Source organism: Schistocerca nitens, chromosome 4, assembly GCF_023898315.1.
Source record: "Schistocerca nitens isolate TAMUIC-IGC-003100 chromosome 4, iqSchNite1.1, whole genome shotgun sequence".
Classification (NCBI taxonomy): domain Eukaryota; kingdom Metazoa; phylum Arthropoda; class Insecta; order Orthoptera; family Acrididae; genus Schistocerca; species Schistocerca nitens.
Window position 1 is genome coordinate 408,051,320 of NC_064617.1, and position 72,089 is coordinate 408,123,408.

Consider the following 72,089-nt stretch of genomic DNA (forward strand, 5'->3'; position numbering starts at 1 on the left):
GGAGCGAAAGGCTGTTTACAATTTGTGCAGAAACCAGACGGCAGTTGTAAGAGTCGAGGGGTATGAAAGGGAAGTAATGATTGGGAAGGGAATGAGGCAGGGTTGGAGCCTATCCCTAATGTTATTCAACTTTTAGCAAGCGGTAAAGGAAACAAAAGAAAATTTTGGATTAGGAATTAAAGTTCAGTCAGAATAAATAGAAGCTTTTGAGGTTTGCCGATGATACTGTAATTTTCTCAGAGACAGCAAAGGACTCGAAAGAGCAGTTGAACGCTATGGAAAGAGCATTGAAAGGAGGATATAAGATGAACATTAACAAAAGCAAAACAAGAGACGGCGTTGAAGGAATTAGATTAGGAAGTGAGACATTAAAAGTTGTATATGAGTTTTACTATTGGGCGGTAAAATAACTTATGATGTCTGTAGAAGAGAGTGTATAAAACGCAGAATTGGAATGACAAGAATAGCGTTGCTGGATAAGCGAATTTGTTAACATCCATGTAAATTTAGATGTTAGGAAGTCCTTTCTGAAAGTATTTGTATGGAGTGTAGCCATGTATGGGAGTGAAACATGTTCGGTAAACAGGTTAGACAAGAAGCAGCTTTTGAAATATGGTGCTACAAAAGAATGTCGAAGATTAGATGGGTAGACCACGTAGCTAATGAGGAGGTAGTGAATAGAATTGGGGAGACAAGAATTTTTTTGGCACAACTTGACCAAAAGTAGGGATTGATTGATAGGACACATTCTGAGACATCGAGGGGTTACAAAATTAATATGGGAGGGAAGTTCGGGGAAAAATCGTAGAGGGAGGCCAAGGGATGAATATCATTAGCAGATTCAGAAGGATATATACTGCAATAGTTATTCAGAGATGAAGATTCTTGCACAGGATAGCGCACTGCATCAAACCAGTCCTCGGATTGATAAGAACAACAACAACAATAAGTTTTAGCGAAAAATTGGTATGCACTGTCAGAAGCCGGTTAAAAATCTATATAACGATACCTCATACATCCCTTTATGATTAGTATGTGTTGCGGAAAGGGATAATGATTTAATACGGGTTATTTTGCAATTCTTATCAAAAGTGATATTACATTATGCTATGAACTTATGTTATGGGTCTCATTTCACTGTGATTGGAATTTTTTGGGTTAGCCGAAATCTTACTGACATTAAGTATCAGTGTTTAGAGTTCTAAACATGTTTCATTCCTGTAGTATGCAAATGAAACTGGATGTTTAAAGAGTGTCACCGCTTAGTATGGTAGGACTTGTTGTGGGCTCTCACCGTCCCATTCACATATGGAGTGAGGGAAGAATGACTGCTTAAATGCTTGTGTGCATGTTGAAACGAGTCTAATTTCGCCTTCATGGTCCCTACGGGAGCTACACACAGGGAAATTAAGGTATCTCTAGATTCGTCTCTTAGTACTGGTTCTTCAAATTTTATGAATAGGCTTTTCAACATTATTAGCATTTCCGGGGCGCTGTACAAACAAACATGTGACCGTTCGCGTCTCCCTTCATTGTACGCGTTTAAAATCTGCTGTTAGACCTATCTGGTACGGATCACACACAACACTGAAGCAATATTCTAAGACGGGACGCACACGTCTTCTTTGCAGACTGTTTGCAGTTCCTCAGTATCCTACCAATGATTCTAAGTAAGCTATCTGCCTTACCTACGACTGAGTGAATGTGGTCATTCCACCCTATCACTATAGATTGTCATATTTGGATATTTTTATGAGATGAGGTGGTTCTGCGAGGGCTTTTCGAAAAGTATGATCCGATCGATAGCGAAAGAGCTTTGCAGAGAAAAAAAGAGTTCAAATGGCTCTGAGAACTATGGGACTTAATATCTGAGGTCATCAGTCCCCTAGAACTTAGAACTACTTAAACCTATCTAACCTAAGGACATCACACACATCCTGGCCCGAGGCAGGATTCGAACCTGCGACCGTAGCGGTTCCAGACTTAAGCGCCCAGAAACGCTCGGCCACTCCGGCCGGCCACGTAAAGATACCTAGTAAATAGGGTCTCCCACCAAATATGAGTACCTGTGAGAGATTTCACCTGATTTCATGCAGCCCATACAAGATAACCGTCAGAAATTTTCTTCTCCATGACAATTCTCAGCAGCACACTGCAAGGGCTATAAGGACGCTGCTGCAGCGTTTTCGATAGGAAGTGTTGGATCGCCCTCCATACGTCCCGGACTTAGCTCCCTCTGATTATCGTTCTTGCTCACATGAACCGCTAGCTACGTAGGAAACATTTTGGCACAGACAATTAGCTGCGTACCAGCGTAGATAATTACGGGCGGCTGCCTTCTATGACGAGGGCATTGGAAAGTTGGTACAATGTTACGACAAATGTCCGAGTCGAATAGGCAGCTACCTGGAGAAGTAGCTGGGAAATGTAGCTGACTGTAGCAAATACAACCCTTTTGATTTTCACTATGGTTTCCATTTCGCGACCGATTGGACTTTACTTTCCGAATAGCCCTCGTAATTATTAATCACTGATATTGTAGTCATAGGTTACCAAAGCTTCGTGAAGTGCATAATTTTGCATTCCTGCGGGTTTAAAGCTAGTTCCTCTATTTTGAAATCTTATCAAGATCCCACAGAATATTTCTGTAGTTGTTTTCATGTAGCACTGCGTAATAGATAACTGCATCACCATAGGAAAGCTTAAGGTTGCTATTTATGTTGCCTGCAAGGTTACTGTTATGCAACTTGAAGAACTAGGGTCGCAACATACTTGCCTGGGACACGCCTGAAGTTACTACTGTTCGTGACTCTACACCCAAGCAAAATAAGATAATGTGCCACGCCTGCCAAGAAATCTTGAATCCAATCACAAATTTTGTTTGAAATGTCGTATAATCGTTCTGTGGTCAATATATGTTAGTGTAGCACCATTTCAAAAACTCTTAGGAAATCAAGAAGTATTGTGTCCGATTTCCTTGATCCATGGCTTTCAGTATGTCATGAGGGGAAAGCGCGGGTTGGGTTTTCCATTTATATTTGTTTTCGGTATCGACGCTGGTGGGCATGGAGAAGGTCATACTCTTTGAGATACTTTATTATGCTTGATTTCAGAATATACACTCTAAATTCACTTGGAGTCCACAGCATTTTACACACCTTTATTTATAACCCTTACTAATTGCATCACAGAAATAGTTACTTTCACATTATTACACGAGTTTATCACCGAATGCATTAAATCTGACATTTAATCTCTTTTCTTATAAACGTCACTCCAATCCAGTTTCTTAAAGTACTTTTAAAACTTCTCTCCTGGACTTATTAACTGTCTTAACTGTCTGTATATAGGCGTCTGAGCACCATATGTTAACAAAATGTTTATTCCCACCGACAATCAGATTCATCACTACCGAATAAATAATCTCTTGCTTGAGCTAAGACTTTGATAATCTGTTGGTATGTGAAAGAGACGGATGTCTGCGTTACAAATGTCGATTTATTTGGTTTATTTGTCTTTCCTCTAGATTTCTGGCTAAGCAATTCGTTCCTGTGAATGTGTTTAAGACTGTCTGGAAAGCATAGTATATATATATATATATATATTGAAAATCATGAAAATTCATTGACTTCAGTTCTTCATTTTATACTCAAGCTTTATGGAGGTTCGAGATTTGTAGGAGACAGACACATATGATGCATTTTTTTCTATACGTCCTGTGCCTTTCCCCATTTACAAATAGTATCGCTTCTCTTATTATGAGGATTAGCTGTAGTTTCTTCATAGAAGGGGGGGGGGGGTCCTCCCGTATACCTCATCATCACCTTGTTTTGTAAAGGAAGAAATACGTGCACACCACTATTTCTCTGTTAACGTGAATTAGTGTATACTCCTTAAATAGTCCGTATAATGTATAAAGAGGGAACTTGCAGAATATATAGTTACGCGTCTACGAGATTTTTTATTGCGCTGTTTTCTCCACGACATGTCTCAAGAGACTATGCGACTATGGGTCTCTATTTCACCATGGTTCAAATGGCTCTGAGCACTATGGGACTCAACTGCTGTGGTCATAAGTCCCCTAGAACTTAGAACTACTTAAACCTAACCTAAGGACAGCACACAACACCCAGCCATCACGAGGCAGAGAAAATCCCTGACCCCGCCGGGAATCGAACCCGGGAACCCGGGCGTGGGAAGCGAGAACGCTACCGCACGACCACGAGATGCGGGCTATTTCACCATGATCTGTTTCATAAACTACTTGCCAAAGTAAGTCCGACTGGTTAGCGGTTCTCATATATTTTTATTCTCTGTTGTTCAGTTTTAACTAAGTGAAAACAGGATTCCTCCAGTTTAAGGTTCTGACCTCGTCGATGAAATTAGAGACGGAGGATAAACTCAGATGGGGCAAAGATGGCTTAGATATCGGCCATAGTTGTGGTTAAAGAACCATTACGGCATTCGCATTTAGGGGAATCACGGAAAACCTTAATCGGGGTAGCACGATGGGATTCGAACCCTACTTTTCCAGAACAGATCTAGTTTCTCAGTCACTGTGCCACTACTGTTGTTCACGAAGGAAAGGCAAATCACGAAATTTAAAGCGCGGCTGTTCCAATATATACGCAAATCACTGCATGAAAAGCATTCAGGAAGGAGTGAAATTGGCATGTAAGCTTTCACTACACATGAACAGTTACACACACATCATAAACTACATAATGAGTTCATCACTCCAAAGGAAAGCTAGACAGGGGTCGTACTGATCCAGTGCCCAAGGTTCGATTGTCGGCACGGTATTAGCAGTTCGTATCAGTCAAGCAAACATCATCGTCACACAATGTTTGCAAGTGGGCGGATGCAGCGACATTGCACTTCGTGTGCACTGGGTATCGCCCTGCCCATCTCACACGAGTACAGTGAAAGAAGAGCGCCATTGTCGACTACAGCTATACGTCTATATCTGTACCTTTATACTGCAAACTGACTGACTGTATGCAATGCGGCATACATGATTTCCCTTCTTTTCAGTGTGGTCGTGTAAAATTAATGTCGTCTTGATTCCGTTTTTGTACTCGTCTTGGAACTATCGCTCTCTGAAGTTTAACAATAAACATTTAGTGGCACAGAACGCTTTTCTTGACGCGTCCTCCATTGCAAATTGTGGAACATACTCTTAACCTGAACAGGTAAGCACACAGTTCTTCCTTGAATCTTCTCTCTCTCTATCTCTCTCTGTCTCTGTCTGTGTATGTTTGTGTGTCTGTTTGGGAGGTGACTTCCTAGAGAGCAATACACCAAAATTCTGCGGACGAGAGTTGTGTGTGTGAATTAAATTTACTTATGACTCTTCTCTTGTACCATACTCCTATCAACTCCACCACTTGACTTAAATCATGATGGCATCTTAAAATGCTCAGACTGAAAGCTCCTAAATTTTCTCACAAATCTAAACTAGCCTGTCTGCATTGGAAAGAAGTACCCTCTCCTTCGAACTAGCAAATGCATAAATAAGAGAAAGTGAATTATTGCACGAGAAATGTGCCAGTCGCTATGTGTAGCGACTTCTTTGACAATATCATTATCGATTGGCGACACAGTTTTGTTTCATTTGAGTTTTTTTGCGCTGTTCGATATGCTTATGTAATCTGTTAGTGTCATCATATTTCACTTTGTATGGAAACTGCCACATTTAACTGTTACTCCAATCAGGACAGCTTCTTATAGAAGGTAGGCCCGAAAATGTACTGTATTGTCTGTTGCTCTGTCTATCGCTATCAACGATTTTCAGTCCGTCAGAATAAATCTTTGTCGATTATGCAAAAAACGTTGGTTACAAGGTTAAAGTTTCGGGTTTCTTTGAACTGGACGATTTAATGAAAAATTAGCATCTTCCTATCTCGGTACGGCGTGAACTAAACCACTTCACTTGGTCTGCCAAAAGTAACAAATTCCCCGTGGTCGGTTTCGTCTCAGAGAATCAAGCGAATTTTTCCGGGTGGCATAATTTGTGAGGAAACTAAGTGCCGAATAATACCAAAATTTTTGTTTCTCTATCTCAAAAGAAGAAACAAGGTCGATTTCTTGTTTGGTTAACTGGATGGTATTTGCATGTCCGAGATTTTTGTATTTGGTGACTTCTAGCTTGTTTAACCCTTCATTCCACGCTTTCTATAAATGATCTTAATATATTTTTTCATGTGTAGGATTGCTCAAGAGCCGGCCGGTGTCGTCGAGCAGTTCTAGGCGCTTCAGTCCGGAAACGCGTGACCGCTACGGTCGCAGGTTCCAATCCTGCCTCGGGCATGGATGTGTGTGATGTCCTTAGGTTAGTTAGGTTTAAGTAGTTCTAAGTTCTAGGGTACTGATGGACTCAGAGAGTCTCATAGTGCTCAGAGTCATTTGAACCATTTTTTTTTGATTGCTCAAGAAATACAGAAAAAAATATTTCAAGAAAATATTTCATTTACATTTTTTTGAAAAATAATTTTGTTTGTAACTTTGCATTCCGCCAGACTGCGTGCGCGTAGTCAATTCAAACAAGCAAAACAATCGGCAGTTTACACTTCCACTGACAGCAGACAAAATCCAACTAAAAATCTGCTTTGTAGATGTGCAAAGCAGCGCGTTGAAGGGGTAGATCGTGTGGAAGTAAATCCTGCGAACTACTAAAATGGATTTCGTCTCTTCTGCAGTCGAAGACTAAATGTAAGTCGCAAACGATACGCTGCCGTTCTCTTTCAGGTCCGTGACCCAAACCTGAATATCCATTCCGTTCTCGCTACAGTCACTGTTCTGACCTCGACACATAATAAAGACAATGGCTGTTGCCTCTACTGAACATCACTCCATTACTGCTCCAAAACGTACTTGACATTATCGCTGTGGAGGTATCCCATCGGCAAAATACGGTTAGCATGGAATACGATCACAGTACCGCAAGTTATGTGTGTTAATACAGACGAGCCGCCGAAGACACAAGAACAATTATATCAGCGTCGCATGCGAGAGAACTGAGAAGTTCCGGGACTGCAACGAGACCAGGTGCATGTTTGCTGAAATAAAGACACTAACGAGATCCTTCAAATCAAGAACATGGATTGTAGGAGACAAAGACGGCACAGATTTAACCAGTATAGAACTAGCGGATGGTCGGAGGTGAACATACTGCAACTAGTTTTACATGGATACCAGTGGAAACTTGTTTGTGGAAACATTCCAGTAGTGAAGGAAAGTAAAATCTTAAAAGAAGAAGTCGGAAAAGGTAAACTGGAAATGTAGATTGAAAAATAAAAAAAAAAAAAAAAAAAAAGCATTTAGAACTGATCTTATTACTGCCGAAATCATCAAAGTATCTGGAGATCTGAGTTTGGAAATCACGCATGAAATACGAGTATATAACAGCATATGGAATAACGGTACATGGATATAAGTCTGAACCATCTCGGTAATTATTACTCTTCATAAGAAAGGAAACGCACAGCGTTCTGAGAACTACAGCACTGTTTCACTGATTTCACATGCTAACAAGATTCTTTTAAATGTCATCCATGGGCTCCTGAGAACTTACTTAGATAAAGAAGTACCACCAGAGCAAGCTGGGTTTGTGCATAACTAAGGAACAAGAGAGCAGCTTCTCAGTGGCAGATGGACAACTGAAAAATGTAGAGAATCCAATTCATGTTTACTTTTTAGTTTCTTGGACTAACACAAGGATTTCGACTATGTTCGGTGGAAAGGACTGTGGAGTGCGATAGCAGAAATGGGCGCACGTGATCGCCTTACTACCCCTATCAGAAATCTCTACCCTGACAGCAAGGTAGTGATCAGGCTACATAATATTATTTCAAATTCTTTTGAACTATGTGAAGGACTTAGACAATGGTGCATTCTATCATCAGTCCTATTTGACATTTATAGAAAATACACTCCTGGAAATTGAAATAAGAACACCGTGAATTCATTGTCCCAGGAAGGGGAAACTTTATTGACACATTTCTGGGGTCAGATACATCACATGATCACACTGACAGAACCACAGGCACATAGACACAGGCAACAGAGCATGCACAATGTCGGCACTAGTACAGTGCATATCCACCTTTCGCAGCAATGCAGGCTGCTATTCTCCCATGGAGACGATCGTAGAGATGCTGGATGTAGTCCTGTGGAACGGCTTGCCATGCCATTTCCACCTGGCGCCTCAGTTGGACCAGCGTTCGTGCTGGACGTGCAGACCGCGTGAGACGACGCTTCATCCAGTCCCAAACATGCTCAATGGGGGACAGATCCGGAGATCTTGCTGGCCAGGGTAGTTGACTTACACCTTCTAGAGCACGTTGGGTGGCACGGGATACATGCGGACGTGCATTGTCCTGTTGGAACAGCAAGTTCCCTTGCCGGTCTAGGAATGGTAGAACGATGGGTTCGATGACGGTTTGGATGTACCGTGCACTATTCAGTGTCCCCTCGACGATCACCAGTGGTGTACGGCCAGTGTAAGAGATCGCTCCCCACACCATGATGCCGGGTGTTGGCCCTGTGTGCCTCGGTCGTATGCAGTCCTGATTGTGGCGCTCACCTGCACGGCGCCAAACACGCATACGACCATCATTGGCACCAAGGCAGAAGCGACTCTCATCGCAGAAGACGACACGTCTCCATTCGTCCCTCCATTCACGCCTGTCGCGACACCACTGGAGGCGGGCTGCACGATGTTGGGGCGTGAGCGGAAGACGGCCTAACGGTGTGCGGGACCGTAGCCCAGCTTCATGGAGACGGTTGCGAATGGTCCTCGCCGATACCCCAGGAGCAACAGTGTCCCTAATTTGCTGGGAAGTGGCGGTGCGGTCCCCTACGGCACTGCGTAGGATCCTACGGTCTTGGCGTGCATCCGTGCGTCGCTGCGGTCCGGTCCCAGGTCGACGGGCACGTGCACCTTCCGCCGACCACTGGCGACAACATCGATGTACTGTGGAGACCTCACGCCCCACGTGTTGAGCAATTCGGCGGTACGTCCACCCGGCCTCCCGCATGCCCACTATACGCCCTCGCTCAAAGTCCGTCAACTGCACATACGGTTCACGTCCACGCTGTCGCGGCATGCTACCAGTGTTAAAGACTGCGATGGAGCTCCGTATGCCACGGCAAACTGGCTGACACTGACGGCGGCGGTGCACAAATGCTGCGCAGCTAGCGCCATTCGACGGCCAACACCGCGGTTCCTGGTGTGTCCGCTGTGCCGTGCGTGTGATCATTGCTTGTACAGCCCTCTCGCAGTGTCCGGAGCAAGTATGGTGGGTCTGACACACCGGTGTCAATGTGTTCTTTTTTCCATTTCCAGGAGTGTATGTTATGAGAAAAAGTTTTCACGGCTCCACTCGTAGGATCCGAATTGGAGGACGAAGAATTAGCACTTCAAGAGTTGCTGATGACACCACGCTGTGTCCAGATTCACAAGTGAAAATGAAGGAATTACTGGATACAGTTGAGAGAGAAAGTGAGAAACTTGGCCGGCCGGTGTGGCCGAGCGGTTCTAGGCGCTTCAGTCTGGAACCGCGCGTGCCATAGTCGCAGGTTCGAATCCTGCCTCGGGCATGGATGTGTGTGATGTGCTTAGATTAGTTAGGTTTAAGTAGTTCTAAGTTCTAGGGGGCTGATGACCTCAGATGTTAAGTGTCATAGTGCTCAGAGCCATGTGAACCATTTTGAGAAGCTTGGGTTGTCAGCCATAAGAGAAAGATCAAGATCATGATAATTTTACAGAGGTGATTCACTACCAACTACTGATGTACTATCGCAATGTGAGAAAGTTGATCACTTTGTCTACGTAGGCCCAGTAGTTCAGAAAGAGGGCGGCTCTGTACAGGGAATACGACGTGGAATTGTGCTGGGTTGGCGATACTGTATCGAAGCTGAAGTGCTTTGGAAAGACGGGGATCTAACAAGAAATACTAAATTGAGATTGCTGATATCTCTGATGTTTCCAGTTTTCCTTTATGGGCTGAAACATGGACAATAATGCGGGAGAATTGAGAAATTCCGCCGGCCGAAGTGGCCGTGCGGTTAAAGGCGCTGCAGTCTGGAACCGCAAGACCGCTACGGTCGCAGGTTCGAATCCTGCCTCGGGCATGGATGTTTGTGATGTCCTTAGGTTAGTTAGGTTTAACTAGTTCTAAGTTCTAGGGGACTAATGACCTCAGCAGTTGAGTCCATAGTGCTCAGAGCCATTTGAACCATTTTGAGAAATTCCGGGACTGCAACGAGAGCAGGTGCATGTTAACTGAAATAAAGACACTAACGAGATCCTTCAAATCAAGAATTTGGATTGTAAGAGACAAGGACGGCACACATTTAACCAGAATAGAACTAGCGGATGGTCGGAGGTGCACATACTGCTGAGAATATAATGGATCAGAAACGAACGAACAAATCAGTTCTTCAAGAACTCAGTGTGAAGAGGTCCAGCGAATCCTGCAGTTCTTTGATCACGTAGTTCGGCGACAGCATGATAAATTGGAAGAGACTATTATCCGTCCGCAGCTCGTGGTCGTGCGGTAGCGTTCTCGCTTCCCACGCCCGGGTTCCCGGGTTCGATTCCCGGCGGGGTCGGGGATTTTCTCTGTCTCGTGATGACTGGGTGTTGTGTGATGTCCTTAGGTTAGTTAGGTTTAAGTAGTTCTAAGTTCTAGGGGACTGATGACCATAGATGTTAAGTCCCATAGTGCTCAGAGCCATTTTTTTTACTATTATCCAAGGCAAAGTCGAAGGAAAAGGATTGCCTGAAAAACCACTGAGCCAATACGTAGAAGGCTCAGACAAAGGAGAAGACAAACCAAATATGGGGCCAGCTACTTCGAGATAGAGAAGACTGGGAAAATTGGAGACAGACTGATAGGAGGATTGTGAGATGGGTCTTCCAACTTGCAACTATGAAAGACAAAGTAATGATGATGACGATCGCTGCTGCAGATGTGATAATTTAAATCACTCATGCAACAGTAAAAAAACAAAAAAGAAAAAAAAGAAAAAATTGGCATCTAACAACGCTTGTGGAAAAATCATTGTAACAAACGCTTCACATGTCTAGTTGAAATTTCTATGTCTTTGCATATGTTTTTGTGCCTGAAGATGGCCTCGAAGACCGAAAATAATTGTGAAATAAAAGCAGTTCCCCGAGCAGCTGTCATTATGTGAACAAATTTTGAGTTTCCTAGAGTACATCTACGTCTACAAACATATTCCGCAAGCAACCGTACGATGTGTGCCGGGGGAGAACGCTGTACCACTACCAATCGTTTGCTTTCCTGTTCTATTCGCAGACAGGGCGAGGGGAGGACGATAATCTCTGTGCCTCCGTATGAGCCCTAATTTCTCATATCTCATCTTCGTGGTCCCTAAGCGAAATGTTTGTTGGCTGCAGTACGATCGTTCTCGTCAGCTCAAAATTCCCATTCTCTAAATTTTATCAGTAGTCGCCTTCCCTTCAAGGACTCCTATTAGAGTTCCTGAAGAATGTCCGTAATACACGATCCGCATCAATAATAGGTCGCACTAATAATGCTTCATCCGAACCCTACGGATTTGTTTCTCCTACTCATCCGGATTAAGTTACATTTTTTCTAAAGTTAGAGCCAACTGCCATTCATCACACCTACTAGAAACTTTGTCTGAGTCGCCTTGTATCATCCTTCAGGTACCCATTTTCAACACCACCACCTCCCCGTACATCACAGCAACGTCAACAACAACTGCAGATTACTGTCCATCCGGTCCAAATATGTATACACACATCAGGAAAAGCTTTGCGTCACCCCAGTTCCCAGTACTCCAGAAGATAGACGTTGACCGTGAATATTGCATCACAGACACAGTCCCTTTGACTGTTCAGAGATGTCACTAAACCCGCCCAAAGATGTAAACAACCAAGCATGATCAGCGCCTATTAGACTTAGGGGGTCCGACATCCAATCAGTTCCAGTCATTCCACCAGGAAGTAGATACACGACTCGTGTTGTCTGTAGTTCAACCATTCCTAGACGGTCAATACCGCGGTTCGATCGCGTCCGCACTGTTACTTTGTGCCAGGAAGGGCTCTCAACAAGGTAAGTGCCCAGTCGTCTCGGAGTGAACCAAAGCGATGTTATTCGGACACGAAGGAGATACAGAGAGACAGGAACTGTCTATGAGATGCCTCGCTAGGGTTGTCCATAGGGCAGCCCGAGGGATACTACTGTAGTGGATGACCGCTACCTACGGATTATGACTCGGAGGAACCATGATAGCATCGCCACCATATTGAATAATGCTTTTCGTGCCGCCACAGTACGTCGTGTTACGACTAAAACTGTCCGCAATAGGCTGCATGATGCGCAACTTCACTCCCGACGTCCATGGCGAGGTCCATCTTTGCCACCACGACACCATGCAGCGCATTACAGATGGGCCCAACAACATGTCGAATGGACCGCTTCAGCAATGGCATCACGTTCTCTCCATCGATGAGTGTCGCTCATGCCTTCAACCAGACAATTGTCGGAGACGTGTTTGGAGGCAACCTGGTCAGGCTAAACGCCTTAAACACACTATTCAGCGAGTGTAGCAAGGTGGATGTTCCCTGCTGTTTTGGGGTGGCATTATGTGGGGCCGACGTACGCCGCTGGAAGGCGCCGTAACGGCTGTACGATACATGAATGCCATACTCCGACCCGTAGTGCAACCATATCGGCAGCATATTGGCGACTCATTCGTCTTCATGGACGACAATTCGCGCCCCCATCGTGCACATCCTGTGAATGACTTCCTTCAGGATAACGACATCGCAAGAGTAGAGTGGCCAGCATGTTTTCCAGATATGAACCCTATCGAACATGCCTGGGATAGATTGAAATTGGCTGCTTATGAACGATTTGACCCACCAACCATTCTGAGGGATCCACGCCGATTCGCCGTTGAGGAGAGGGACAATCTGGACCAACAGTGTCTTGATGAATTTGTGGATAGTATGCCACGACGAATACAGGCATGCATCAATGCAAGAGGACGTGCTACTGGGTGTTAGAGGTACCGGTGTGTACAGAAATCTGGACCACCACTTCTGAAGGTCTCGCTGTATGGTGGTACAAGATGCAATGTGTGGTTTTCACACACAGAAAAAGGGCGGAAATGATGTTTATGTTGATCTCTATTCCAATTTTCTGTACAGGTACGGGAACTCTCGGAACGGGGGTGATACAAATTTTTATTTTGATAGGTGCATGTGCCTTTCAATCTAGGGAGTACACTACCTGTCAAAAATGTTTCACAACGTATATACTTTATTACGAAGTTCTTTGTGAAGAACCAGGATATCAATTTGAAAAGTAAATGTAACATAGATAAATGTAATAAAAATAAAAATTGCATCGACTCACCACAACCTTACTCTTGTTCCTATAGGAGCAAAGCATGAGGCCATAAAAATATTTTACTCCATTTCTTGTGAGTAAGTGTTGGCAGATAATGAAAATAGTTTTAATTCCAAATTGAAATCATTTCTGCTTGACAAAACCTTCTACTAAAAAAGAAAAAAATTCCTAATAGATAATACATGTGTGGCTGAGGTACAATTATGAAATTGTATTGTTGAGTAAGATTTAAAAAAATTAATAACAGTGGCCACCCTTAAAATTGCGATGTCATATAGATGACATGAAACGTGCTAACTGTTCAGATAACCAAATGATTAGCTTTTCAGCACAACTGCGTGTAGTAGTTATAACTAACACCTTCTTTGGACTGTATGTAAGGCAAGTTACATAGTGGGTTTCCAGTAAGAAATCACATTTGAATATAGGCTGTCTTTAGATGATCGTGTTATGCCTCCTAAGGAGAAACGTCTACCAGGACGTGTGGGAATCCGACAGTGGCAACATCGTGGCGTATCAAGACAGTGGTTTTTCATACTGAGATATTGCTGCTAGCGTCGGTCAGTGTCCCACGACCCTCTTTTGAATAGGGAACTGATGGGTGCAGGAGGGCCAAACTGAACACCCTGTAGGAGCTCAGTGACCATGCACAACTTGCGCATGAGGGGGCAGACTATCGTTCGCTCGGCCGTGCAGCATAGCACAGCCACGTGCTTTATCCCGAGTTAGGAAATGGGCCTTTTAGCACCAAGACAATTATCCACATTAACAGTACGATGACATCTGGAACAGCAAAGACTGTCAGCACAGTGACTGTTGTTGCACCTCCGCTTGGTACGAAAACCGAGAGGCGTACCAACAATGGACAAGGCACCGAACAACAACACTGGACACAACATATTTTCCAGGTTTTGCGTGTTACGTCATGATGGACGTATCGACCCATGTATTTCTGAGGAGAACGGGGAGGAGGGAAGAGATCAGTGATTAATGTCACATCGATAACGAGTTCATTAGAGACGAAGCACAAGATCGGATTAGGGAAAGGTAGGACAGGAAATCGGCCATGACCTTTCAAAGGATCCATCCCGGCATTTGTCTGAAGCGATTTAGGGAAATCATGGAAAATCTAAATCAGGAGGCCGAACAGAGGTTGTCCTTCCGAACGAGAAGCCAGTGTGCTAACCACAGCACCATCTTGCTCGGTCTGAGGATAACTACTCCGGCTCGTGCCATTGTCACACAGGACCAGCACCTGTAGTGATGATACGGAATGCCATTAAGGACACTACACAATCGCCTTTCATTCACATACCAGATAATTAGGGCAGCATGGGCTACATTAAGGCTGGTGAGCCTCTCTTCGTCCTCTCGCTGACCACATCTGTCAACAAGATAAAGTAAGATGCATGTTGCCCATGCTGTTCTGACCTGCCTCAATACAGAGGGTGATTATTGTTCTGACACAGCACTCTTCGGATCTCTCAACCAATGAGAATATTTGGTCATGGGTTGCAAAGAGGGAGGCACACTGTCACTTGTAAGCCACTACGACTGATGAACTCTGGCATACAGACGAATCACAGTATAATTATGTTCCCTTTTTTTGTCATCCAAACTGTTCGACTGGACATTGAAAGCAGATGTAGGAATGGTACAGCAGCATCTGGGCTGCCAGGGAAGTAAGGTAGGCCGCTACTCTTGGAGCCATTTCAATGAAGGACGCGCCAGGAGGCGCACAGGTCTGTGGCTCGCATGCTGCCAGGCAGCCTTTTGTATGCCGCACTGGGGCGCCCGGTGCATCTGTTTTACCCAAAAACAAATTGAATATCCTATGGCGCAAGCCCTCGCAGCCGCAACCGCTTTACGGTTCGTTAGTAGAAGGAGGAGGAACGCTTTTTAATAGAATGCACTTCTGTGCACAAAAGTAGAAAGCTTAGTTTTTCTCTGGAAACCACTTGACGCTACAGATAACGATCTCAAAACAGAATGAGAACCCGCAATTTTGAGCCTTTGAAAGTGTGAGCCACCACTGGACTTCTGACATTACGACAACAAAATGTTCACACAACATCAGAGTTGCAAGGATTGGTTAACATAAATAAACTAGAAGTTACACAGAGAAGTTCGACTGTGGTGATGAAGATCCGTCTCACTGGTCAAAGAGAGAGATGGACAGAGAGACGACTTTTCTGTGTTAAATGTTAGAACGCACGTTGCTGGTTAATCGACTAGAGAAAGGAAGGGGACTAGCATATTCTGAGGAACGTTTGTATTGGTTGGTGCTTCGAAGATCTGAAGCCCAGCATGTCTGAATACAGTAACAGACGCAAAATACAGCAATGTGAGATTTCCTTTTCGTAAATATGTGGTCATAAATTACTTGATCTTCGGGAGTCTTGATCTTTGGGATCATCTATCACCACAAATGGCCTCCACCACCCTGCCGCACCACTAGAGCTGGTGTGTCAAGGAATTTGGAAAAAATTTCGGCTGATTTAAACTTTGCCATTGGCAAGGATGATTGGTGTCATAAGGCATTGATTCTACGGTCACGTCAGCCTCCATCTACAGTGGACATGATGTGTAGGGACATTAAAGTCCTTTTATAACATTTCAGTAACTTCAAGCTTCACTTTGAAGGCTTGCATTTATATTGAATGAACAGCCTGCTTTCAACTCCGACCACAGATACAATGTATTCCCTTCTGTAGAACTATGTTCCTTTTCAGTTAACATCACAACAATCACGGTACAACTGCACAATTGCAGTTTATTCATTTGCACGATTATTAGAATCTTAGAATCTCACCCCCCTCCCCCAAACCGTTTGTCAGATATACCAAGGTTTTATTATAATTATGTTTGTCAATATTTTACAAATAAATTTATCTGAATAGACCCAAGTAATTGTGATTTTTGAATCATTTAGTAGTCATTTCATTCCCAGTTCATTATTTTAACTAAAGTATGCCAGAAATAAGGGCCCATTTGCATACATAACTGCATCCATCCAGCACGTCCGCTTGGAAGAAACATTGAAACGTTATTGAGTGCTTTCTACGCTGCCCAGAACCTCTAAATTCCTTCCCTGGCTAATGTTCAACTTTTCTTCTTCATGGAAGTTTCTGAAGATGTCAGTGAGATATTTACACTCTGTCTTCGCTTCATCCTTAATTCCACTTCACGACAGTCTTTTCTAATGCTGGGGAATCCTTTGTCTGGAACATTAAGGCTACTGTCTACAAAATTAAAATTTGTTTCATGTGATCTAGAGAGGTATCCACAAATACGAAGCTTTGGTTAGCTAAGTACGCATCAAAACAACACCTTACTCCATTCAGAGTTTACTTATACCGACGATATTTTCCAAGTGCTTAGTCTGCATATTGTACTGTCACATCGATATGGCATATATGTTGCTGCTTATTCTTTCCCCCTGGATAAATGTGCGAGCAAGGATACCCGATTATTGGCACTTTCATATTTGAAACAAATAACAGCTCAGACATCACAATTTAAATTATTATGGTCATTAAAATTTAGATTATTAGACACTGATCTTCAGAGGCACACAACGAGATACCATAGTAGTCCAAATCGAAATACTGTGGAATTTTTAATATATATATATATATATATATATATATATATATATATATATATATATATATATATATATATATATATATATATATAATTTCTGTAGCTGCAGAAGGTCCTAAACTGGACCAAATAACCACTTCTCTGTAATAACCATAATGACTATGAGCGCTATTGAACTGTGCGGCGATGAAATGAATATAACTCGCTGCCAGAGATAGTTCACATTGACCATCCAACTTTTCATAGTTTTAAAAGGAACTACTGGTGAATTTGAACCGAGAATTCAAGAGTCTCTTTCCGAAACCCCAAATGTCCTTTTGATAGCACCTAATCCTGGTAAACAAACGTCTGACCAGGTGAAAAATATTTGAAAGATGTTTTCTTTCCCAGTGAGGTATTGTTGTTAGATTTTTGGGGCTATCAGTGTGAAAGATGCATGTAGACCATCGTACCTGAGGACAAGGAATTTGTTCATCTGGTGATCCCAAAGGGCTCGAAGGCACAAGTCTTTTTGTGAGATGCATATGGCTTTCGATCAAAGAAGGAACTTGTCAGAATGTTATCAGACCTAGTTCTGTCGAAAGATTATGGTGTCAATCTGACCTTGAGAAACAATATAATCAAGCTCCAATCAGAAGCACATAATCAATTCTCTTTGTCAAGGTTTATTATGTACTGAAATATATGTTATAAAAATCTAGATATTAAGATGGTCACCTGTGGCAATTTTAAATCTTTCTGAGTTTTGTTTTATATTTTGGCCGCTGCCGTGTAAATTGTGTGAACAAATTTCTTTCATTTTAACTGCTTGGTGTAAGAAAACAATGTTTAAGCATTTATTTTCAGATTACCGTTATTGTAATGACTTTATCTCATAATAATTAAGTACTCGTTATTTTCAATTAACAAAATACCTATATGTGAAATGATAAACTAAGAAAAAAGAAATTAAAGAGTAAAGAACAACTTAAAACATGAAACAAGTATAAGGGAAATATATAACTAGACTAATGGTGAACCATTAGATATTTTAAATAGGTATGCTGAAAACATTCTGACAGCATGTTGTTTATAGTTTATTTTCAAAAAATAGTATTTCAGAACCAGCTTTACACACATGGATGTATGTAGCTTGAAAGCTTCTTTAGTTTATGTTGTAACAAAAGTTTTCCAAAGTTAATGTATAGTGGCGGGGTATTCTGAAAAATTTCTGATCATTACAAATTTCGTTTATACTGTTTTCAGGAACGTTACTTACACATCAACTTTTATATGAGAAACTTTTATATATAATCGTTTCGAAGACTGAAAGGTATGTACACAGGGTAAATTAATTCAAGTTTTGTAAGAAAATATTATATTGAATCAGACATGGTCAAGTGTAGTATCGATTGTGTAGTAGCGTCGCTGCGCAACAGCAATCGTTGATTCAAAGTGTTGTGGATAATGTGGTAGCGCAACTTTAGATCGAGAGATGTAAGGAGGACTCTTAAGTGTAAAGACGTGCTGTATCTGATGTGTGATGGGTGTAAACTTACTACTAAGGGCAGTAACGATTTTTTATTTGCAAGGCACTGTGATGTTTGCTAACTGTAAAAGGAATCCCAACAGAAGTTGGAAATAATTAAGGTAAAGAAAATAGTTTTGTTACTAATGCAATGCCCATATTCATAAGTGATGGGTGAGACGATGTATAGCACATCACATCCAATGATTTTTTAAAGCTAACTGTTAATATATAATGTTTATTGAGTGTGTTAATGTTGAGTATTATTAATTTTCAAAGAGTAAAACTACAAGTTTTAAAATTAGTGCATATTGTTACGTACCTGAAGTCAATACGAGTTCCCAGATCCATGTCATTTTTGATTAAATATTTTTCTCAAGAAGTTACTGTCTCAGTCGTATTTGATTTAATTAAAACGTATGCTAAACAACCGTCGTGCACAACAGCTGTTTGTTAAGTATACAATTTAAAGTACTAACAGTGCAAAGAGCGTTGCCATTGCGAAGATAAAGGTAAGAAATTTTATTATTTCAGGGATGGCAATTACTAAGCACAGGGACCACTATTTTGAAACTGATCTGGTTTTGTTTTATTACCAGGGCCAATTTCAAATCAATAGTATTGCATCAGATTCGGTTTTTGTGTTACGTAGATTCATATAGTTTTGGTTTGGTTTAAAGCTACTGACAGTTTACATTTTCACAGTCAGAAAAGTTAAGTACAGGGTAAAGCACGTTAAGCGACGGGATACAATATACGTTCACATGCCATTCCCATTCTAACTGTTGTGTTTCAGACTACTGTCAATTACGTAATTTCAGTCATATTTGAAACGTATATGTTTTTCACTTGGCGACAACTTCGTGCAGCTCGAAATTCTTTTTGAAACCTTTTGAAATAATACAGTCAGGCAAACCCTCTGCCCTCTGTTACTTACGTGTTAGTAAGTGTAGTTAGCAATTTTGTGCTCTGCATTTAGTAATCTGTGTCAGTTATTCCTAACATGTCAACGACAAATTTCTCTTTATTTCTTGTGTTTTTTTTTGTTCTTTGATTGTATTTGTGCATCATGCCGCGTAAAACGATTAATATTACTGCACTTAGTTCAATCATGAACAATATCGACAATATTCCTTTACCAAATAACTCTGTTGCAATGAATACCAATTCTGAAAATACTTCATTTACAACAGTTTATAACACGACAGTCAATGAAAGTGTATCTTCAATGCCAAACAATCAAACTACCTCGAATTTACTTTACCTATCGATGTCGCAATTAATCAGACGGGATCTTCCACAAATGCGAAAGCCGCTGGTACACATACTTCCGATGTACAAAATTTGCGCTCTGATCATTTGCCTTTAGAATCCAATCAAAATGACAATACCCAAACCTCAACAGATATGTGAAATGCTGACACTGTTGAACAGTTTACGCAAAATACTTTAAACACTGATGGTCAATTATTGAATAATGCTATTGTAAAGATATTTAACCAAATCATGGATGGCAATAAAAATTCACAGCAGATACAAGACAAACGTTTTACAAATTAGTGACGCGATGAACCATCAGATACAAAAACTCAGTGATGAAGTTAATAAAGTCTCACAAAAACAAGAGGAATTGACACGGTATAGAACAACAAATAAACGAATATTTTGAACAACAAGAAGCACCACTTAATGAACGCCTCAATCAACAACACATGGAGGTATGTAATCAACATCAAGAGCAAGTTACACTTGCAATCCAAGTGTAAAATGAGACCATTCACCAACAAAACAAAAAGATCGAACACATACGCGAAACTCTCGTTTACGAGCAACATGAAATCACCAAAAATGTAGTAGCTCACGTAGAAAAATACATAGACAATTGCTACAATTAAGTAGTCGGTGATCTTAAAAACGTACGAGACACGAACACACAGCTTCAAAGCGATTTTACAGAGCATAAAACACAAGTAGAAACTCGTTTGAGTCAACAACAAGGAAAACACCTAGAAGACATACAAATTGTCAACGGTGGACTTGAATAATTAGAACTTGATACTGATTCTACCGTAGTCAGATCTGTCATATGTAAACTTAACAAATGTACAAAGTAACTGCAGAAATAGATCGACGAAAATGACACCAACAATACTGCTCAAATTTCATCACTTACAGAAAAACTTGATGACCTTTCGAACAGAGTAGAAATTTTAGAAAGTAATGCCGATACTAAACCTGAAGCACATGGCCTTCTCCTTTCAGTCTGAACAATTTCAGTCTATGAAGCGTGCTATTAATGAGCTGAACTCACATAGAAATCCACTAAATCGGAAAGTTAACAGTTTGCACCATGAAATTGCCACGTTAAAAGATCTGACACCATACATTCAAGTACTTTGTAATCTTCAATATACTCAGGCAGAAGAATTTGACACTACATCGCTACAGCACAATCTTCGCAGATTACGACATAAGAGGAATCAGACTCGGAACGTCAGCAAAACACGTTTTTTAACAGTAAAATTTCCGACACGATGGTTTCGATTACGCGCATTTCTTGTCAGTACGTAAGTTCAAAGTATTCTGCAATAACAAATCAGATCTCCATCCCTTAGACTGGCTATAATAGTTTCCATTCTCGTTACCACCTAATTGGCCTATTACTCACGAACTTGAATTCATTTGCAGTTTTTTGGGGGTCGAGCCCGCCACCGGGATGAGGCCCATTACAAGAAAATGCTACTCAATAGAATTTCAAAATGCCTTTTTGTCAGCTTTTTGATCGGAAACTACACAACAAGGAATTAAAGATCACCTAATCAGTTTACCGTCCTTTGAAAATCCTAACTTCCCAACCATTACGCAATTTTTTGAACACATGGTTCAACAAATCCAGAGCCTTACCGAGAAATTGAGTCAATCAGTATTAATACAGCTATGCACGTCTAAATTACCGAGTTCATTACGAGTCTCCCGGTTAAGGGGGAACGAAAAGAAAGCATTTCTGCATTTAACGATCTTTTACAATTTTTGAAAGTACAACATTTTGACTATTCCTTTGTCAATAAAGATATCTCCTAAAATAGCAACAGTAATAACACGTATGGATATCAAAACTCATCAGGAAATTTTAATGACAGGCGTAATAACAGGTTTAGGAATTGCAACAACTTTTGTGAAAATTAAGTAAGTTCTTATTTCATTTATAATCATCTTCTCTTTATTCTTAAATGACGTACATGTTGAGTACTAAGAGCATTGTTAGGAAATGAACAGAAAAAGTGGAAAGTTTCTCCTGCATGTCTGTGACATTCTCGTCCACTACGTTGGCTACAGCTTTGAGACCTCCCCTCAAGAAGAGGTTTTTAAGAGCAGAGAGTGGAGGACGGATATCTTAGTTTCGTAGAACTCATGTTCCGGTCAGCGAGCTTCGGTCTTCGAGACGTCGTCTGGTATTCATTTTCGGGAAATATAAATTTTGAAATCTGTGATAGTGTGATCGATTCTCTGAGTAGCTTACTACTTACTTGTTGCGGCAAGCAATATGAGTTGCCAGTTTGATTATAATGTGTAGTTTTGTAACATTCATTCGAATTCGCGAGCTGCTCAGACAAGAATAATTTGTTGCATTATCTCCAGGCAGTCTTTCACGTAATTTGGTACCTCATCACAGTGTTAAAGCATCATTTTATCATATTTGTGTGAATTCAACCCAAATTTAGAAAAAATTGCTTTTTGTTATCTATTGTGTATTGTGTCCAATAATTAGAGCAGATAAATACCTGCAATATCAGAGTTAATTTAAATTAGCAAATCCTTTAAATTGTCCTACAACTTTTCTGACCCATTAATAATAAATACAATCTATTGCACCTCTAAACTTTTTTTTCTCACCGTGACCATTTATCGTTGTGCACAGGGTCCAAACTCAACGATCATCCTCTTATTGTAGTTGAGGTAAAGAGAATGGCACTTACTCGCCTAGTTTGATTTTAAGTCTGTTTATTGTCTAAGGGAACTATGTCGATTTTTTCCTTAGGATTAAAAGATTGATGTGTTGTTTCATGACTATTTGGCTAGTGATCCTGCACTGCTCAGATGTAACAAGCAACAATATTTATAACGTCATATTACAACTCTGGTCCATGGTATCTGACAACATAAATAACTGAACTTTCAATCACAGTACTATAAAGTCTCATTTATTTTCCTCTCCCCCCCCCCTTATTGGGTGCTTCACATTCTTTATTAGGTAGTTTATTAGAAACTAATAAAATATTGATAACAGTGTTTTTTTAAAATAATCTAGTCATGACTGACACAATGAAACTCGTTTGTTTTGACGCCTCAGAAAAAGGGACCTGCTAAATAGAGGTTGGATCGGTTGGCCATGTCTGAAGTCTTCCCTTGTTACCTGCCGACAATCAATAGTTTTTGAGAAAATGGCAGTCAGTCTTTAGATGCCACTTCTTTGTGCGTCTATAACGCACTGGCTGAGAGCAGTTTCGAGTTTCGCTCCCCGTGTTCAAATCCTATCTTATGCTTTTTTTATTTAGTTGTCACGGAAGTAAATGACATCAATATTTTTGTGCGATCGTGAAATGCAGCGGAGTTGTTGACAACAGGAATAAGCATTTCGATTCGTATGAACAACAGATCATTATCACAATTCTTATGTCATCTTACTTAACTAACAATGACTGAAAATTAAAACAGGTAAATATTAGTATTTCAATTTTTGCTTAGAGTTTTTACTATTATGCTTCAAGAGAGCTAACCTTGCATTTTCATTAACAGTGTCGTTATCAGCACACCCGAAAGCGCAAAGATTTACTATTTTCATGCCAATTATAGAAAAAAGTGAAATTTTGTTGGAGAGTGCTATTAGTGGTGGAAAGAGTGAATGGAAGTTGAATCTTTGAAATGCCAGTCACTCGCTTTAGCAAAACGTCAAAAAAAAAAAAGTCAAATGTCCTGTGAAGAAGAACAGTTGACAGCAAATCAAGAAGATGTCATGAAAGCCACAGCGGTTTCATACAAAAAAGACACTGCATTCGGTGTGATAGTTGGGTCAATAACCGCTAGTATGTTCACTTCAGTTAGTTGCCGTTTCGTTACGACGACTGAGACTGGCCATTGCGCCTACCCGTATTCCTCATTAGAAATTTTATCCGTGATCTCTAGCTGGCTGCCATAGCTTTCCGATAAGGAACCAGAAGAATGCCCCACAATCTGACTTCCTAATGCTTCATAATACCTCTGATTTAAAAGGCATTCGCTTCGAAAGCAAAAACAGCAATCGGGAGAGTCGCATGTAATTTGCAAGAGTAAGTATCTCGGAAGAATGCGACAATATTTTGATCGATGTCTGAGGTACGTTAAGTCGGCTGTACAGACTGTTCGTTAGCAGGCCAATGACCAGGGTAACTAAAAACGGCTCAGATGCACCTTTCTAGTGCTAGCTTGGGAGGTCAGCCACCGTCCTACATACGATCTGTACCCGACGGCGAGGGTTGTCTTGACCCTGCGCCAGAGCTCTCGCTTGCCACCTGCAGTTTCCAGACGCTCACTCGACTGAATAAACGCAACAGTAACTGGGAAGCTGGCTGCGGTTAATAGGTCTAATTGACACTCGCAGACACTTACGGAATGAAGCAGAGCGTCGCTACGATACGGAAGCGAAAAATTTTCGTTTTCGTGCAAATTTGGCTGATGCCACTAAAAATGCACATTTTTTTCACTTAGATTTAATTTTACGCAGTGATGCTATCAGCCGTCTGATTCTGTTAAATCTGAAGCGTAGTACTATTGTAAATATGGACTACATCTTTCGTCATCTCTGCCGGCCGGAGTGGCCGAGCGGTTCTAGGCGCTACAGTCTGGAACCGCGCGACTGCTACGGTCGCAGGTTCGAATCCTGCCTCGGGCATGGATGTGTGTGATGTCCTTAGGTTAGTTAGGTTTAAGTAGTTCTAAGTTCTAGGGGACTGATGACCTCATAAGTTAAGTCCCATAGTGCTCAGAGCCATTTTTTTTTTTCGTCATCTCTAATGAATTTTGTGAAGTTACTGTTCTTCTTATCGAAAGCAAGGATTGTGTCTCTGTTACTTATTTCCACGGACTGCAATGTCGTCTGAAGTTGGTAAGAGATTCTAATGAGATTTGGTCCAGTGACTTATATACAGCGCGCAACGGAATGTGACTAAACAACTTCAACAGGACTGATCAGGAAATGAATAATATTAACAATTTTAAAAGGCATTTCTCAAGCGGGGCAGTTATTCTTACTAATTACAGCAGGGGAAAGATGTGCAGTAATGCACGTATGCATAAAGATTAGCGAACTATACTCCATGAAAATGGACATTTATTATCAAGAAGTAGTCTCTCCTCGAATTTTATCAGTCATCTAACAAAGCCAAAATCATCTTAATATTATGTTTCTTTACAGGGGCTGATTCCTTAACAAACTCTCTGGACATTATTCTATCAGTAATGGATTCTGCCATCGGAAGGATGGGAGACAGCTGCTCTAGTGAACACATTAAAACTCAAACCATCACTAAAACTGGAAAAGGAAGTCACTGGAAGGAAAGTTCATCGATCAAGAAAAATCCTAATAACCCCTACGAACTGCGAGCGGTTCTCGTGAAACATGGTTTGTGAGCGTACATTCAGCTTAAGAAAATCTGTAGTGCACAATGGAGAAATCCTAACATGGGTGGAAAATGGAAATCACTCGTCCCTCTAAAACCTGATCTGAAAACCAACAAAATTTGCGCATGCAAAATTTAGCCATTTAGTTCCCATGATTACTGAATTTAATAACTGGATAAGCAATCTACATTTTAAAAAAAAGTCTAACTGGAATCCCAACCAAATTGATTTATCCTAAGTGTGCTTGAAAGCAGCATGTGTTACTCACCGCACCTTCGGACCACGACTAAGACATCACAAAACTTTCTCAAGCTTCCCAGACACTGTGGTGTGGCGCAACATCCCTAAGTGGGGGAGGGGGGGGGGTGATGGGTGGCACCAGAGGACGCCGTCAAGCAGACACTATCCACGCCTGGCCCCTAGATGGCGCTCGTAATGTGGGCCAATGTCTGCTTTCTTATCGAGGCCTTTAAACCGTCAGATTTATTAGCCAATAGTGATGTCAGCTACTAACGGCGGGTGCCGAAACCCGGAACTACCCTTCTGCTTTCGTCAACGAGATGACATATGCAAGATTAATCCACCTTTCATGGATAAATGAGGACAGGTGACTACACTCAGTTAAGTCCTATAGTTCCACACTTGCGCTTCAGTTCTACCGTTCAACAGTTCAAGCCGACGCTCTCCATCCGTCTTCTCGTAACAGCAGCCACTATTTACAGTTGATCGTAGGACAGATAAACGCCGGGAGTAGTGAATTTCAGATTCAAAGACTGAAATTAATAACTGTCGTAGATAGCAGTCCAAGCAGTACTCTGTAGCTTAGATCAGGCTTGAGCAACGTTTGGTGACCCGCAGGCCTGGTTCACCTACTTGCTTAAGCCAGCCGATCGCCTGGTCGCATGACGCGACAGCACCGCTCTTAATGCATACGTCAAAACTAAAGCGTCCATGACGTTAATATTTATGGGGTAATGCATTGATATGAATGGCACCCCTTTTCCGATACGACATGCCAACAAATAATCTCACAACATGTGTTTTTGAGAATACGTTCATTTTATCTTCACTCAGTCTTCAGATGTCTACATTTACGCGTCTTGAACATCGATTCTTTATTTACTGACGTTTTACAATTGCTGTATTAAAAACTTCCGATGCAAAATCCTGCAGCATCTCGCTCACTCTCGGACGAATTTCTTTCGTGGGCAGGATGAAACCAATCGGGGGCCGGACCCTGCGCCGGCCGAAGTGGCCGTCCGGTTAAAGGCGCTGCAGTCTGGAACCGCAAGACCGTTACGGTCGCAGGTTCGAATCCTGCCTCGGGCATGGATGTTTGTGATGTCCTTAGGTTAGTTAGATTTAACTAGTTCTAAGTTCTAGGGGACTAATGACCTCAGCAGTTGAGTCCCATAGTGCTCAGAGCCATTGAACCGGACCCTTCCCGTGTGCCGACAGTTGCCCACCCGTAGCTTACAAGGAACCCATTGAGTGTGAGGTCGCAAGTTCCATCTTTAGTAACACTGATTTGAAAGTGTACTGTTAATTCCACGTTCCTTTCATATGCATTTCTTGTTCAAATCCCGATTGATTGTCGTTGAAACAAATTCCTTACTGAACGATAGGATAGGGCTACTTTGATGATTACACCACATGCTTCACGTGGTCAACTTGGTTTACACAAAGAGTGTAACTCCACAATAATTTTGATAATTAAAATAAATTACATCGAAACGCAATTTACAAAAGAAAAACCTCGAACTGGTTACTATCGTCTTACTATTAACCTGATGGGTCAAACAATTGTATAAGCACGTGGTACTGCTCTCACAAAGTACACCCCACGTGGATTGAACATAAAGAAAAGTTGCTATATTGAAAAATATTGTCAAGACGAGACGTTATAATCTCACGCACATTGGCATTTAAGATTGATGATCTTAGTTAGCGTTACAGATCATCAACATGTGGTTCCACTTTGCTCAGAAAGTAGTGACTAGGCAACTACTGGAAGATATTCTGAACTTCACACTCGAATTACACTGCGTTACAATTTAAGATAACATAAGATATTTTAGATCTAAACCTGAACCAAAGGTGATTAAATTTCCAGCTAGGCTGAACTTAAGAAATCCATTGTCCTACGGACTTAGCAGACACGCGCTTATCCGGAGATCTTACCATTTCAGACGCTCGCCGCAGACAGACTTACGTGGGCCCCTACCAAGGGTGCTTCCAGATACAAAACGGAAGTGACTAGAGAGGCAGCTTCCTATACCAACATGACAAGGGACGGACAGGACCATACTAAGAATAGAAACCTCTTTGCTTTTAGAAAGCGTAGCTACCAGTTCCGACGTTGGCTTGCCTGCTACCATCATGCATGCAACTAAAAATACATTTGCTCATTAATCCATTCACACAGAAGGAAAGGGGGATGACAGTAACTTATCATATACAGTATATAAAAGAAAGCTAATGTAGGTTCCGTATGAGACTGTGTGACATGAATTACATATAAACTGTGTTTTAAAGTGTAGTAGTGTGACAAATCGTTCTTGATTATGTGTAAAAGCAACACGTTCCACTGCTCAGTCTCCCCCCATATAGAGTCAGAAACACCACAGTAAATTTAGAAGTGGAATGTACGCCGTAAATGACAATAGATTTAAGAAATTAACATGTAAGGCATCCAACAGAGACCTTTCAATATTTCTCGCCAAAAAGAATAAAGATACTACCTTACCTCCCAGTCTTTTTTTCGCCAGCTTGTAGGTGAATGGTAGAGTGTCTCTCGCTACTTTCGAGTCATATTGCGAAATTTTTTTTTCCCCTGCAGGATAACACCAGTTGTACGGCATCGTCAATTTTTGAGCTGTATTGCCATTTTAGGCCATCCTTGTGTAGCGCTGTGCATGTGGTTGTGTAATTAGGCCCAATCTTTATAATTAATAATGTAATTAGGACCGATGTTTGCGTCAATTCCCGACCAAAATAAATAAATTACGCTAACCTAACCCTCTACTGCATCTGGACAGTTTCCATTTGCTGTGGGGTGCACTTGGTATTTCCATCCAGTGGAACCTGGGTTCGAGTCCCAGAAAAAGCGCTGCAATTTTTAATTTTCCATCAGTTCCAAGTGCTTCTGGTGGTATAATTGTGTTATGGGGGATGCACTTGGGGTTTCTGTCCAGGACGACCAGGATTCGAGTCCCGGAAAGGGTACTGCTAATTTGTAATTCACTCCAGTATATGTGGGAGGGGGTTGGGGTGGGATTTCAGCACAGTCCTGGACAAAGGAATTCCCACAAAAACTCGAAATTCCCGTCAAAATTCGAAATTTCAGCCAAAATTCGAAATTTTTACTGATAGGGTGAGTGGGGGAGGGTGGATGGGTCTTGGGCCCATGGACAGGGTGAGAAAAACACATGACAACATCCAGGGGCGGATGTGGGCCTGGTTGGCTGGTTGGGGGAGGAATTAATTGATCAATTTACAATTTCATTAATTTGCATATCAATTTGATATCGAAATTGCACCAAGAACCCCACTTTCCCACTACTAGTAAAATCTCAAAATGCACTTATTTCTGTACTTTAATTTAAAACATATGTAGAGACATAGATACGTACAGAGAGATACTACCAGTAAAGAATTATATACGTCTACGTTTCACATTATCTATTTACATACATTTTTATACCATTTCATTTTTGCTATATACACATTTCATGTTTTTAATAAGTGTGGATCGCTACACTTTCACTGACGCCGGCCTAGTTTCGCATCTCCCTCCCATTTTAATTCCAGACTGACATATACAAACATGAGTTTATGTGACTTTGTTTCCTTCCTTTCCAAATAGAAATGGCTATGAGCACTATGCGACTTAACTTCTGAGGTCATCAGTCGCCTAGAACTTAGAACTAATTAAACCTAACTAACCTAAGGACATCACACACATCCGTGGCCGAAGCAGGATTCGAACCTGCGACCATAGCGGTCACGCGGTTCCAGGCTGAAGCGCCTAGAACCGCATTGCCACATCGGCCGGCTTCCTAAATAGAAAGTCAGCTGTTGTTAGGCTGAGATCCAATACTTAACCTGTGTTGTCAGCATCGAAGAGTTGATCTTGCTGCAGTTGGTATAAAAAACAAAAATATTCTTTGCTTTTTTGAATTAAACTAAATTATATGTCATCAGTACTGATTATGGCATTTTTCTGATTTTAATTAATTTCAATTTACTTCTTTTTTAAAGATGTTATTAACACTGTTCGTAGAGGAAATCTGTAACTTTCAAGGGAACAGAATGGTTTTAAACATTCCTACCAATTACAGTGTCTACTTGAGGCATAAAGAAAACATCGACAGTTTTATTTCACGAGAATAGTTAGAAAATTATAGTATCACTAATACTGCCTATATTTGGCTGTGCTTAGGATTGCTGTTGTCATGTCATTAGCTTTACAGTTAATTAATATGAGGGTGAAATGGTTGGTAACAAACTTTAGAAGAAGGGGAAAATTCCTAAGCGTCACGTTCCAATTCTCAGTTTCAACCTTGTCTTTCTCTCAATAGTCCGCAGTTCGTGGTCGTGCGGTAGCGTTCTCGCTTCCCGCGCCCGGGTTCCCGGGTTCGATTCCCGGCGGGGTCAGGGATTTTCTCTGCCTCGTGATGACTGGGTGTTGTGTGATGTCCTTAGGTTAGTTAGGTTTAAGTAGTTCTAAGTTCTAGGGGACTGATGACCATAGATGTTAAGTCCCATAGTGCTCAGAGCCATTTGAACCATTTCTCTCAATAAATGAGTGGCTACGAGTTTCTGGTGTAATGGTTCTTCAGCAATTTCTTTCGTAATTTTATCTTGCAGTTAAGATTCCAAAAGGACATCTGATATTCTGGGGACTAGCTTTCTGGACAAAGTTCGGTTCACTCGCCTCCATTGTACGAAACAAATTGGTGATTCCCTGTCTGATCGGTGGCTGACGGAGCGACGCAAACAGGTATGCATATGAGTGCCGTAGAGGCTGCTACAGGAACTGCATGGGCTGTCGACCGTCCCCCAGGTCGCAGAAAATATTTCGTTTGTTCGGATCCGGCCATATTGGGAGAGCGCCGCCTTTCCATTAGACACAAAACAGGCACAATACACAGGGGCGGTCCCAGGACATTAACTTTAGCTTTCAGTCTCTGAGAGCAGATGAGTGGACGCCAGAAATGGCTGTTTTTGAGCCTATCGCGAGGTGGAGGAACGCAGGCGGCTGAGTTTTCAGGCCAGGATAGCATCTTCTCGGAATTATTGAAATCGGATAAGCACTCACAATACCATATTTGGTATTTTGGTAAATTCCTGTGATACAGAAAATCTGCTGCCAGCGTGTCACTGGGGCAGTGAGTGATGTTTGGGTGTGCTTTCTGTCTTAGACAAAAGCATATCTGATTGCCTCCTTTCTGTTGGACACCCTGGTGGGTGGTTACTATATTGCAAATTTTTTGATTGGGTGATACGTCTCACATCTGCTCAGTAACTGATCGGAGGTGAGGTGAGGATGCACTCTTCCAATGTGGTCACACATTTGTTGACTTAAATTTGCGAGAACTTGTGTGGAGATTTTAGAAGACGACTAACTATACTGTTTTGCTTCCTTAAACCAACAAAGGCCTTTCCTCCGCTAGTGGATCAATGTCATCTTATATCTGTTTCTTTTGGGTATTAGGTTTATACACTGTCCAGTCTCATTAATGTGACAACCTGTCAAAAGCCTGAATAGCCACCCTTTGCAGTGTGCCCTGATCACACAGAGAATACCATGTTAACATTCACCATATCATAACGCTCCCTCCTTAGGCCTGGTCCTTTCCGAAAACTATTGCAGGGCTTGCATGTCAACGGCCACCGGTCCGATGGAGCATAAAACGTGTTTCATCAGGAAAGGCCACCTGTCGCTACTCAGTGGACGTCCAGCAGCGCCATTAGCATGCAGATTCCAGTCTTTGTCATCGACGAACAGCAGTCAGTATGGGTGCATGAACTGACCCCTGCTGCGGAGATCAATATGCAACAACATTCTCTAAATGGGAGTCGAGACACTGCTGGTTGCCCCTTTTGTTCACCTGGGCGGTCAGTATTTGAACAGTTGCACGTCTATTAATCATCTCTGCAGCCGTCGTTTACCCCTGTCATCTATGGTCCGTGATGGAATGCAGTTGCCGAGGCGCCCGTTTTGGACAGCACCATTTTGCTATGCGTGGTATACCTTAACCACAGCGGCCCGCAAGCAGTTTACAAACTTAGCCTTTTGGGAAATTGTTCCATTCTTGGTTTAAAAGCTAATGATACGCCCCTTTGGACGTCAGATAAATGTTTCCGTCTCCACATTACGGCTTCGGCTGCCCTGTTTTCTACATGTCTGACACCTTTTATACACCAACCACTGCCAGTTATTGCACGTTGACGCCGAACGTGGGCGATGGTCACCTTAATATGACTAGGCCGTGTATGTTTCCCTGGATTAACTCATTCGAGATCGGATTTCTTTCAAGCTTATGTGACACTTGTGGCGACTACAATTTGTAAGCCGGCCGCTGTGGCTAGCGGTTCTAGGCGCTTCAGTCCGGAACCACGCTGCTGCTACGGTCGCAGGTTCGAATTCTGCCTCGGCCATGGATGTGTGTCATGTCCTTAGGTTAGTTACTTTTAAGTACTTCTAAGTCTAGGGGACTGATGACCTCAGATGTTAAGTCCCATAGTGCTTAGAGCCATTTGAACCATGTCGAACAATTTGTAATCTGATAAATAAACCAATATATGGATCATAGTTCTTCATTTAGAGGTTTGATATCACTTATACTATTGTACCTATGCTACTACAAGCCATAACTTAGTTGTTTCAGCCATTATCATTGTTAATTACATTATCACCAACTTAAAAGCGTTTCCTTAGGTGTAGCAGTGTCAGATATTTAGACTGACAAATGTGTCACATCGTTGGCCTCAAGGCAGGATGGCAACTAGCAGTTTTCAACTACTTTTCAGGGCCACCCAACGACCGGCTTCGCCTATCCAACATAAATATGCAGGTGATAATAAATATTAAACTTGTAGGTGATAATAAATAGGAAACTTTTTGGGATCATTTTTGGTAGGGCAATGAGAAAGGAAACTAGTATTCTTATAGAAAAACTCTTATTTATTTGATATATATGTTTATACTTTGCCCGCATCTCGTGGTCGTGCGGTAGCGTTCTCGCTTCCCACGCCCGGGTTCCCGGGTTCGATTCCCGGCGGGGTCAGGGATTTTCTCTGCCTCGTGATGGCTGGGTGTTGTGTGCTGTCCTTAGGTTAGTTAGGTTTAAGTAGTTCTAAGTTCTAGGGGACTTATGACCACAGCAGTTGAGTCCCATAGTGCTCAGAGCCATTTGAACCATTTTTTGTTTATACTTTCTTTATCTTTGTTTCGTGTTGGTGTACTATCGTTCAACCTAATTTTTAATTTCTGATTTAAATCTACATCTGTGTCATTTAATTCTTTCTCCACTCAGCTTTTTGATAAATACGAAGATGGCATATTCTCTAACTTTAATACATACCCAGTTTTTTTTCTGTTTCGTTCTTCGGCTTCAGTTTACTCCATTTCCCTCTTAATTTTTGCACACGACACACATTAACTGTACTTAGGAATGTAATTTCTTTTTTAGGGAATGTTTTGAGTCCATTCATATCTGCAAACACGGCTTCAAGGCGAAGCTACCGTACCTTCCACAAGGCAATGACTGTATAGTAACAACATAGATATTGGAAAAAATCGAGAAGGAAGCATTGGAAACTATTTAGAAGAAATCTAAAAATTCAGTGGCTATACGATATAAAGTGGAACTGGGTAATACTAAAATGGCTGTGCTAATCGAAAAGCTGCCAAAGATACTGCATCAGCTTGGAGCCTTATTAAATCCTTTGTGGAAATGCTTACATAACCAGTCTCTTGTCAGCCCTGTCTGTGTTGTCGTTGGTGCACCCACACACATGTCATTAAGTGCTCGTCAATAGTGTAACTATGACCGCTCACATCGCGCATGGCTACAAATTAAAATTCGGCTGCGACCGCGTAAACATGAATTCCAACAAATGAGAATAAGAAAAATAGCTAGCAACCTGCAGAACAACGTTTGATTCTAAACTGAGGTTATGGGGGTACGAGGACTTCTCGCCCACCTTCTTGTTATTTCCGTGCATCATTTACTGACGGCGAATAAATAAAGGATTGCATGATTGTATCAGAGATGCGTCCACAGAAACCCAATTTATTTAAAAACACCGGTTTGTCAGCAAATACTGTGGGTAGAAGAGTACACGATATTGCTGAAAATATAATTACTCAATTTAATGAGAAAACTTGGCTCTGGATGAGTCAACAGATGTTTCAGGTACTGCACGGGTGACAGTTCTTATTCGAAGGATAAATAAAAATTTTGAAGTGTGTGAGTATAATATTGAGTTTCATAGCTTTCACGGAAAGACCAGGGGACGATAAATTTTTGAATAAATAGAAAATGCTGTTCACGAAAACAATATTCAAAGGAAAAACTAACCGATTGTGCCAAAAACATTTGTGGAGGAAGTAAAGGTGTCATTGGTCTTATCATAGGCGGCAGAAAATGACGTAGGAACAAACCCCATTAATCGTACATTGCACAATTGATCAACAATCTTTGTGTGAAAATGGCTGAATATGTTGGAAGTTTTGGAGCCAATCACGTTAGCTCTTAATTTTCTAAGATCATATTCTTTCAAACATCGTCAATTTCTCGATTTTATTGAAGAGATTGAAGGAAACGGCTTATCATATTATAAAGTAGCACGCTCGCTAAGCTGTAGGAAAGTTCTGACGTGATTTCTTGAGCTCCGAACAACAATCGAATTTTTCTTGATGGAAATGAGTCGTCCCCTGGCTGGGTTACAAAACACAGAAGTGGTTATGGAAGTTATCGTTTTATACAAACCAAACAAAACATATGAATGATTTTAATTTGAAATTGAAAGGAGAAAATCGATCGCTACCTTATTTAAACACTCATATTAAATCCCTTACAAAAAAATTGTTTTGTTTCAGTCTCAAGAGAAAAATAAATGTTTCACGCATTTTAATGCATACCAAACATTCACTCAGCAGTCTGAGACTCCATTTCCGGTAGAAACTTGACTGCTTTAAAAATGAATTTTGAGTTTCGATTTTCATATTTTTATGCAATTGCAAATGATATCAAGGTTTTTCGAAATCCTTTTAACGCCGGTATAGATACTCTTGCCCCAGAACCTCAATTGGAAATGGTTGATTTCCAACGTAGCGATTTTTATAAAGATAAATATTAAAATTCACCACTGCTGTAATTTAACAGTAGTCCACTCGCAGAGTTTGATCAGTTTGATAATACTTTGCTCGTGGCTCTTCTCCGATTTCGGCGTTGCTTATCTCTGTGAAAAAAAATTTTCCCCAAAATGAAATGCACAAAAATTATTTACAGATCTAAACTATCTGATGCGCATCTGAAGTCGCTGCTGACAATTGCCACTATTAAACTTTATCCATGACTGCAAACAGTTGTAAGTGGGAAGTTCATAGTTGCATAAATCTCTTTAACCATAATTACAGTGCTTAATTTCATTATGTGAATTGCCCATGTATGTTACCTAGGTATGGTAAATTTTCAGGAAATCTTATATAATTAATTACAGTTAAGATGTTCAACTACAATATACACATAAGTTAATGTGTAGTAATTGGTCATAAAATAAAAACAACTGATTGTTGTACGCATTTTATATGACTTACTTGCATTGTAGATTGTACATTCTACAGTGCTACTTCGCTTACTGAGCATGATTCTTTCCTGAGTCTTACTAGTAACTAACACTTGTTAAGTGAAACATGTCTTTCCGAGATAATGCATTGCATTCAGAAAAAATCGGTACTCAAACCGATTTATAATACAGTCTCGTAATTTCGTATTTACAGTACAGTATATTTTAGAAGACAGTTGTCTAAAGATTTTTTTATGTCTGGACTTCAATATTTGTCGAAGAAGACACATAGCATCATAGTTAATTAAATTCTTAGTGTGCATAACAAGTGCCTTACTAGAATCTTTAATGGATTCGTGTTAGTTAAGGAAGTCAAAACAGAATTCGAATTCATAAACAGATTCTGAAAGGGAAAAGGTTACTATGTGCTGACAAAGAAAAGATCTTACAGCATCGTTGCAAAGAATTTGCCACATCGTCGCGAAAGCACGAGCTGCGGTACGGACGAGAACACGCAGTGGTTAGCACACTGGACTCGCATTCGGGAGGACGACGGTTCAATCCCGTCTCCAGCCATCCTGATTTAGGTTTTCCGTGATTTCCCTAAATCGTTTCAGGCAAATGCCGGGATGGTTCCTTTGAAAGGGCACGGCCGATTTCCTTTCCAATCCTTCCCTAACACGAGCTTGCGCTCCGTCTCTAATGACCTCGTTGTCGACGGGACGTTAACCACTAACCACCACCACCACGGACGAGAACAACTGCGGTGCGAGGCTCATTGCGATCGGTACGGCTGATGAATCTTGTACTGTCGGAGCGTCTGCTTTACACAGCGGTAGTTTGTAGGAGACGTGTGACTCAGAGTTAATTTATAGTGGCCGAAGAAACAGATCCAGCTCAGAAGGTGCTTTTTGAAATTGTTATAAAAAAAACACTAAACAGACGCTTTATGCGGATCGCCACTCGTTAGACGAGGCAATTTCTTACATTTTCTTGTACTCATTGTACTAATCACTCATTACGAGGCGTACACTACAAGCAAAGACAGACAGTAATAAGAAAAATTACTGTGGGCCAGATACCACCCGTGCCTGACACGTTATCAGGGGCCGCATTGTGGTGTCCGCGGGCCGGATTGGCACGCGGACCATCATTTGGAGACATTGATTTAGATAAAGAGACAGTCGCGACATCACTCACAAGGAGAAACTGGGGATACCAATGCGCAGAACCATGCAGAAGAACTGTAACTTAAGTTTATGTGAGGCTTTCTCTGAGGTGTTATGACGTGTAAGCTCTGTAAGTACACGACTGACATGTCCAGAAAATACGTATACATATGGCACCATTCGACACGCTCATACACTGCACTCTGGATGGCTGAACGAATGCACCGCCTCTATCGCTCCTTCCTGTGCACTCGTGACAGGGATACACTCCAACGCCACTGGAAAATACAGCGACACGTTCGGAACCTCATTACAGCAAAGCAACACCAGGACTGGCGCCAGACCTGTACACGACTCATCGCCATCCTCTCTATAAACTCCTCCAAGTACTGGTCAGCATTCCATTGCCTTACTGGTTCCCATTTCGCACCCCATTACCCCCTTTTCCATAACGACCGTCCCCTTCCCGACAACCTCAGTAAGGCCAACCACTTCGCTTCCCACCTTTCCGAGGTCTTCTTCATCCCTGATGATTCCCACTTTGATTATTCCCTTTTCCCCACCATCATGAAACGCACCGATACGTCGGTCACTCCACTTGCTCCCAGTCTTCAGTACTTGGGGCTGTTGCCCCCCTCCAAAATAAATACTCCAATCACAACATAGGACATTAAACTTATCCTCCGGTCAAAACGCAACACGCTCCCTGGTCAGGACTGTGTCACCTAGCACCACTTCGGAGAATGCCCCTTCAGCTTCCTGACTGTCCTTCAGAATTTATACAATGTCGTCCTCTTGACTGGCTTCTACCCCAACCTGTGGAAGACTTCCTGTGTCCTCTTGTACCTCATACCCAACAAACTCCTTTAATCACCTCTTCCTATCATCCCATATGCGTCACCTCTGCCTTCAGTAAGGTCTTCGAATCCATCCTCTCCTGTCATATCCATCACCACCTTAATCAACACCACCTTCTCCCCCTTACCCAGTGTGGCTTCCGACCCTCCTTCTCCACTGAAGACCAACTCCTTAACCTCATACACCTTCTTTCCATCCAACGTAACTCCCATCGCTCCGCCGTTTTCCCATTTTTGTTTCCCTCGACTTCCAGAACGCCTATGACAGCGCATGGCAACCCGGTCTCTTCTTTAAACTCCAAATATACGCCCTGCCTTTCAATTTTGTCCATCTGGTCGCTTCCTTCCTGTCACGCCGCCCTTTCTATGTCACCCTCCACGGTACCAACTCCCATACATTTTATCCTACTGCTGGCGTCCCCCAGGGCTCCATCCTCTCCCCTCTCCCCATCCTCTACCTACCCCTGTGTTTCTGCACTCCCTCCCTGGCTGTTTTCCTCTCCCGTTCTTCCCTCCCCAGGCTCCTTCGGAGCACCCCCCCCCCAATCCTCCCTTCTCCCTCCCTATTCCCTTCTCACCTATATCCCCACTGCTGACAGATCCTCCCAGTTTTTTATTCATCATCGAGTGTGCTGTGTCAGTATTGTGTTTGGTGCAGTTCTACTGTGTCATCAAGTGACGTGGTTTTTAGTTCTGTGCCCCAGATGGGGAATTACAAATACAATAAAGGAAAAAAGAAAAGGGTTCTGTCCTCTCCCAACGTCCTTCCTATGTCACCATCCATAATACCAAATCCTGTACCTTCAAACCTACTGCAGGGTGCCCCAGGGCTTCGTCCTTTCTCCTCTCCTTTATCTCCTCTATGCTGCTGAAATGGCCAAACCACCCCCACCCATACATCTCCTTCATTATTCTGATCACACCGCCTTCCTTATTGTCTATACTACCCTTCAACGGTCCCAGCGCTGCCTCCAAGCCCACCTAGACCAGTTTACTGCTTGGTGCAATCAGTGCCTCCTTCGAATCAATCCTTCCAAAACCCAGAAAATCATTATAGGACATACCACCCCCTTCTTCCGGCTCCATGAATTCTACCTACCCTCTATGACCATCCTACTCTTACTTTGAAACACCTTGGCCTCATCCTCGACCATTGCCTCACCTCGACTACCCATCTCCTTACCACCCATTGGAATGCCTACAATGGATCTTGCCTCTGAAACTCCTGTCTGATTGGACATGGGGATTGCAGCCTTCCACCATCCTTCATACTTACAAATCCTTGATCAGTCCCATTCTTTGTTATGTCAGTGTTGCCTGGATCTCCACACCTCCTAAAATTCTATAAAGCCTTCCAAATCCTTGAATGTCATGGACTTCGCCTAGCTTTCCATATCCATCTCCTGTCCCCCACGAGGATCCTCTATGATCCTATCCCTTTCCCACACCTCCTCGGTTTCCTTGCACACATCCATATCTTTGATCCCCTGACCTCCTTCTTCCTCTCCCCTCCCCTCTACAGCTCTCTCTCCCTCCCCTCCTCTTATTCTGTTTCCTCTGTCCTACCCCTTTGTCCCTCTCACTAAATTACTCCATTCCAAGTCCTTGCGCTCCTTCCTTGGTTGCTCGCTCCCCACCCTCTCCATCTCCTGCCCCATGGTGTGCTACCGACTCCCCCTCTCTTCTGCCCCTTCCTGCCCCCCTCCACTGCTGATCCTCTCCTCCCTTTTCTCTCTCCCTGCTCTGATCTCCTTTCCCTTGGCAGGTCGTTCCAGTTTCAATCCAGTTATTCTGTCGTGTTTTGGTGCTCGCTGTGTATGCAACATAAGTGCAGTGTGTGTTAATATTGTCACCGCAAACTGTGAACGCCGTCTTTAATTGAACTGTTCGTGCCGCCAGTGTTTATTTGCTATTTTCTTGTTGAGTGTCATTTTAATTATATGTGAACTTTATGTAAACATACCTTGTCAAACAACCCTTTTCTTGTATATTTTAACTCCAAATGTTTCCCCTTCTCATGTGTAAATTTCATCTTTTATCCCCACATTTTATGTGCATACCATTCTCCTATGATATTTTCTATAGTCTTTTCGGTGAAGAGCTGCGAATTGTGCCATTGCCAGCCTACCCCTGCCCAAGTGGCGCAGGGATATGAAATAACAATAAAGGAAACAAAAGGGTTCTCCGAATCATCACACCTTTCCATCTCCTGCTTCCACTGTCATCACATAGTGCATGTCCTCTAACCTACCCCCAACATCTACCCCCTCCCCTTACGTATCGTATCTACCTACTGTGGGAATCCATAGAAACCTACACTGGAAGTCACCCTTCATTCGTCCAGCAACCTGACAATGTCCCTCATGCGACTTCCTTCGTGCAGCAGACCTTGTCAGAGGCTATATCCACCCATATTTCTACCAAGAAAGAGCAGAGAATTGCGCCCCACCTATATGAGGCTATGGGTATGAAATAACGACGAAGAAAAACAAAAAAAGATGGATCTGTCCACTTCAATCCTCACCACCTACTTCCTAAGTGTTGGTTCAGTACTGCATCCCTCTCTACTCTTCCCCTATCCCTCCTCAAAACATTCACCCACACGAACACCCACCTACACACTGCCTTTAAATGCTACATTTCTGTGATACTCTTATCCCTGGCAGTCTACATATACTCATCTCTTCACTCATCTGTGTATCTATTTTGATCATCCGTCACATCAGGCTTCCCATTTTAGCTTATGTAGCTGTCTACCTGTTTTTATACAGGTATATTCGTGTGAAACAGTCATTTTCCATTCATCTATGATTATATTTTAATTAATCATCGAATCAGCCTTTTCTATTTTAACTTATACGACTGGCGATCTATATTTTTAGTGTACAAAACGTTCATTTTTGTCAGCCACCATGGCCAGCTTTTATATTATGTTATTCAACGCTTTACTTTCATGTGACTCAAGAGCAACAAATTGTATCTGCTGACAGCCCACCGCCTGCCCATATGGGGTGGGGAGGGATGAAATAAAAATAGCTCTGTGTTCAACCTCCTCATTATATTCCCACCCCTCCTCAGCCACATCGAATAACTATGCATCTTCTGTACATTCTGCAAGCTAGATTCCAATTATTCCATTGCCTTCCCTCTGATCACCAATCCTGGTACGCTGCCACACCATCACAAATACATCGCACCTTGCCTACACTCCATATACTGTCCCATCGCAACCTCAACCAGCTCTCTCTCTCAGACACTGAGGTCCACCCCGATATTTATCATTAGTACCAATCTTAACTCTTCCCCTCATATCCCACTTCATATCATGACACCACTCTCCTTTCCCTTCTCCACCCATCCCCATCTCTTTCCTCTTGCAACCACTGCCCCACACGCAAAACAGACTGCTCCTTACCCTATATCATTCCCACTGACTGTGTTTCCTCCTAACCACCTCAAATCCTACCTCTCATCTCCACAGTTTTCCTACCTAACAAACCCCTATCTTTGTACCCAAGGCCTTCAGCCTGATGAAACGTACACTCTCCTCTGGTAATACTTCTCACCCTAGTGCAGGTCATGCAGATTTGAATTGAAAGTGCAGTGCTTCAGTGTTTTTTCCCAGAAGAATTTTACTTTCCTCCATATGTTTTTAAACTGAATACATTCTCGTTTTTTAACCGTCTTTGATTTTTAATTTAAGACAGAAAACAGCGACAAATTTGGTTTCCATATTTCATCATTTTTTTTTTTTAATGGGCTGAAGTGTGGAGAATTGTACCACTGACAGCCCACAGCTCGCCAGTATGGGGTGAGGGGGATTAAAAAGCAACAAAGAAAAAAAATGGGTCTGTGAAACATTCATTAGCTATTTCAACTGTGTCAATTTTTACTTAATCAACAAATCCACCTTTTATATTTTAAATTATATTCTCGTATGGCTGAAGAGTGGCGCCTTGTATCCACTGACAGCAACCACCCACCTATATGGGGCGAGGGGAATGAAATGACAAGAAAGGGAAAAAGATGGGTGTGTGGTAGTTGGCTACATTACTATGCCATCCACTCCACACACACTGGTGTACTAAAATATACCAGAACAGTACCCAAATCATCCCTCTCCTTCTTCTTCAGCTTCAGAGCCTGTGCACAAGTATCCATCATCAGGAGGATGAAGGTGCAAATCTCCATTTTCAATTTCCATCCAGAATGAATGTATGTACACTACAGGCCATTAAAATTGCTAGACCAAGAAGAAATGCAAATGATAAACGGGTATTCATTGGACAAATAAATTATACTAGAACTGACATGTGATTACATTTTCACGCAATTTGGGTGCATAGATCCTGAGAAATCAGTACACAGAACAACCACCTCTGACCGTAATAACGGCCTTGACACGCCTGGGCATTGAGTCAAACAGAGCTTGGATGGCGAGAACAGGTACAGCTGCCCGTGCCGCTTCAACACGATACCACAGTTCATCAAGAGTAGTGACTGGCGTATAGTGACGAGCCACTTACTCGGCCACCATTGACCAGACGTTTTCAATTGGTGAGAGATCTGGAGAATGTGCTGGCCAGGGCAACAGTCGAACGTTTTCTGTATCCAGAAAGGCCCGTACAGGACGTGCAACATGCGGTCGTGCATTATCCTGCTGAAATATAGGGGTTTCGCAGGGATCGAATGAAGGGTAGAGCCACGGGTCGTAACACATATGAAATGTAACGTCCATTGTTCAAAGTGCCGTCAATGCGAACAAGAGGTGACCGAGACGTGTAACCAATGACACCCCATACCATCACGCTCGGTGATACGCCAGAATGGCGATGACGAATACATGCATCCAATGTGCGTTCACCGCGATGTCGCCAAACACGGATGCGACCATCATGATGCTGTAAACAGAGCCTGGATTGATCCGAAAAAATGACGTTTTGCCATTCGTGCACCCAGGTTCGTCGTTGAGTACACCATCGCAGACGCCCCTGTCTGTGATACAGCGTCAAGGGTAACCGCAGCCATGGTCTCCGAGCTGATAGTCCTTGCTGCTGCAAACGTCGTCGAACTGTTTGTGCACATGGTTGTTGTATTGCGAACGTCCCCATCTGTTGACTCAGGGATCGAGACGTGGCTGCACGATCCGCTACAGCCATACGGAAAGATGCCTGTCATCTCGACTGCTAGTGATACGAGGCCGTTGGGATCCAGCACGGCGATCCATATTACCCTCCTGAACCTTTTTTTTTTTTCGTTATCAGTCTACTGAATGGTTTGATGCGGCCCGCCACGAATTCCTTTCCTGTGCTAACCTCTTCATCTCAAAGAAGCACTTGCAACCTACGTCCTCAGTTGTTTGCTTGACGTATTCCAATCTCTGTCTTCCTCTACAGTTTTTGCCCTCTACAGCTCCCTCTAGTACCATGGAAGTCATTCCCTCATGTCTTAGCAGATGTCCTATCATCCTGTCCCTTCTCCTTATCAGTGTTTTCCACATATTCCTTTCCTCTCCGATTCTGTGTAGAACCTCCTCATTCCTTACCTTATCAGTCCACCTAATTTTCAACATTCGTCTATAGCACCACATCTCAAATGCTTCGATTCTCTTCTGTTCCGGTTTTTCCACAGTGCATATTTCACTACCATACAATGCTGTACTCCAGACGTACGCCGGCCGCGGTGGTCTAGCGGTTCTGGCGCTGCAGTCCGGAACCGCGGGACTGCTACGGTCGCAGGTTCGAATCCTGCCTCGGGCATGGGTGTGTGTGATGTACTTAGGTTAATTAGGTTTAAGTAGTTCTAAGTTCTAGGGGACTTATGACCTAAGATGTTGAGTCCCATAGTGCTCAGAGCCATTTGAACCATTTTGAACCAGACGTACATCCTCAGAAATTTCTTCCTCAAATTAAGGCCGGTATTTGATATTAGTAGACTTCTCTTGGCCAGAAATGCCTTTTTTGCCATAGCGAGTCTGCTTTTGATGTCCTCCTTGCTCCATCCGTCATTGGTTATTTTACTGCCTAGGTAGCAGAATTCCTTAACTTCATTGACTTCGTGACCATCAATCCTGAGGTTAAGTTTCTCGCTGTTCTCATTTCTATTACTTCTCATTACTTTCGTCTTTCTCCGATTTACTCTCAAACCATACTGTGTACTCATTAGACTGCTCATTCCGTTCAGCAGATCATTTAATTCTTCTTCACTTTCACTCAGGATAGCAATGTCATCAGCGAATCGTATCATTCATATCCTTTCACCTTGTATTTTAATTCCACTCTTGAACCTTTCTTTTATTTCCATCATTGCTTCCTCGATGTACAGATTGAAGAGTAGGGGCGAAAGGCTACAGCCTTGTCTTACACCCTTCTTAATGCGAGCACTTCGTTCTTGATCGTCCACTCTTATTATTCCCTCTTGGTTGTACATATTGTATATGACCCGTCTCTCCCTATAGCTTACCCCTACTTTTTTCAGAATCTCGAACAGCTTGCACCATTTTATATTGTAGAACGCTTTTTCCAGGTCGATAAATCCTATGAAAGTGTCTTGATTTTTCTTTAGCCTTGCTTCCATTACTAGCCGTAACGTCAGAATTGCCTCTCTCGTCCCTTTACTTTTCCTAAAGCCAAACTGATCGTCACCTAGCGCATTCTCAATTTTCTTTTCCATTCTTCTGTATATTATTCTTGTAAGCAGCTTCGATGCATGAGCTGTTAAGCTGATTGTGCGATAATTCTCGCACTTGTCAGCTCTTGCCGTCTTCGGAATTGTGTGGATGATGCTTTTCCGAAAGTCAGATGGTATGTCGCCAGACTCATATACTCTACACACCAACGTGAATAGTCGTTTTGTTGCCACTTCCCCCAATGATTTTAGAAATTCTGATGGAATGTTATCTATCCCTTCTGCCTTATTTGACCGTAAGTCCTCCAAAGCTCTTTTAAATTCCGATTCTAATACTGGATCCCCTATCTCTTCTAAATCGACTCCTGTTTCTTCTTGTATCACATCAGACAAATCTTCACCCTCATAGAGGCTTTCAATGTATTCTTTCCACCTATCTGCTCTCTCCTCTGCATTTAACAGTAGAATTCCCGTTGCACTCTTAATGTTACCACCGTTGCTTTTAATGTCACCAAAGGATGTTTTGACTTTCCTGTATGCTGAGTCTGTCCTTCCGACAATCATATCTTTTTCGATGTCTTCACATTTTTCCAGCAGCCATTTCGTCTTAACTTCCCTGCACTTCCTATTTATTTCATTCCTCAACGACTTGTATTTCTGTATTCCTGATTTTCCCAGAACATGTTTGTACTTCCTCCTTTCATCAATCAACTGAAGTATTTCTTCTGTTACCCATGGTTTCTTCGCAGCTACCTTCTTTGTACCTATGTTTCCTTCCCAACTTCTGTGATGGCCCTTTTTAGAGATGTCCATTCCTCTTCAACTGTACTGCCTACTGCGCTATTCCTTATTGCTGCATCTATAGCGTTAGAGAACTTCAAACGTATCTCGTCATTCCTTAGTACTTCCGTATCCCACTTCGTTGCGTATTGATTCTTCCTGACTAATGTCTTGAACTTCAGCCTACTCTTCATCACTACTATATTGTGATCTGAGTCTATATCTGCTCCTGGGTACGCCTTACAATCCAGTATCTGATTTTGGAATCTCTGTCTGACCATGATGTAATCTAATTGAAATCTTCCCGTATCTCCCGGCCTTTTCCAAGTATACCTCCTCCTCTTGTGATTCTTGAACAGAGTATTCGCTATTACTAGCTGAAACTTGTTACAGAACTCTATTAGTCTTTCTCCTCTTTCATTCCTTGTCCCAAGCCCATATTCTCCTGTAACCTTTTCTTCTACTCCTTCCCCTACAACTGCATTCCAGTCGCCAATGACTATTAGATTTTCGTCCCCCTTTACATACTGCATCACCCTTTCAATATCCTCATAGACTTTCTCTATCTGTTCATCTTCAGCTTGCGACGTCGGCATGTATACCTGAACTATCGTTGTCGGTGTTGGTCTGCTGTCGATTCTGATTAGAACAACCCGGTCACTGAACTGTTCACAGTAACACACCCTCTGCCCTACCTCCCTATTCATAACGAATCCTACACCTGTTATACCATTTTCTGCTGCTGTTGATATTACCCGATACTCATCTGACCAGAAATCCTTGTCTTCCTTCCAATTCACTTCACTGACCCCTACTATATCTAGATTGAGCCTTTGCATTTCCTTTTTCAGGTTTTCTAGTTTCCCTACCACATTCAAGCTTCTGACGTTCTACGTCCCGACTCGTAGACCGTTATCCTTTCGTTGATTATTCAATCTTTTTCTCATGGTAACCTCCCCCTTGGCAGTCCCCTCCCGGAGATCCGAATGGGGGACTATTCCGGAATCTTTTGCCAATGGAGAGATCATCATGACACTTCTTCAATTACAGGCCACGTGTCCTGTGGATACACGTTATACATCTTTAATGCAGTGGTTTCCATTGCCTTCTGCATCCTCATGTCGTTGATCATTGCTGATTATTCCGCCTTTAGGGGCAGTTTCCCACCCCTAGGACAAGAGAGTGCCTTGAACCTCTATCCGCTCCTCCGCCCTCTTTGACAGGGCCGTTGGCAGAATGAGGCTGACTTCTTATGCCGGAAGTCTTCGGCCGCCATTGCTGATTATTTATCAAAATTTAGGCAGTGGCGGGGATTGAACCCGGGACCGAAGACGTTTTGATTATGAATCAAAGACGCTACCCCTACAACCCCCCCTTTTTTTTCAGCTATCCTAACCATTTTTTTTAACAAAATGAAAAAAGGGAAAAATGATTTTGGAAGGTTTGTTTTTCTGCTTTTTTATTTTATTTTATTTTATTTTTATACAAATGGATAAAAGGAAGGCCGTTCCTCTTCGGCTACATAAACAGAATAATAGAAAGTCGTCCCGTTACGACAAAGGATGCTCCATACTATAGCCCGCTGCGAATTTTTCGATGACTGTCTTCTCGTTGCTGTGTTGTTTCCGTTGTTTGTTCAATCTCATAAAAAAAAGGAACTGGGAAGAGGTGCTATGGTTATCTTCTCATGTCATCGATAATCCAGCTGCGAGGCGGATTATGGAATGCGCTCCAAAGAAAATTAGAAAAATATTGCCTATATTTAGGGTTCTTGACGATCGCACAATGTCGTTCGTTGAGGTAATACCAAAAATCGGGTACCGTCTTTTCGCCATTACCGAAGAGGTAGTGAACAGCGTGGCCGCTGATCCACGTCACAGAGTTCGTTTTTGCTCTTGGGGAATAAATCTTATCAGGGAAAAGAAGTGATCGGGTAGTTATCCTGTCGGGAGTCGTGCGTGTGAGAAAAGCCAATATCTGACGCACCAAATACCAAACGTCCTTTGCCGACCCGCATTCGAAACGATGTTCATCCGTGTCAATCACTTGGCATGTGGCACAAAAGGGTGAATCAGCTAGGTGGATGTGATGTAGGCGGGACTGGCACAACTGTTTCCCATTAACAGTTACGTACCATGCAGATTGCACGTTAGTATCAAGGGTGGTGGCATTCACTGCCTGCCACACCGCGCGCCACTTGGTGTTGGGGTGTTTGCTTTCAATCACATTCGGCATCCTGTTCATTTGCATGGCAGCATATACCGCCCTCGTCATCATCAAGCGTGTGGGTAGTAGTGCGGTGCGGATGTAGCTTAATTCAAGGAAGAACTGGCTAATGTAGAAGAAAGGTGCTGGGATGTCCGATATCATCACAGGGGGTGCGAGTGAGATTGGTCGTAAGGCTTCCAGTAAGAGACTTGTGAGGCACGTCGGACTTCGTCGCCACAGTTGCAGGTGACAGCTGACGAACAGGGCCTTCGCTCTGTTCTGAACATGACAAAGGCCTAAACCCCCTCTGCTCCTCGGGGGGGTAAGGGACTCGTAACGAATCTTAAATAACATGCCCGTATTAACAAAGGATCCCAAAACCGCCAACATGCGGTGAACCAGGGTAGGTGGTACGGGGAGTATCTGTGCAAAATGGGGGATACGTGACGCCAAATAGACGTTAGCATATCGTGTCCGTTGCAGGAGGTCTAGATGTCGCAGACGGTGGTCACTTATTCCTGCTCTCATCTGATTCAATAAACGCCTGTAGTTAAGGGCTGTTGAACGCTTCATGTCAGATGTGAAATCAATGCCAAGACAGCGGATTGTGTCACTGATTCTTAGCGGTGCGACACTCTCGTCGGGTAGGCCTCTGCCTATAGACAGGGCGTGTGATTTGTGGAGATTGAGATGGCTCCCCGATGCCGCGCCGTAGGTCGCCACCCACGCCAGTGCTGCACGAACTTCGTCATTATTGCGAAGAAGGAGTACCAGATCATCCGCATAGGCAGTGCAGCAAAAAGTGTGTCCACCAAGGGATATTCCAGTCAGGCGTTGTCGGAGGCCGCAGAGGAGTGGTTCCAAGACGAGGGCGTACAATATCGCCGAAAGAGGGCAGCCTTGTCGCACCGATCGCTGGATCTGTATCGGCGGCGTAAGTCGGCCATTATATAACACCTTGGACGTCACGCCGCGTAGGAGACGCATCAGTACATTAACTATGACGTCCGGATACCCCATGTGTCGCAGTACCTCCATCAAAAATGTGTGGTCGACTCTGTCAAAGGCCTGGCTAAAGTCGAGTGAGGCCAAAACTCCTGGCAGTTGGCGAGCTTTGGCTAGCGCGATCATATCTCTATATCGGCACAATGCAGTGCGAATATTATGGTCACCACCTAACGATGCCTGGTCCTGCGACACAACACATCGTACTGATCGCTTTAGGCGTGCCTCCAGAAGCCGGGTGAAAATCTTCAAGTCACTGTTGAGTAAGGTCAAGGGCCGATAGTCACTGATCCTTGATCCGCCTCGTGGTTTGTGTATAGGCACAATCAGTCCTTCTAGGAAGGCCCCAGGTATCTGCGTCGTGGGAGACATAAGATCGCGGCAAATATCAGTCCATGCTGGTGCCAGCAATTGTTGATACGTCCGGTAAAATTCCAGAGGAAGGCCATCAGGTCCCGGGGACTTATGAGCAGCCCCAGCCTGTATTGCTTCAATGATTTCCTCTTCCGTTACATCTGCAGTCAAATCCGCCGCCGCTGTCGGAGAGATCGAGCCATAAGTGAGTTGAGAGACTTCGGCGATCACCTCTGGGGGATGTCGATGTTCCGAGTACAGCCTAGTGTAGTGAGCATGAAGGGCGTTTCCTATGTCGCGCTGGGTATCAAGGCGTCGTCCGTCTTCCGTCGTGATAGCGTGGATCAGTGTCCTGCGTCGGCGCCGTCGTTCTGCAATGACGTGGTACATAGACGGTTCCTCCTGGGCCACTCTGTCTTGAGAGCGCGCTCTGACGATCGCACCCTCAAGGTGGCAACGTGTTAATCTGATGATCTGTGCCTTGGCACGGTTCACCGTCATCTGCCGTGCAGGTGAGTACGGCAGTGTTGTACATTCCCTTAAGATGCTGTAGTAAAAGTCCATGGTATGTCTCTTCCATGCTGCAACATCTCGGCCGTAGCCTATCAAGGTCTTCTGGAGGGCTGGTTTGGCGCAGAGTAACCACCACGACAGTGTAGACCGGTAGGTACCACGCCGGCGGCTACAAGAGTCCCACGTGTTCTCTATAAGGCGGCGGCATTCCTGAGAAGCGAGGTGGGCGGCGTTCAACTTCCAAGGACCACGGCTGTGCCATACCTTCTGGCGGCCGAGGGTAATAGCGCAGATGTAGGCCTCGTGGTCAGAAAAAGCTGTGGGCCAAACTTCGGCAGCTCTTGTCCCCACCGCTATGGAGCGCGAGATGTAAATCCGGTCGATGCGGCTGGAGGAATGGCTGGTGTAGTGATTAAATCCGGGCCGATCGCCACAAACATGTTCCCAGAGTCCACCAATTGAAGATTATTTATAATTGTCGTAAGTTCTGCGCAGGGAGAATGATGTGGTAACTGATCCTTAGGTGCTTGGCTACAGTTAAAGTCCCCTCCCATTATCAAGGCGACCTGACGGCCCATAAAGAGGGGCGTAATTGTATGAGCGAAAAAGGTGGATCGTTCCCGACGCCGACCAGATCCTGACGGTGCATAGATGTTAATAAGTTTGACTCCTTGGATAGTAAGAGCCATGCCCCTGGCGTCAGGGAGATACTCGACGTCGTCTGCGGATATTCCTTCGCGGAGGAGGATCGCCACACCACTGCCATTTGCAGACGCATGTGAGACCCAAATCTTGTAGCCATAGAGTCCCTTGAAGTCTGAGACATACACCTCTTGAAGGAGCGCAATGTCGATGTCTGCTGCGTTGAGCAGGTCCTGTAGCATCTTTAGTTTATGTCGGGCACGTATGTTGTTGATGTTAATCGTCGCTAGCCGGTACGTTTGGTCAGCCAGGTCGGCAACTGGGTTGTGTAGGAGGCCAGGTGTGGGCGGCAGGGGCGGCCCCACAGAGGCTGACGATACAGCCGTAGTCACTATTGTTGGTCGGTGCTGGGTACAGCCGCGGGAGCATCTCTGCCTTCGGCATCCTCCTGGTGCTGTGGCTCATCCTCGACATCATCCGCCCAAGAATCAGATGCAGCAATTCAGCAATTGGTAACTGTTGATGAGTGCTGTCAGTAGAGCACTCGCGCGCATGTTCAGTAGCAGAAGTGATATTGTCAGACTGAGGCTCAGAAATTGTATCCGCCGTAGCATCGTGACGGGAAGGGTGAGTTGTGGTGGTAGAGTCCTGATTGTCGTCCGACGCCGGATGTTCGTCCGAGTCACGCATCCGAAGCAGGCAATCATCGGATGGCGTATGGCGCCGTTTCTTGCGTTTTCGAGGGGACCGTTGTTTCCGGACATGTTGTTCTGTGTCATAGTGCGGGCGACAATCATCTGATGCGGTCTCCATTGGTAGGGAGGCAGAGGTCGGGACAATTTCAGTTTCTACTTCCATCTTCTCTTTAGGCTCGTCTTGGAGGCACAATTGGTCACCGTCTTGAGGCAAGTCTGCCGATGACGTCGTAGAGGGGGATATGCTGTCCGCCACACTGTCATCGACCACTGACTGCAATAAGGTGTTACGATCCTGGGCAGGAACAGCTGTTGCGGTTGCAGCCGCTGCATAAGTGATGGGGAGTGAAGTAGGCGTCGCCGGGGATGGAACTTCACCAACCGGTGTCTGAGTCAGTCGGCGTTGAATGCAGGCCGATCGAACATGTCCTTCCTGTCCATAGCCGGCGCAAGTACGCGGTTGTCCTTCGTACATGACAATGGCTCTGCAGCCGCCAATTACTAAATAGGATGGCACATGCTTCGTCAGTGCAATTTTAATTTGTCGCACTCCATTTAAGACGGGGTACGTTTCAAACGTTTGCCATTTTTCAGCCAAGTGGCTTAGCACGTTGCCGTATGGTTTGAAAGCTGTCACCACGACATCTGGCGGGACTTCGAATGGCAGCTCGAAGACCCTCAGAGTGCGAAGGCATAATCCAGCGTGGTCGATCGTGACAGTTCCTACGTGACCATCAGAATGCTTGAATTTAAGTCCATGAGCGTGTCGACACACAACACCAGTGCACGCCTTTCCATTGATCATTTTTATGTAGACGACACTTTGTGTTATAGAAAAGTGGATCCCAATGATGTCTTGAGGTGCAATATGAAGTTCTTCCCGGATGAAACGTTCAATGTCAAGTGCTCGAGGTCTTGCATAGTCCGCTTGAAATGTGATCTTAATGGTGGACTTGCGATACGAGTGCGCCATGGCGCTACCGAGACACGGACGCGTGACACTCGCCGCAGCGGAAGGTAAACAGTAAACACTCGCGCGCGCGGTGAGCTAACAGGGGGACACAGGCACGACGACGTTGCCCCACCGCTGCTAACAGCGGACTGACATTCTACGCCCCGACTCGTAGACCGTCATCCTTTCGTTGATTATTCAATCTTTTTCTCATGGTAACCTCCCCCTTGGCAGTCCCCTCCCGGAGATCCGAATGGGGGACTATTCCGGAATCTTTTGCCAATGGAGAGATCATCATGACACTTCTTCAATTACAGGCCACGTGTCCTGTGGATACACGTTATACATCTTTAATGCAGTGGTTTCCATTGCCTTCTGCATCCTCATGTAGTTGATCATTGCTGATTCTTCCGCCTTTAGGGGTAGTTTCCCACCCCTAGGACAAGAGAGTGCCCTGAACCTCTATCCGCTCCTCCGCCCTCTTTGACAGGGCCGTTGGCAGAATGAGGCTGACTTCTTATGCCGGAAGTCTTCGGCCGCCATTGCTGATTATTTATCAAAATTTAGGCAGTGGCGGGGATTGAACCCGGGACCGAAGACGTTTTGATTATGAATCAAACACGCTACCCCTACACCCCCTTGAACCCACCGATTCAATATTCTGCTAACAGTCATTGGATCTCGACCAACGCGAGCAGCAATGTCGCGATACGATAAACCGCAATCGCGATAGGCTACAATCCGACCTTTATCAAAGTCGGAAACGTGATGGTACGCATTTCCCTCCTTACACGAGGCATCACAACAACGTTTCACCAGGGAACGCCGGTTAACTGCTGTTTTTGTATGAGAAATCGGTTGGAAACTTTCCTCATGTCAGCGCGATGTAGGTGTCGCCAACGGCGCCAACCTTGTGCGAATGCTCTGAAAAGCTAATCATTTGCATATCACAGCATCTTCTTCCTGTCGGTCAAATTTCGCGTCTGTAGCACGCCATCTTCGTGGTGTAGCAATTTTATTGGCCAGTAGTGTATCTATATATGTACGTGTGGGTTGTAGATTACTGGCGATTCGCATTAGCATTCCTCTCTCATTTCCTGTTGTGTAGACTTGGTTGCAGCAACTCTCCGGTGCTTCTCAATTCCAGCACTCCTGTAATTCGCACTACTATTACTCCTTACCTGTCAGTTAAAGGATAAGTGTTTTCACATTTCCTGTCATTTTAACTCAGAACACTCATGCAGCGTAGCGAACCCTGCAGACCTGCGACCCTGCCTTCTGATGTCAGCAATGATGTGCAGTGACACTGCTCTTAGCAGCTTTAGGCGGACTTCTCGATCACAAACCTTGCGATTGCAGAAATAGGACTTCTTCACGGCCTGGTATTTGTTTGTTTGAACAAAGATAAATTTTTAGTATCCTGCTCCCTGCAGTTGTTTTATACATGCCACGTTTGGAGTTAAACTTAGACAAGGAGTTTGGCTGCAGCAATATCCCCTACTTAAAATGAGGTAGTTCAATCAGCAGTATGCATGTAACTTCTCTCTGCACGTAACTGTCACTGGTTCCAATCCAGGGATAGTTAGAGCAATGGGAATTGGGAGGAAGAGTATGCACGATTCCTAAAAGTAGCCATTCCCCTCTGAGTGAGAGCGTTTTGCTCCCAGTGTGGTATTAAAGATATAAAACAGAGAGAACCAAACTTAGAGTTATGAACAACAGATACCACACGCCTCTGATCGTGAGTGAACAGTAGGTGGGCAAGCATGTCGCAAGGCTGGATCCGCACATACATACTCTGTCTCAGATGTCATAGTGCTAGTATTGTGGAATATGAATTCTGACATCGCTGAGCCTATACTAATATTTCAAGTTTCTGCCAGAAAACCGGAAATTGACACTGTTATAAGTACCCCAATAGGTCTGAGAAGGATTGTGATATTATAGAACCAGAGCCAATATTCCGATTCTGGGCCAATATGCCAGAATTACACACAGTTTATAAATAGCCCAACCGGTCTGAGCTGGATTGTGATGTCATTGAGCTGTCCCAGTATGCTCCAATCTCCATCTGCATTCCAGGTCGGCCATCTTGGATTCTGATGTCCTAATTAGGCTGGTGCTGGTATTCCAAGTCAGCTATCATAGCAATGCACCATTTTGAATTTTCCACCAATTTTTAATTAGGAGAGCATAGCCTTTCTTCCATAGGAAACACACTAGCTTCATTGAACTATTTTGTCAACATCCCACCAAAATTTCAAATTTCCCGCCAAAATTTGAGTTCCTGCCATTTTAAACCTAGAGAAAGTGACCTTTGTCAGATGGACGTGTGGGTGTGGGTGTTTGTATGAGTGTAGTGGTGGGAGTGGGAATGGTGGGTGGCTTGGTTGGGATGGGGGAATCCCAGGACTCATCGACGACGTCATTGGTGACCCACTTAGGTGCTTCAGCTGGTCCTGTATATCAACTGTCGGGTAGTCTGCATGGAGAGAATGTGATTATCATTATTATGATGTCATATTATTGTGTAATTCTGTTCTACACTAAATATGTTATTAGCAATATCCCTATCAATCTTCCAGCTATCGCTAATATTTCCTTTCTCACTTAAAATTCCGATTTCAAACTACTAAATACACGCAACTATATGTGATTGTAGTATAATTTTTATAACATGATGTTGGATAGTCTCTTGCACTCACGGACACAAAATTTGTTTAATCAGGACAATTTTATAGCAATTCTGGACGATCGCGTCATAGTCAGTGCAAGTACTGCGATTTTTGATAGAAATATTTGAGTTTCATCACCTTCTTAGTGTGACATTTTGTTTCAGATAGTATATTTTTCGATTACTTTCATATCATTTTCGTCTATCATTCTTCCAAAAGTACCAAAACTTACGACCATTAAGCACTTTTTCACTTTGTTCAGTTTGATTTTACACTTCAAAATCCACAAAATTCTAAATACATCACATTTATGAATCACCGCTCACTTATAACTGACTGTTGATTATGGAAAAATTGAGATGTAACTTCATTTACTGCCGACAACACTCTCAAGCAATATCGATCGTCTGAGTGCCACGGCAACTTATTACAGAGATATCCATGCTGAAATGCGGTGCTTATTTACAGCAGTAATTATGAAAATAATTAAATGAAGGATGTTGTACAAGAATTACTGAATGAGTGCCATCTACTGTTAGATCGCATCTGTCGGCAGCAGTTCTAATGATGACGACTTCGTCCGCAGCTCGTGGTCGTGCGGTAGCGTTCTCGCTTCCCACGCCCGGGTTCCCGGGTTCGATTCCCGGCGGGGTCGGGGATTTTCTCTGCCTCGTGATGACTGGGTGTTGTGTGACGTCCTTAGGTTAGTTAGGTTTAAGTAGTTCTAAGTTCTAGGGGACTAATGACCATAGATGTTAAGTCCCATATTGCTCAGAGCCATTTGATGACGACTTCCTACTTTTACCGGCAAGTATCAGTTAGTGGCCACGCAGTACAAAAGAACACTCCTTCAGCAAATGAAAAGATATATAACTCAATAAGCGCCTGGCAACTGTTTACCATTATTTAGATTCTGTAGGAGTAAGATTTTGTCAAGTGTGTTTTATCGTGTAATTGTTTTGTTAAACCAACAGCCATTTGGGATGCATGAGGATGAATTATATAGGTATATGTGGTGACTGCTCTTTCGGGAATCAGCGAAATGCCGCGACTAATGAGGATAATGGGCTCTACTTTAGTAGTGTGGGGATAAGTTGAGAATTTGGGTCTGACGGAAAACATGCTGGAGTCAGTGCAATTGTGATAACTACTGTGTTGGGATGGGTTAGTCGTTTGGGTATCTGCCTTGTAAACAGATCGTCGGCGGCAGCGGTGGTGAGCGGTTGTCTGGGCTGTGCTGCAGCTTACCACGCTCTCGGCTTGGTGAGTTTTGCAGCCTTACGCTTTGCAGGTTACAGCTGTCAGTATTTGGAACCGTTTGAACAGCAGAAAATATCGTGATGTTTCAACCAAGTAGGAAATACACTTTGAAGTTCACTTTCGATGAAAATTAAGTTTGACCGACTTCCTTTGAATTTGAAAAGTTCCTAAAAGAAGAACTGAAACTGAATTTGACGATCTTATTGGAACAGATATGTCGATTGCCAGTAGTGTCTATTTTCCCAAACTGAGAATCGCAGAACTTTGCGAGAAAGTAGTAGAATCGTGTGGAGGTGGTTTAAAATTTAAACATTGTGATGGCAATATTAGTGATGTTAGTGTTTCACATTCCGGATTCGGTTATCACCACGTCAGAATTTTTGAGCTTCCGTTCGAAGTGACTGCCGAATATATTAATTCAGTAATCTGTAGTTACGGGAAAGTCTTACGCAATATTGCCGAGAAATGATAGATTCCCCAAAGGTTCCCTGTAATGAACGGCGTGAGACAACTAAAAGCTGGTCTGTAGAGAGATTTTCCGTCCTACATTAATACTTGCGGATATAGACCCACAGTTATGTATGAGGAGCTACCCAGAACTTGCGCTGGAAACGGTGGAACGCGTCACGTGCGCGCCCGGTGTATACGGAGACGATTGGCCCAGCTGCCGGTCGGCGAAGCAGTAGTCTGAAGTCCTCGTTACCGCTAACTTACGCAGCGGCTGCTAACGGACAGAAACCATCCACCCCGATTACGGCAACGATGCCAATTGACTGTGTTAGTCTAAGAGTCATTCCGAAGGAGACCACAGATACTGCAGAGGTGTCCCTGACCACAACGCAACCGACAGAACCTGTGACGACTGCTCCAATCGCTAATGTATCAGATAACACCACGACAGCGGCTGTCCCTGCACATGAACCACCCAGCCCGACTTCGACAACATTCACGAATGACAATGTTAGTGAAAGTGACATTACAATGGAGACCACTGAAATTACGGGGGCGTCCTTGACCAAAATACGTATCACAGAACCTGTGACGAAACCCCTAATCAGCAACATCCCCAATGAATCGAAAGTTTTTGAAGCAGCATCTGCTGACGATAACTTCTCTCATCAGGACCAGGAAATTGCAGCGGACTATTCAGGGACTACACCAAAAAGCCGCCCCCCCCCCCTCAAAAAAAAAAAAACAAGAAGCAAAGGCTTGCACATGAAGGGATGAGCAAAGTGCTCCGCTAATGCGTGTAAAGGCTAAACAAGTAGCTAACAAAATCAGTGAAGTATCTGTGGGAACTTCAGTCCACAGTCCACTAGTACCATCCATCAGAAGTGCCTCCATTCCAAGTTGAGCCACATTGCACGTGAAACAAGCAGAACATAACTCTTGCAACTTTGGACAAAACACAAATAACCCTCCCACTCAAGGGAAGTGGGCAGACGAACCAATCTAGGACCCAGATATGAAAGAAATAACAACATCTACTGACGTGACTCAAACGGATTCGATAATGGGAAGTGGATATGGGTCAGATAACATTAAAACTGGCAGTCTGACTGGCAGTGCCGGCCGCGGTGGTCTAGCGGTTCTGGCGCTGCAGTCCGGAACCGCGGGACTGCTACGGTCGCAGGTTCGAATCCTGCCTCGGGCATGAGTGTGTGTGATGTCCTTAGGTTAGTTAGGTTTAAGTAGTTCTACGTTCTAGGGGACTTATGACCTAAGATGTTGAGTCCCATAGTGCTCAGAGCCATTTGAACCATTTGAACCTGACTGGCAGTGATGATAGCTGTTAAATTAGCAATGCTGAAAAAAGTTTTGACCCCCCCCCCCTTCAGGCCTAACAAATTGCGATCTTGAATGTGAAGTACTCGAAGTCCACTTAAGTTGAATAGCCTGAAAGATTTTTTGCATGCCTCCGATATCGACTTTGCCTTGCTTCAAGAAGTAAAAGACACTGAATTAAACAATATAAATGAGTATAATGATATTTTCAACTTTGAACATGGAAGTGAACTTGGGACAGCAATGGTAACAAAAAAAGGAATTATCGTTAACGTTGTTGAACTCTTCCTAATGGCAGAGGCATTGCTTGCATATTCTATAACACGAAGATCCTCAATATATACGCACCGTCAGGAAGTAGCAATCTACGCAACGGAGCAGAGTTTTTCAAACACTAAATTGATCCTGGGTTCGGTGTGCACCGTGACAATATCATAATTGCGGGAGACTTAAACTGTGTTTTAAATCCCAAAGTTCAAGTCTCCAATCTTAACAGGTCCACAGAGTTAGCATACATAGTGAAGGAGTTTAGACTGACACGTGAGAGTTTAAAAACGGTGACGCGCCTGGATTCATTTTCATTACGAACACTTCAGCGAGACGTTTAGACAAGATCTGCGTCTCTAGCAATGTGAAAAACAAAATACGACAGATGGAAGTGGGCCTGCAAGCTTTTCCGATCATGCTGAATACATAACCGAATTAAATATGGGACGCCAAAATACCGTCGCACACGAGGATAATGGATATTAAATGTCACGCCTGCAAGATGCCGCATGTCACGAGCGTGTTAGCAACACTGACCTACAGAATTTTCCCGGAATTACAAGAAATTCTAACAATAATAAAAGTCCAAAGCATATCAAATTAAAACAACGTGAAACTACCTCAAACTCATTTCAGTCACGAACGTCATTTTTTTTATAAGTCACTTACCTCACAGAAAATCTTCATAGCACGAACTACAGCAATTACAGGAAGCAGCAACTACAGCCAGCTAAATAAATAGATTCTAACTACTAGGAGGCGTATGGTTAGCAAAAGAAAGGTTTTTTTTTTTTTGAAGAGCAAAATTTTTAGAAAATTTTATTCATATGACAACTAGAAATAAAAATTATATAGTTGTAAAAAAAAATAACCATGTCCATACACGTCTCTATCCACTCGCTAACTGCTACTCCGTCCAACCACAGAATCTCTTGCCGAGTGTCCGCAGCTCGTGGTCGTGCGGTAGCGTTCTCGCTTCCCACGCCCGGGTTCCCGGGTTCGATTCCCGGCGGGGTCAGGGATTTTCTCTGCCTCGTGATGACTGGCTGTTGTGTGATGTCCTTAGGTTAGTTAGGTTTAAGTAGTTCTAAGTTCTAGGGGACTGATGACCATAGACGTTAAGTCCCATAGTGCTCAGAGCCATTTTTCTTGCCGAGGGCGCAGAGCGCTACGCCAAACCGAAACTACGGAAAACGTTAATGGATTGGTCGCGTGAAAAAAGTTTCTGGTATAAGGGATCTCCACAGACCAGTTACATCGCCAATTGGAAACTATACCAACATCAAGAAAGTACAATAAAAAAATTTGGCTCTGAAGCCCAAAGTTTTAGGACACAAAGTTCGGTCAAGAAGGAAAGACATGGTTTTCCATGAACAAACATCAGTTTTTCATGTGGCACGCGAAAATAAGAGGGGGCACGTGAAAATTTTTACAGTAGTCAAAACGAATGATGGAACCGTTTTAACTACCCAACAGGAAATTAATGAAGGACTATACCGACATTAAGCAGAACTTATGTTCCGCATTCCTCCCCCCCCCCCCATGAACCATGGACCTTACCGTTGGTGGGGAGGTTTGCGTGCCTCAGCGATAGAGACAGCCGTACTGTAGGTGCAACCACAACGGAGGGGTATCTGTTGAGAGGCCAGACAAACGCGTGGTTCCTGCAGAGGGGCAGCAGCGTTTTCAATAGTTGCAGGGGCAACAGTCTGGATGATTGACTGATCTGGCCTTGTAACACTAACCAAAACGGCCTTGCTGTGCTGGTACTGCGAACGGTTGAAAGCAAGGGGAAACTACAGCCGTAATTTTTCCCGAGGGCATGCAGCTTTACTGTATGGTTAATGATGATGGCGTCCCCTTGGGTAAAATATTCCGGAGGTAAAATAGTCCCCCATTCGGATCTCCGGGCGGTGACTACTCAAGAGGACGTCGTTATCAGGAGAAAGAAAACTGGCGTTCTACGGATCGGAGCGTGGAATGTCAGATCCCTTAATCGGGCGGGTAGGTTAGAAAATTTAAAAAGGGAAATGGATAAGTTAAAGTTAGATATAGTGGGAATTAGTGCAGTTCGTTGGCAGGAGGAACAAGACTTTTGGTCAGGCGAATACAGGGTTATAAATACAAAATCAAATAAGGGTAATGCAGGAGTGGGTTTAATATTGAATAAAAAAATAGGAATGAGGGTAAGTTATTACAAACAGCATAGTGAACGCGTTATTGTGGCCAAGATAGACACGAAGCCCAAGCCTACTACAGTAGTACAAGTTTATATGCCAACTAGCTCTGCAGATGACGAAGAAATTGAAGAAATGTATGATGAAATAAAAGAAATTATTCAGATAGTGAAGGGAGACGAAAATTTAATAGTCATGGGTGACTGGAAAATAGTGAGAAGGAAACTTAGTAGGAGAGTATGGATTGGGGCTAAGAAATGAAAGAGGAAGCCGCCTGGTAGAATTTTACACAGAGCACAACTTAATCATAGCTAACACTTGGTTCTGGAATCATAAAAGAAGGTTGTATACATGGAAGAAGCCTGGAGATACTGACAGATTTCAGATAGATTATATAATGGTAAGACAGAGATTTAGGAATCAGGTTTTAAATTGTAAGACATTTCCAGGTGCAGATATTGACTCTGACCACAATCTATTGGTTATGAACTGCAGATTTAAACTGAAGAAACTGCAAAAAGGTGGGAATTTAAGGAGATGGGACCTGGATAAACTGAATAAACCAGAGGTTGTACAGAGTTTCAGGAAGAGCGTAAGGGAACAAATGGCAGGAATGGGGGAAAGAAATACAGTAGAAGGAGAATGGGTAGCTTTGAGGGATGAAGTAGTGAAGGCAGCAGAGGGTCAAGTAGGTAAAAAGAGGAGGGCTAGTAGAAATCCTTGGGTAACAGGAGAGATATTAAATTTAATTGATGAAAGGAGAAAATATAAAAATGCAGTAAATGAAGCAGGCAAAAAGGAATACCAACGTCTCAAAAATGAGATCGACAGGAAGTGCAAAATGGCTAAGCAGGGATGGCTAGAGGATAAAAGTAAGGATGTAGAGGCTTATCTCACTAGGGGTAAGATAGATACTGCCTACAGGAAAATTAAAGAGACCTTTGGAGAAAAGAGAACCACTTGTATGAATATCAAGAGCTCAGATGGAAACCCAGTTCTAAGCAAAGAAGGGAAAGCAGCAAGGTGGAAGGAGTGTATAGAGGGTCTGTACAAGGGCGATGTATTTGAGTACAATATTATGGAAATGGAAGAGGATGTAGATGAAGATGAAATGGGAGATACGATACTGCGTGAAGAGTTTGACAGAGCACTGAAAGACCTGAGTCGAAACAAGGCCCCGGGAGTAGACAACATTCCATTAGAACTACTGACGGCCTTGGGAGAGCCAGTCCTGACAAAACTCTACCATCTGGTGAGCAAGATGTATGAGACAGGCGAAATATCCTCAGACGTCAAGAAGAATATAATAATTCCAATCGCCCGCATCTCGTGGTCGTGCGGTAGCGTTCTCGCTTCCCACGCCCGGGTTCCCGGGTTCGATTCCCGGCGGGGTCAGGGATTTTCTCTGCCTCGTGATGGCTGGGTGTTGTGTGATGTCCTTAGTTTAGTTAGGTTTAAGTAGTTCTAAGTTCTAGGGGACTGATGACCATAGATGTTAAGTCCCATAGTGCTCAGAGCCATTTGAACCATTTGAAATAATTCCAATCCCAAAGAATGCAGGTGTTGACAGGTGTGAAAATTAACGAACTATCGGTTTAATAAGTCACGGCTGCAGAATACTAATACGAATTCCTTACAAACGTATGGAAAAACTGGTAGAAGCCGACCTCGGGGAAGATCAGTTTGGATTCCATAGAACCGTTTGAACACGTGAGGCAATACTGACCCTACGATTTATCTTAGAAGCTTGATTAAGGAAAGGCAAACCTACGTTTCTGGCATTTGTAGACTTAGAGAAAGCTTTTGACAATGTTGACTGGAATACTCTCTTTCAAATTCTGAAGGTGGCAGGGGTAAAATATAGGGAGCGAAAGGCTATTTACAATTTGTATAGAAACCAAATGGCAGTTATAAGAGTTGATGGGCATGAAAGGGAAGCAGTGGTTGGGAAGGGAGTGAGACAGGGTTGTAGACTCTCCCCGATGTTATTCAATCTGTATATTAAGCAAGCAGTGAAGGAAACAAAAGAAAAATTCGGAGTAGGTATTAAAATTCATGGAGAAGAAATAAAAACTTTGAGGTTCGCCGATGACATTGTAATTCTGTCGGAGACAGCAAAGGACTGGGAAGAGCAGTTGAACGGAATGGACAGTGTCTTGAAAGGAGGATATAAGATGAACATCAACAAAAGCAAAACGAGGATAATGGAATGTAGTCGAATTAAGTCGGGTGATGCTGAGGGTATAAGATTAGGAAATGAGACACTTAAAGTAGTAAAGGAGTTTTGCTATTTGTGAGCAAAATAACTGATGATGGTCGAATTAGAGAGGATATTAAATGCAGACTGTCAATGGCAAGGAAAGCGTTTATGAAGAAGAGAAATTTGTTAACATCGAGTATAGATTTAAGTGTCAGGAAGCCGCTTCTGAAAGTATTTGTATGGAGTGTAGCCATGTATGGAAGTGAAACATGGACGATAAATAGCTTGGACAAGAAGAGAATAGAAGCTTTCGAAATGTGGTGCTACAGAAGAATGCTGAAGATTAGATGGGTAGATCACATAACTAATGAGGAGGTATTGAATAGAATTGGAGAGAAGAGAAGTTTGTGGCACAACTTGACTAGAAGACGAGCTCGGTTGGTAGGACATGTTCTGAGGCATCAAGGGATCACCAATTTAATATTGTAGGGCAGCGTGGAGGGTAAAAATCGTAGAGGGAGACCGAGAAATGAATTCACCAAGCAGATTCAGAAGGATGTAGGTTGCAGTAGGTACTGGGAGATGAAGAAGCTTGCACAGGATAGAGTAGCGGGGAGAGCTGCATCAAACCAGTCTCAGGACTGAGGACCACAACAACAACAACAACATGGTCCGCAGTGCTATTGACAAAGACGCACAGGCAGAACTGTTAAGTAATCTTCAAGGGAAACTCAGCATTACAGCATCGGAAAGTCTTCAGAGGAGATCGATGAAGATGATACACATGCTGCAATAGAATTCAGTCCCAAAAACAGAACGTCCATTCCATGTGGCATATCTGCAGAGTTTTATCAGCTCTTCCAGGCGCAACTGACACCTAAATTATTACAGCTATATAGCAATAGTAATGGGGAAAGGGGGCTCCAGTGAATTTTGTTAGTGTGGGTTACCTACATCAGGGGCAGGTATGCACTCAGGGGCAAACCTATTGTTCTCCTTTGATTGACAAGTACTTAACCTATTGTTCTCCTTTGATTAACAGGTACTCAAACTATTGTTCTCCTTTGATTGACAGGTACTTAACCTATTGTTCTCCTTTGATTGACAGGTACTTAACCTATTGTTCTGCTAAAACGATCCTTCTTTTTGATTGACAGGTCCTTAACCTATTGTTCTACTAGAAGTATCCTTCCTTTTGATTGACAGGCAATTAACCTAATATTCCCCTGCCCCTCCCTCTCCACCTCCTAACACCCCCCCCCCCTCCTCCACCACTGCTACAACTACACTTTCAGGTCTGAGTTATTCGAATAGCCCCTCTCTTAACAATTTCATTGACTACTTAATTAAATTGATCAATTCATTGACCTCTCCCCCTCTGTTAAACCCCCCAACCCTCTCACTCACCCTCCTGGAAATTGGTTGGAAAAAAGACTCAGTTGATCGATCATTTGGAGGGAATTCGATTGTAGTGTATGGAATATTGTTTAAAAAATTTAGACATTGTGTGGAATATTGCTTATTTAAACAATTTAAGGGATTCAAGGCAGTGTATGGAATATATGTAAATTGGTGGAGAGGAAGGATCTCATAAGAGGAAATTCAAGGGTATATTGTTTATTTACAAAAATTCAGTTTGTGGGGTTACATTTCTCTTGCTCATCATTCTCTGCTGTTTGGAAACATGTAGGTCTTGTAAGAAGCAATTACATGGGACAAACATGCTGCGTAACCTGATGTTTGGTACTGTACTCTGGATGTCTTAACCTGATGTTTGGGCTTTTGTCAGCACTTAACCTATTGTTCTGTAAAGTGGTTTTCCATGTCACCCCATTTCCTTAAACTATTTTACCGCGTTTGATACCAAATTAAGTAAATAGTTATGTCCTCCCACCATTTTCTTGTACACTTCTCAAATTTCACATGCTTTTGAATGCCATTTCTGGCACATTCTTCTTTGTCACCCACTCCCTTAAACTACTGTACTACATTTTACATAAAATTATGCAAATTAACCTAGCGTCTGCTCTTAACCTACTGTTCTGCTCCATGTCACCCACTCACACACACCCTCCCTTAGCTATTGTACCGCTAACCCCACATTGCTATAAAAAAAATTATGCAAATTAATTAAATCGATATTTTTCACATGGATCGGGTAGTTTCTTTTAATTCACAGAATCCTATTGGTCGGTGAAATCGATGGAATACAGTTTAAACAAAATATTGCTAATAAAAAACACACCCTGCCACTCGACACCTGACGCTGCCACTGCCCCCGCCGCGGCCGTCGCTGTTGCCACCGCTGACCCCAGCCCTGACCGCACCCCGGCTGCGGCCGCCAGGAGAAAAATAGGTTAAGTACCTGTCTATCAAAGGGGAACAATAGGTTAAGCACCTGTCAATCAAAGGAGAACAATAGGTTTGCTGATGATTGCATACCTGCCCCTGATGTAGGCAACCCACACTAACAAAATGCACTGGTGCCGCTTGCCCCACTACTAACAATTATGACTCCTAACTTCGAAATCTCGAAAGATATCTTGGAAGGAACCGTTGTGCACATTTCAAAAAGCTCACACGTGTCTCTCTCGGAAGCCTAAGACACTTCTTAACAGTGATTACAAACTAATGGTCTGCATCCTTTCACAAAGGCTCAAGAGAATAATACATGAGGTCACTGGTGTCTATCAAACATTCTTCCTCACCGTGTGGGATTATAAGACATTATAGCTACAGGAGACATTCTTGAACTTAGATGTAGAATAATGACACTAGACTTTGAAAAGGCTTTTAACATGGTCAACCATTAGTACCTCCTAGAGACAATTAGGGTCATGGGATTTCCACAATTGTTCCTCTAAAGATTATGTCATCAAAAATTATGATCAATAGTCAGTCATCGATGAGTTTGATCTGAGTAGTTCAGTGAAGCGGGGATGCCCAATGACTATGGCCTTGTTTTCCATTGCTATTAAACCTCTGCTCGTTGCTCTGCATCAAAACCTTCGAAGATTACACATACATGGCCAAAACATTGTCTGCAAGTCATATGCTGACTACGTAGGTCTTGTGGTAACAAACGAAAACGACGTACTGGTCGCACTACAACTTACATGCAGATACGAACTGGCATCAAGTGCAAAACTGAACTAGACGAAATCAGATATAATGAGTGCAGGACAAGGACTTCCCACGCAAAACACCAAGGTAGTAAAAGTGATCTCCTACATGCATATGTTGGACATAGAGTAGAGGTGTAACATAAAGCACGCCATCGCTGCCAGCTACAAGAAAATCTTAGCAATCATACATACTGCAGTTCAAGCACACAGCATGAGAAAGATAGATGAAGTTCAATGAGTAGGACGTGCAAATGAACACATAATATCCAAATTGAATTATGTGGCCCACATGTTACCAGTACATAAGGACATAGCCACGATACAGCATTAGGACACTAAATAGACGACGACAATATTTTCAAAGCGAAATTTGACAACCTCTCTCTTTCGGCAGAAAATTGAGGACTAAACCTCACGGACGTCAATTTTAAATCACAAGCCTTATGCGTTTATAGCACCTTCAAGTTAGGGACAAAATCTCCCAATAGTTTAACGGCCCATTTACTGGATAAGATGACTCTGTTAATGGGAACCCACTCATAAATGTGCAGCACATTCCAAACGGTTTTCACCATTCTAAGCAATTTTTAGTAGGATTTAGTTATATCTAACTGAGACTCACCGCTAGAAGCATGGCAACAGTAAAAAAAGTATATCAGAATTTAAGAGAAGATAAGAACAGAAATGTGATAGAACTGAAATACTCACATTACGACTGGAAGGAGATTTGGAGAAAATTAGCCATCGGAACTTACCTTCAGATGTGAAAGCAACGTGATACAAGGACGTCAACAGAGAAATACCTACCAACTCCAAACTTCACGCCACCCACTTACCAGGGCCCCGCTGTGTGCGTCTTGAGGCTTAATGGATACTGAGGAGCATAGATTAGTGTTCGTTAACGTGTAGGTCACCTGGCAAGTGATTAAGCAGAAATTAGCCTGCATGTGTAGGTTAGCACCCCATCAGAGTCAAACAAGCAGACCCTTTACACCCAGATGGAACTGCTTTCCCGAACACGAAAAAAAGGCTTTCAGTTGTCTCAAGGATCATTCAGTCCATTAAATCCTGACAGGAGGAACCAATGCAAGGAAGACTTTTGGCTATATCTTACCACCCAGCACCACAAATTATCCAAAACGAAAGAGTATAAGGAGACATGCATTTTTTTGAAATATGGAATTATGGAATTGTTTATAATTAACTTTTCTGTTACCAGTCACGATTTTCTTTTATTCATATTTTACATGAAGCGTTTCAGGAAATGATTCCTATTTTTTTTCTCTTTCCGCTATGCCATTTTTGCGTAATGTTTTCCATGTGTGAGGTTCTGCTTTGTTTTGTTGACTTTACTGCTGTATATAAAAACACGCCATTTTAGTTGTTGATTTTTATAAGTAGTTAGCGACGAAATTTGAAAGAACATTTACTAACAGTTTTTTCTTATGGTCCGTTTGTGCAGAGTGTCACACATGTTAAACATCACACGCATGCATGAGACTCTGCACAAATGGATCGTAAAAAAAACTATAAGTATAAATTCTTCCAAATTTTGCCACTAACTACATATAAAAGTCGATAACTAACTAAAAATTGCAAAAGTGCAAAGAGAAAACACACTCAAAAAAGGGAATCATTTCCTGAAACGTGTCGTGTAAAATATGAATAAAAGAAAATCGTGACTGGTACCAGAGAAGTTGCTTGTAAACAGCCCCATTATTTTCAGTCTCAGGCTTTTAAAAAAACCGTTTACAGTAGACAGAATTATATATAATTTCGTAAGGATGAGCCACCATTTGTGTTGCGTTATGGAACAGCGTGTTTATCGTTTATTTATTAATTACTTTTTATCATTAAACTTTACAATAATAATGGTCAGAAAGAACGTAGATAATTTAATAATAACGGAATGAAAGTAACTGAGTTCAGTATTACATCATACGCAGAAAAGTAGACAGCTTAAAAACAGTGTAGTCCCATTCATTTTACAATGTCTACTTCTCTCTCACAAATTTTTAAGTCAAGAGGTATTGCTATTATGCGAAGAGATTTCAGCCATAACCTGTGTGTCTCTTACTCTCGTTTTAACTTCCTAATGTGAAGATTACAAGATAAACAAGGCGACGAATACATGACATGGCCTCGGAATGGCAAAGAAGTTGTTTCCATTTCAAAAGCAGCTGAAGCTGACGAAAAGAAAAAAGAAATCTTAAGCAGGAGACCCATGTTTGAATCCTGGTCTGGTACAAATTTTCAACTTTCCCTATTCATTTAAATCAATGTCCCCTTTCACAAAGCGTCTTTAGTTCCTTTATGTCAAATACTTTAAATTATTTACCTTCTTTTGTAATTTCACTTTAAACCTTGTATAAAGTTTTTCATTACTCTATTTCATTTTTTAACTCACTTTACATATGGCAGGTAAAAATCTTCTGGGTTCTTAACTCGCGTAATATATTTTCTATACGCTCGACATTTCAACTCATTTGCTGGGATCTCCTTCAGGATCTTGTGGTGTCCACGGTTGACTGAACAGTATCAAAGACAAGTGTCACGTTCTGTTAAATGAGTTTTCTCGCTCTTATGCTGGAGAGGTGGTGTTAGTGGACAAAATTCCTGTGGCTGTCACTGGCGGGCCACTGTTAAGTTTCACTTACTGCTCAATAAAGATGGCGCACCAATGGTAGCGTCAGGGATTTTGTCCAATAACATCAGTTCTCCAGCACAAGTACGGGAAAACTCCCTTTTATAAGAGATCACGACACTGGTCTTCGCGGTGTTTAGTTAACGGTGGACAACATAAGATCCTAAAGATGATTCTAGCAGAGGGGTCGAAACGGCGATCGCGTAGAAGACATATGACACGGTCTAAGCACCCAGAAGATTTTACCTGCTGTAATAACAGCCACGAAAGCCTCTAGAATTATGTAAATCACTTTACATATTATGTTTTATATTATTTTCGCGCTATCTTATCGATGTCTTCACGTCATTTTAGACATTTTGTCCAAGTATATCAGGTCATAGATTTACTGACACTGAGACTTTTCCATTTCGTATCGTAAACAAATTCTCGACAGGGGCAGTTGCCCCCCTGGATCGCCCCCCATATGTTTCCTCTCTCCACCCCCCCCCCCCCCCCTGCCATCACCATCTACAACGCCATGCGAAAGTCCTGCATCTGGGTGCTTCACTTCGTTTTGTAAGGCAGATTCACTGAGTTCTTAAGCCGAAATCGATGAACGCAATGCTTTATTTCGGACAGGATTTTTTTTGTTTTAGATCTGATTGGAACAAGTCGGATCGCAGATTTAAAGTAGTGTCCATGTATTAAATCGCAAGGTAACTACAATTTACGGCTTTGCCGGCACCAGTGAACGTGACAATAGGTTATTAACGTGTTCTGATGGGCAAGGGGTGCCGCGAGGTACTCTCTGTGTGTGTGTGTGTGCGTGTGTGTGTGTATGTGTGTACAACGTATCCAAGAACACAAGATAAGTTGATCTTCGTTCCAAAGCAGTGATCGGTACATATCGATATATATTACATCTTGTGGCTTTATTGTTTCGATTATAAGAAATTATGTATTTCAATTATTTCTCATTGTAAGTTTTGTCACAAGTTGCCAAAACTGGAGCTTTTAATTTTTATGGTTTGAGGAGGTGCCTTGCATAGTTGAAGAGGTGCGTTCCGCACGTAACATTTTAGAAATCAAGCACAGCATGACCACAGCATTTCTGTGACTTGAGGCCTCAAAATTCAATAAAGAATTTCTTTGATTAAGCTTGTATTTCGTGTTCGCAGTGTTCTACAGAGGCAAACGCAAAGGGCACTTTTTTTATGGCTGCCACTACAGATCGCTGTGGGTGACCAACATTTGATCATGGTTGTAAAGGAAATGACGAACATTTGACCATGATTTTAAGGGGGGTTTACTGTTGGCAAGCTTTTACTCTTTTATGTGAGACACCATATACTGAAAGTTTTTAGAATGCAAAAGCGTGTAATAACCCTCAGTATATTATACTACAGAGCAATACAGTATACGTAGTATACTATAGTGGGTTCGATAACGGAAAGAAATCGGAACATTTTGTGTTGACTGTTCTCTGTTTACGACTGCTGCCAACTTAAGCGATCTATCAGTACTGGCTCTTTCGCCGCGCGGGATTAGCCGAGCGGTCTTAGGCGCTGCAGTCACGGACTGTGCGGCTGGTCCCGGCGGAGGTTCGAGTCCTCCCTCGGGCATGGGTGTGTGTGTTTGTCCTTAAGATAATTTAGGTTAAGTATTGTGTAAGCTTAGGGAGAGATGACCTTAGCAGTTAAGTCCCATAAGATTTCACACACATTTTTCTGGTTCTTTCGCAGTATTGCGAAATGTTGTGCGAGTCAGTTGAGAAGCAATTAATGCAACGAGTATGTTTAAAAATGACAGTCTCTATAATCCACATCCACCAGTTCTTTCTACTTTCCGTGTCTCATTTGTACCGTAGCTGCTGATCGGTAAGAGGCGAGGCTGCCACCACTGACCGAGAAACAAGTAAACATTCTCCCTCTCACAGTCCCTCTAGGTTACGTCATTCTTTTTTGGCACCCCGCAGCCCCTTGAGCCAAAGGGAACGTGTCAGGTTAATAAAAGGTATCTATACAAGATATTACATTACACAAAATATTATTTGACACTTAATATTTTTATTTATTTTATTTTATTTTTTTTATTTTTATTTATTTTTTGGTGGGGGTTGGGGAAATTACCCACTTACTATATCAAAAAATTCATCTAATGAGTAGAAGGAGTTGCCATTAATAAATTCTTTTAATTTCCTTTTAAATGCTATATGGTTATCTGTCAGACTTTTGATGCTATTAGGTAAGTGACCAAAGACTTTTGTGGGAGCATAATTTACACTCTTCTGAGCCAAAGTTAGATTTAACCTTGAGTAGTGATCATCCTTTCTCCTAGTGTTGTAGCCATGTACACTGCTATTACTTTTGAATTTATTTGGATTCTTAATAACAAATTTCATATATATATATATATATATATATATATATATATATATATTGTGAGGCTACAGTGAAGATCTCTAGTTCTTTTAATAAGTGTCTGCAGGGTGATCTTGGATGAGCTCCAGCAATTATTCTGATAACACGCTTTTGTGAAATGAACACTCTTTTACTCAACGATGAGTTACCCCTGAATATGATGCCATACGAAAGCAGACTGAAAATAGGCGTGGTAAGCTAATTTACTGAGATGTATATCGCCAAAGCTTGCAACGACCCTAATAGCTTAAGTGGCTGAACTCAAACGTTTCAGCAGATCCTCAATGTGTTTTTTTTTTTCTTTTTTCAGTTCAACCCCTCATCAATGCATACACCTAGAAATTTTGAATATTCTACCTTAGCTACCGATTTCTGATCGAAGTCTATATTTATTAATGGTGTCATTCCATTTACTGTGTGGAAGTGTATGTACTGTGCTTTGTCAAAGTTTAGTGAGAGCCCATTTGCAGAGAACCACTTAATGATTTTCTGAAAAACATCGTTAACGATTTCACCAGTTAATTCTTGTATGTTGTATCATCGGCAAAAAGTACCAGCTTTGCATCTTCGTTCAAAATGGTTCAAATGGCTCTGAGCACTATGGGACTCAACTGCTGAGGTTATTAGTCCCCTAGAACTTAGAACTAGTTAAACCTAACTAACCTAAGGACATCACAAACATCCATGCCCGAGGCAGGATTCGAACCTGCGACCGTAGCGGTCTTGCGGTTCCAGACTGCAGCGCCTTTAACCGCACGGCCACTTCGGCCGGCACATCTTCGTGAAGTCACTAATATACACTCCTGGAAATTGAAATAAGAACACCGTGAATTCATTGTCCCAGGAAGGGGAAACTTTATTGACACATTCCTGGGGTCAGATACATCACATGATCACACTGACAGAACCACAGGCACACAGACACAGGCAACAGAGCATGCACAATCTCGGCACTAGTACAGTGTATATCCACCTTTCGCAGCAATGCAGGCTGCTATTCTCCCATGGAGGCGATCGTAGAGATGCTGGATGTAGTCCTGTGGAACGGCTTGCCATGCCATTTCCACCTGGCGCCTCAGTTGGACCAGCGTTCGTGCTGGACGTGCAGACCGCGTGAGACGACGCTTCATCCAGTCCCAAACATGCTCAATGGGGGACAGATCCGGAGATCTTGCTGGCCAGGGTAGTTGACTTACACCTTCTAGAGCACGTTGGCTGGCACGGGATACATGCGGACGTGCATTGTCCTGTTGGAACAGCAAGTTCCCTTGCCGGTCTAGGAATGGTAGAACGATGGGTTCGATGACGGTTTGGATGTACCGTGCACTATTCAGTGTCCCCTCGACGATCACCAGTGGTGTACGGCCAGTGTAGGAGATCGCTCCCCACACCATGATGCCGGGTGTTGGCCCTGTGTGCCTCGGTCGTATGCAGTCCTGATTGTGGCGCTCACCTGCACGGTGCCAAACACGCATACGACCATCATTGGCACCAAGGCAGAAGCGACTCTCATCGCTGAAGACGACACGTCTCCATTCGTCCCTCCATTCACGCCTGTCGCGACACCACTGGAGGCGGGCTGCACGATGTTGGGGCGTGAGCGGAAGACGGCCTAACGGTGTGCGGGACCGTAGCCCAGCTTCATGGAGACGGTTGCGAGTGGTCCTCGCCGATACCCCAGGAGCAACAGTGTCCCTAATTTGCTGGGAAGTGGCGGTGCGGTCCCCTACGGCACTGCGTAGGATCCTACGGTCTTGGCGTGCATCCGTGCGTCGCTGCGGTCCGGTCCCAGGTCGACGGGCACGTGCACCTTCCGCCGACCACTGGCGACAACATCGATGTACTGTGGAGACCTCACGCCCCACGTGTTGAGCAATTCGGCGGTACGTGCACCCGGCCTCCCGCATGCCCACTATACGCCCTCGCTCAAAGTCCGTCAACTGCACATACGGTTCACGTCCACGCTGTCGCGGCATGCTACCAGTGTTAAAGACTGCGATGGAGCTCCGTATGCCACGGCAAACTGGCCGACACTGACGGCGGCGGTGCACAAATGCTGCGCAGCTAGCGCCATTCGACGGCCAACACCGCGGTTCCTGGTGTGTCCGCTGTGCCGTGCGTGTGATCATTGCTTGTACAGCCCTCTCGCAGTGTCCGGAGCAACTATGGTGGGTCTGACACACCGGTGTCAATGTGTTCTTTTTTCCATTTCCAGGAGTGAATATTAAGAAAATACGGGTTTATTGGTCATCCTGTGTCGCTGAGACAGTGATTTCGTGCAGCATGAATGGGGAGGGACGTCCATTGACGGGGGCGGCGTGCGGCGTGCGGCGGTGTCGGCTCGACGCTCGCAGCTGGTGTGGCGGCGCCGCGGCAGCGTTTGCGTAACGGGCCAGCAGTGGCAGGGCGCACGGCCGCTGAGTCAGCCGCCGCCACTCAGACAGCCTGGCGGCGGCGGGCAGCGGGCAGCGGTCGCGGGCAAAAACAAGCCGCGGGAAACGAGAGCCCGCACCCGACCTCCGTCGCCTCGTGGAAAATTTCTACCCGCCTGCCTGCTGCTGGGGCTGCCGTCTCATTGCCACCGGCGTTCGGCGATCCGGCAGACTTCAGATATCGGCAGAACGTGGCGGCTCATTCGAAACCTGATACGAACACTCGCTGCACGTGACGGGTGGGGTGCCTGTTCTTTCGATTTCGTCTTTCGTTTGCCGTCGATATTCTGCAGTGAACGTGAAAATACTTCAGTTCTTCTGCTCACCCAATTCTGTTGGGATT